The sequence below is a fragment of the Cucurbita pepo genome, chromosome 2, assembly GCF_057944985.1.
Source record: "Cucurbita pepo subsp. pepo isolate OVF chromosome 2, ASM5794498v1, whole genome shotgun sequence".
NCBI classification, from domain to species: domain Eukaryota; kingdom Viridiplantae; phylum Streptophyta; class Magnoliopsida; order Cucurbitales; family Cucurbitaceae; genus Cucurbita; species Cucurbita pepo.
In genome coordinates, this window is record NC_141799.1 from 9,677,689 (window position 1) to 9,748,623 (window position 70,935).

The following is a 70,935-nucleotide window of genomic DNA, read 5'->3' on the forward strand; positions in this document are numbered from 1 at the left end:
GTCGGATCGAGCGCGGGTCACACTCTGGTTCGGGTCGGTCGGCTGTTGCAGAAGGCTATTGGGCCGAGCCGGTTGTTGGGCCTCGATTTACTGGATTGGGCCGCAAACGTTTGGGTTGCAGGCCGGTTCGATTGGACCGTGGGTCTAGTCTCCAGTCGATTCAGCTGAACCGTGGCTCCTGGGCTGGATTGAGGTTTGGGTCGTTGTAGTTGGGCTGGGTTGAAGGCAGAGGCCGAGGGAAAAGAAGTCGGGCTGCTCTATCGGGTTTTGGGTTCGAGGACCCGAATTCGTGGATCTCGTCTTCCTTACCGGACTTCGGTCAATTTTCTGACGCGTTTTATCTCTTCTTCCTGTAGCGTTTCCGTGGTCGATTTCGGTCATCTTTCTTCATTTTCCTCTCTAATAGCCAAAAATAAATAAATAAATAAAAATAATTATAAAGACTAGTTAAAATAATAATAATAAATAAATAAATAAAAACAGCATCTCCCCTTCTCTCTACTAACCTCTCATCCCTTCCCACAATTATCTCTCATCAACCCATCCTGAAAGTAACAGAAAAGAAACAGATCCTATTTTTTAGAAATCACAACCAATTATAGTTAGATCTTCATTTGAATTATTACACTGGTCATGAATCATTTATACGATTGTAAATGAGGTCAGATTAATAATATTAGATTAAATTTTTATCAGTAGCGAAACGAATAGATTAAAGATAGAATTGCCCCGAATGAATAGATTAAATATAGAATGGCAAGAAAAATTGTGAATAGGAAACACTGAGATAAGGAAATAGGAAACACTGATATAATGAAAGATTTGGAAATAGAGATCTACGTAAATTTGGAATACATGAGAACAGAATTAAAAGACAAAGATTTGGAGATAGACTGTAAATTTGGAATACATGAGAACGGTAAATTTGGAATACATGAGAACAGAATAGAAGACAACAGATAAAAAAGAAAGATTAGAGAATTAAAAACCACAAACTAAATCTGGAGGGAAAGGTAAATAGAGAACTAAATACAGAGAATAGTAAAGCTCAGAATAACTTAGTAGATACACTTAGTTGTATCTACTTTTTATACAACAGTAACCATAACCATGAAAAATGAGATTTTTAATAAAAATATAATTATAGATATATAACATTTCAAGACTTCTAACAATGAACCAATGTAAAGAAAGATTAGAGAATTAAAAACCACAAACTAAATCTGGAGGGAAAGGTAAATAGAGAGCTAAATACAGAGAATAGTAAAGCTCAGAATAACTTAGTAGATACACTTAGTTGTATCTACTTCTTATACAACAGTAACCATAACCATGAAAAATGAGATTTTTAATAAAAATATAATTATAGATATATAACATTTCAAGACTTCTAACAATGAACCAATGTAAATTAGAGAAATAATATTGTAGAATTCAAACCCGAAACTAATGTCATGGGCTCATATAGGTTGATCCGGATTTCAAATGATGGAATCGAACTTTCATTAAAGATATATTTGTGACAACGACTTAAGCTAGCCAGGTGAGTGACCTTACTATCGGCATGGTTATATTTGATGTTGACCCGTGCCCTGTGGTTCTGCACGTGTCATATATATTGATTTGTGTGTCTGTGGATCGATATGCTTCCTATATGTTATGTTATGTTATTATATGTGGTTTGTATGATAATAATTATGGTACGATGTGCTCAAGGATATGTTTGAGATAGAATACGAGGATGATGCACAAAATGAAATGTAACGATAGGAGTAAGGTACGTTCATGAAATGTTAAGGTTAGGTTATATACCGGAGTGCTACGGATAGGAGATATCGATGAAAGAATACGGTTAGGTTATGGGTAGAAAGGGATAGGTTTGTGATAGATTGATAGAACGATAGCGTTAGGATACGTTCTTGTGACGATATGACTAGGGTATGTTACGTAATGATATGTCTGTGATAGGTATAAAACGTTAAGGCTATGGTAAGTTAGAAAACGATATGGCTATGAAGTGTTTACGTTATGACTTGTTTATGATATGATACATTGTATGCTAGATTATTGTGCCTAAATACGTAATTATGTGAACATGAATGTATGATATGTATTCTTTTAGTCTGATGTGATGTGTAATGCATGTAACGATATGTTGTTCTTGAATGATTATGGCATGTTTGTATGGAATATGTGATTGTGAACAACATGATTTGTATGACATGAAACATGGTAAACTGTCTCGAATCATAACCCCAATAGAAATGTGTATGAAATGTGAACTGAAAATGAGAATGACATGAAACATGGAACGTGACAGGGGGTTATGGTCATTAAAGATAAATGTAGTAATAAGGGAACCTCATGCATTGTGTGTGTTCATGCATCTGGGGGAAACCCTCATCCCATCACGAGGGTACGGACATGTACAACCAATGGCAGGACAACGATCGTTATGCATTGCATAGCGCTGCCGTGACGGTTCCAGAGTATGCCCACCGGATAAGGACAGTGGCCCAGCGGTGTGCAAACTAGCTGGTGAGCCCATACTCGCACGTATGGGCTGTGTGTAGAGTATATGGTACACGTCCACGATTACCCGTTAGGACAGCACCGTAGGGAAAACGAAACGAAACGAGACGAAACGAAACGAAAGATAGGTCCCATCATTTCATTGCATGTGATTGTTGCATTTAACCCCAATAGTAGGGTCACTTACTGAGTATTTCTTTAAATACTCAAGCCATGTGCTACTACATTTTTCAGGTTAAGGCAAGGCATTCCTATACGGCTGACGAAGGCATCGCAACTCGAGATCATGGCACATGCATACGATAGTTGTTAAGGATATTTAGTAATAAATTATACTTTCCCGTATATATTATATTTGATATTTTATTATAAGGCAAATATCTAATATTTGCCTTATTACCATAGGTATCTTTCCATTTTTCCATTTATTACTATTTCCATATCCTTGTAATTTGTTTGATTATAAATAAGATAACTTTCACACCGTTTAGGTGAGGTGGATTAATCAAACATTCACATGGTATCAGAGCAATTTTGGTTTAGAAACCCGGATCCTTTCTTTTCAATGGCTTTTGAAATCTTCTACTGTTCTTCTCCACCACCACTGCTGGCTTTGACGCCGCAGGGGCAGTCGTCATGGCTGCCACATGCAGAGCCGATTGATTACTCTTCGGCTCCACCCTTTTGACCTCCAAATCATCCTTCGCCATACTCTGTACATACAACCTCACCTTTTCCAAACATAGTCTCTTTCATTTTCTTCCCAATTTTTCCCTTTATCCTTCATCCTTCATCCTTCACAGAAACCCTAATCTTAGGATCTTCATCAGCATTCCTCTTTGGAAATATACAGAATCTCGATAAGCCTATCGACCTTTTGCAAAGATTTACCTTTGGAATCTAGGCGCCGCACTGGCATCTTCGCCAACCAAGTTGCCGCCGCCCTTCTCGCCAAAATTGGCTCCTTCGCCCCAATGTGGCGACTCTTCCGGCTGCCCTTCTTGCCAAAATTGGCTCTTTCGCCCAATGTGGCGACTCTTCCGGCTTCAACATTGTCTTTGTCCCTTGCTCTAGGTTTCCCCTTCTACTTCTTGGGGTTAGACATATTCTCACCAGAGCCAAGGCAGCATCGCCACTAAGCAGCAATCCCTCTGCAATTTTCGATGGCCAAGAAAGTGTTTCTCTACGCCTCCTCTGAACCAGGTTGTTGACATCTTCACGAAAAGTGTTTCTCAACCTTTTTGAATTTTTCAGATCCAAGCTTCACGTTCGTTCAAATCTGACGCTCAGCTTGCGGTGGGGTGTTAAGGATATTTAGTAATAAATTATACTTTCCCGTATATATTATATTTGATATTTTATTATAAGGCAAATATCTAATATTTGCCTTATTATCATAGGTATCTTTCCATTTATTGTTATTTCCATTATTACTATTTCCATATCCTTGTAATTTGTTTGATTATAAATAAGATAACTTTCACACCATTTAGGTGTGGTGGATTAATCCATTCACAATAGTGGTATTTATTTTCTTAGACTTAGGATAGAATATGATGTTTTAAACTTAAACCCTTATTTATTTTATTTTGGGTCTTTTATTGTGTCGTTTTAAAGATGTTTTCGAAACACGTAAGTCCATGGCTGTGTTTTAAGATAAAGGTTATGTTTTATGAAATTTTAATGAAGTCTTCCGCATTCAATGTTTATGGTACGTATACAGTAGCGACCTTAAATTAAGTAGAAAATTTCGGGTCGTTACATCCTCTCTGTTTGTCGTCCTTCTTTCCTTCCTCGAAGTTTAGTGACCCAAAAGTTTCTAAAACCACAGATCTAAGAACATTTAGGAAGACTCAATTTTCCAACCTCGGTTACCGACGATGACGCTTACGTAAAGGCACAAAACATATCCTAAGTTATTGTGTTTCGTTAGGGATCCTTCTCGTGGTGGTAACTGAGCGTTTGACGTCGGTTTTAGGGTGGTTTGGGGCTCGTAAGAGGAATTGGAAACTCGCCGATGTTATCCGAAATCTCTCTCTCTCTCTCTCTCTTGTATTTTCGTTCTTTTCTCTGTTTGTAGGTATTCTGATCAATTCTGGGAGTCGTGGGCTAAAGGCTGAGCGAGATGTGGCTGTCGTTTTGCGTGGGGTCTGTGAAACTCGGCAGTCGCCGAAAAAATCATGAGTTTTCCGACGACTGAATTTTTTATTTTTTATTTTTCCTAAGTCGTTACATCCGTTATATGTTGTGCAAAGTTGAACTTCAAATAAGAGATGCATTAAATGCAATTTAAGTTGCATTTAATGAATTCAGCTAAATTTATGGATGACTAATAAGCCCCTTTCCTCTTTCCCTATTTAATTATAATTTAAATATTTGTTTGTTATATTTAAGCTAGTTTTTAACATAGGAGTTACCAACCTAGGTTACCATATGTGTCACCTAGGTTAAGGTTGTAAAGATCATATAAAACTTTTTTTTTTTTATTTGTTTTGAGACATCATATTTTGGAATTAAAAAGAATAAAATTTATATATATATATATTTTTTTTTGGCTTTATTGAGAGTTAAGAATTTGTTTACCAATTCTTATGTTTAAAACTTGCATGTTAGAGTCATTAGAGTGGTATTAATCGATTCGAATCACGAGTGGTATTTCAAAGCTCACACCGTTACAATTGAAATATAACCAACCTTTGAATAAACAACATGAATTCTAAATCTCGCTCGAAATATGGCCATACATAAAAGCTCGCTCGAAATCAAGAGTAGAATCACCCATTGCGGATTTAAATATAAGTAATTTAAAAAATGCATTTCAGTTTTTAGATTTATATATATATATATATATATATATTTCTTTATATGTAGTAGCCTTTAAATCATTTTAAATTTCTTTTTCTAACTAATATATTTTAGTTAATAATTTAAATATATGTTTCCGCGATATAATTCGTAAACGATCAATAATTATTCTCAACGGTCGTCTTTTCAAATATTCAAAATGCAAAACCACAGAAACCAAAATTTCAAAGGATATAACATCCGATCATCCCATCTCTTTCCTATCTCTCCCACAGGGCGCACACAAAATCTGAAACCATTTCCTCTCCTTCTCTCTCAAGAAACAAAATCGAAGAATCCCAGCTGGTTCTTCTTCAAAAATGGCGTACAGGGAAGAGGAAAAAATCCCAGTCTTTACCGTCCTCAAGAACGGCGCGATTCTCAAGAACCTCTTCCTAGTCAACAATGTTACAGATCGAGAGAACGAGGAGACAATAGTTCTCGGACGACACCCAGATTGCAACATAATGCTTACTCATCCAAGCATTAGTAGATTCCATCTTCAAATCCATTTGAATCCCTCTTCGCACAAGGTTTTTGTTGTGGATTTATCATCAGGTAATTCTAAATTAATAATGCGCTTTTACGTTTCTTGCTCATTTCATCGATTCTTGGGCTCTAATGGATTGTGGGTCTTGTTTAGTCCACGGAACGTGGGTTTCAGGGAAGAGGATTGAAGCAGGGGCTAGAGTGGAGATGAGAGAAGGGGATACTCTCAGTGTTGGTGGCTCCAGCAGAGTTTATAAGCTTCATTGGGTTCCTTTGAGAGATGCTTATGATTTTGAATGTCCTAAAGAAAAGAAGGAAGAGGAACTTGCAATTATAGAAGAGAAGGCCGTGGAGGATTGCGAGGTAATGTCTGCCTGTAAGGTGTTTGTGAAAATGTTTCTGGGTACTTCGAACATTTAATAGGTAACTGAGGTCTAAGATTATGCAATAAATCCATAAATTTCATTTTCGCATTCCTTATGTGCCTGTCATAACATTTTTTAGCGAGACACAAAATTGAAAATTTATGAAATTATTAGGAAAAGTTCATATAAATACATCAAACTTGAAAGTCATTTAACTTTTTTTTTTTTACTTACAAAGACATGGTTTGATATTTCATAGAAGAATGGAGTTAGTTTGTTTAAATTTGAAGTGTGTTCTCTTGTTCTTATTAAATGGATTGTTCTGCAGAAGGAGATCTCATTATCAGATGAAAATAAAGAAACTGTGGAGGATTCAGTTTCTGATTCTATTGGGCCTTTATATTCTGATGAGAATTGGAACATGGAGTTGATAAAGGAAGTCAGTGTAGCACCTCTAGCTGGAGAAGTTGAAGGCATGGTTGTGTCTTCTGTCAATGAATGTGGAAAGGAGGAAACTAGTTTGTTAAGCATACCTTTTGGAAATGAATTGAAAAGCTTGGAAATGAGCCTTCAATCCCCTTGTCTGCCTCTTTCAGCTGATAATCTGTCTTTTAATGTTGAAAACATTATCATGTCTTCAATCTTTGATAGTGAAACCGAGAGTTCCTCTTGTAATATGTTTGAGTGGGAGGAAATTAAATCAAACATTTTGCCTGTGGTTGATGTTATTACCACTTCAGAGAATGGATATCAACAATTAGACAATGAAAAGGAGAGCCTGCAACCCCCTTCCATGTCTCCTTGCAAAGGGAATTTTTCTGATATTGAAGACACTGACATGATTGCATTTGCTGGTGGCAAATACGAGAGCTCATCTAGAAATGAGTTTGAACAGATAGAAATTAGTAATGTAGCTGTGGTTGATGATGAGAAGCCTCAACCATTCGACATTGAAAGTCGACAAGTTCTTGCAGAGAGGAATTCGTCCTCGAACGTCGGATATGGTGTAGAAATCCAATATCTACCACCAGATCAAGAAGTAAAATCAGAAACTGCCACAGAAAAGAATGAGTTCATGGAGGAACATGAGCTGCATCCTCTAGAAGACAATCACTCTTCAATTAGCACAGAAAAATGCCTTCAGGAAGTGGAAATGCTAAGCAAAAGCCAAGCCGAAATTGGGGAAGATTATGCAGATGAAAGAAATGAAGAGTTATATAAGGTAACAGAGTGTCTTCTGTATTGCCAAGCACAATATAAGAATGACAGCTCTATGAAGACCACTTCTGAGGTAACACCAAACTTGCCAACGAATCAGAATGTTGAACGTTGTGTTGAAGAGAAATATAACGCAAGACTAGAAACATTTGAACCGAGCAAAAGTGTAGCAGAGAAAGATTATGAACATAAGGAACTCTCAGAGCCCAGTTTTGTACCTTCTGCAACAGACTGCTCGAAGATTGCAGTAAAGAATGAAATCCGGACACTACATGAAAATGTAGATGCAGCTTCGCCCACAAGATCAGAGAACGTATCAGCCATGGGAGGAAGCATTTGGTTAAGAAGAGGTAAACCAACTGGTTTTCCTCGAGTTGAAATAGGTGTGAGTCGAGAAAATCGAGCAGGGACTTCATTAATGGATGAAATGAGTTCTGAGATAACAGGAGATGAAACAGTGACAAATACCCTTCTCTCCGATTTGGGTGGGGAGGAGGAAGAAGAAATGTTTACTCCAGACAAGGAGAATTTCACACCAAACACACTTTTGAAGAAATCATTGAACAAGAAGGCTACCATAGAAAGCAGTGGGGATTCCTTCAGGTCATCCAAGTCCCAAACATCAATTTTCAAGTCTAGACATAATGTGAAACAAGAAGAAGAGCTAAGTGAAGAATCAGACAAAGAGAACCAAACTCCCAGAGCTCTCCAAGAACAAAAACTGGCAAAACAAATCTCTAAGAATAGGAAGTTTGGAAAGGAAAAGTTATTGATAAAGAGAGGAGGAATGGAACGGGCGCCGTTCCAATCATTGCAGTCGAATTTGGCCGAAAAGAAGAGACCGGAGGCTACTTCTGCCAGAAAGAGTAATATAGCTGTGTCGACAGGGGCCATGAAGGTCAGTTTATCAAATATTTCTCACATGTTTGTAAATGATTCTATAAAAGAACATAAGCTTAATAAGTGTTTCTTTGCAGAAAAAACTCACAGTAGAAGGAAAGAAGCGTTGGACTATGGTTGTGGACATCAATTCTCTTCTGAACAAGGAATCAATGAAGTCACTACAGCGTTTACAAGGTCTCCAAGGGACACATTTGATCGTTCCGCGAATTGGTAACGAGTTCGACAAGTTTACACTTTTTCTGTGTGATCAAAGCTTTGTAATGTTCTCATGATTAATATAATCAATTCCTATTGGAATCAGTCATAAGGGAGCTGGATTGCTTGAGACGACACGGTCGCCTCTTCCGGAGAACAACAGAGGCAGCTTCAGTTCTTGAATGGATTGAAGATTGTATGGTGAAAACAAGATGGTGGATTGATGTTGAGAGTTGGGAAGAAGGCAGGCCTGCTGCAACACCTCCGGCTACTCCTCAAGCTCCATACACCGAGGAGAGCAGTGAGAGTTTGCTGTGGAGGACATCAAGCAAAATCCAGTCCATTGCTGCACAGCGAAGTTTGATGGAAGCTCTTTCACCAACTCCAGAAGATCATATCCTTGACTGTGCTCTTCACGCTAGGAGGAGGGCAGTGAATCATGGACAACTTGTTGTGTTAAGCGATGATGTGACCCTGAAAATAAAAGCCATGGCTGAGGTACTCTACTATCACTATACCAGGGTTAGAAATTGATATCTCCCACATTGGTTGGGGAGGAGAACGAAACATCTTTTATAAGGGTGTAGAAACCTTTCCTAGTAGACGCGTTTTAAAGCCTTGAGGGGAAGCCCGAAAGGGAAAGCCCAAAGAGGACAATATTTGCTAGTGGTGGTTGGGTTGTTACACATAGCTACAAGCATATTGAATTTTGTTGTTTTGTAGGGACTAATTTGTGAAACGGCCAAAGAATTCAGGGAGAGTTTAGTGAATCCATTTTCAGAGAGGTTCTTGTGGGCTGATAGCTCTCCAAGGGGACTTACTTGGTCTTGCCCTGATGATGTTGTCTTGAGGGAACGGTACGATCGATGCTCGTCGAGGTCGTCGAAAGGGTCCGAGGGAGCCAAGGGCCTGAAGCTCATTTTGCTTCACAACTCCCATTATGGAGTGTCCATATAAGAGATTTCTGTTATCATCTCTTGTAACAACAGACTCTATTTTGCACACTCTTGGAAACTGCTGGTTTTTTAGTAAATTTTGCAATGAATATGGAATTATATACAGTTTAGGAACATACTAAATTCTAAGGAGGGAAAGATATTTTACTTTTAAACTTTTAAAAGTACGACTTGAGGCTTCCATTTTTTGACCGTTGGTGCTTGTTTTTAAAACAGTTATTCTTGTTTATGTCTAAATCACTTGAAGTTCTAGTTTGGAAGTTCATTCTATTGGAACAGTTATCCCACGTTGATTGTCTCCTCGGAATGCGATCAACATCGACTCCTTAAGGGCTCCTACTTATGACACAAGGGAATGAACTCTTTATCGATATAGCAAAAACATTTGGAAACTGTTTTGATTTTATTAAGAATTAAAAGAAAACAATAAATATGAGGACAAACGTTCTAACCTTTGTAGAAATGGTAGCTTGCAACCCTCCTTAAATTATTTCAACAACGTAGAAGTTCTTCCACATTCCACAAATTTTTTCTTATTATGACTCGAACACTAGATTAAGGCTCGTGGGAACCTCTCTTAAAAGAAAATCTTGAAGGATAGGAGTAGGAGAGAATTCTCCCCCGAGAAAATGTAAGAGATCCATATGACATTTTGGTTCAACCTAAAGGTACTATTTACCGTTACTCTTACAGAATTTTTGTCCAATAATATATTTAAATAAATATTAAGATATAATATCTTATTATATTTAAATATTATAATATATCCAAATATATATTTAACTAATTTCTATTCAAATTTCAAATATATATTTTTTATTTAATGTATCTAAAATATCTAATTTCTTAGTGTTGCTACAGATAAGCTACAGATAAGCTCAAATAATACAATTTTCATTTATTAAATATAGGTCACTCTACTAAATGTAGAGATGCACTTTTATGCCTTGAATGACAAATTTATGTCGATTGCTATAATCATTACAAACAACTCAATTCTTCATGAGTTGTTTGTAATTACGTCTAAATCAAAAATTCGTTTTATCTCTGTAATTACATCTTTCACCCGAAGTACATTGATTCTCTAATGAACAATTTGTTTATGATTCAATCATAAACAAGTCCCTCTCAAGCTAGGGAGGGTGATGCTCCATTGTTCTAAGTCCCAAAATCAGCATTGAAGAGAAAAATTCATCTACTTTCCTTATATTGAAAGAAGTGAATTTCATCTCATGATATTATGTTTCCTGCTTCATATTTGATCAAGTCCCCAATATTGTAAACCTATTGAATCAGCTACAAGAGTCATTCTCACTCATACAAATCAAAGGACAAGTACTCACAGGCAGAAGTTCATAACTCACTCAGGATTAAGATCGAGTCTCTACAAATCATCATGTGAAATATTAATCTTCTCAATTAATGGAATATAAAGAGAGATTAAATATTTCTTGGTCAAGTTTATACAAACTCATTGTATAGAATACCTCCACTCACATGTCTCTACATGAATTATTTGTATTAAATGATTTGTAACAATTATTATAGTATAGTGGTAAGTATTTTTGTGGTGTCGGTGACGCATCATTCAAATTTCTGCCCTATCAACTTTCGATGGTAGGATAGTGGCCTACTATGGTAGTGATGGGTGATGGAGAATTAGGGCTCAATTCTGAAGAAAGAGCCCGAGAAACGGCTACCACATCTAAGGAAGATAGTAGGCGCGCAAATTACCCGATCTTGACACAAGGAGGGAGTACAATCTAAATCTCTTAACGATGATCAATTGGAGGGTAAGTCTGGTGCCAGCAGCCGTGGTACCTAGTTGATCTTGCGAGTAGTCATATGCTTGTCTAAAAAATTAAGTTATGCATGTGTAAGTATGAACGAGTGAATGACTCATTAAATTAGTTATAGTTTGTTTGATGGTATTTGCTACTCGGATAATTGTAAAGCTAGTACGGTGATACAAGTTATGGGTGACCCAAATTTGATCCTCGATATTATAGTTAGTTGATATGGAATATTTGTTATATTTATCCTATGATTGGAAGGTAGTTAGTTGAGCTTAGTTTTGGTATTAGCAAGCCAGGTGATTCAGGTTCAATCCCCGATTTCTTTTTAGAAAATATTTTTTATATTTATTCTTCCATTTTTATCGGCCCACCAGATATAAGGTTGGTGGAGAATAGCTAAGTTAGCCAAAATGAACATGTTATTTAATCCCGACAATTGGTTTGTATATTTGGCGAGCATAAATTAAAGTTGTTGTAGTATAGCGGTTGGTATTCTTATTTGTTATGCTGGTGACTGGATTTGATTCTCGACAACGACGTAGTTTTTGTTAAATTTTGAAAATAGCTAATTGACTTGAAGATTTTTGGATTTTTTATTGTCACACGGTTGATTTGGGTTTCACCTCATCATCGGACATAATTGCTGCTGAGACCAAAAATCTCAAACCCAACACGAACGATGAGCGAGGCATGCAAATGAATAACCAAGCTATCATTTTTTATAATAGAGCAATAAGTCCAATTTAGGATATTATGATATGATACAATTTAGGATATGATACGTGCATGACATGATATGGTAGGTTGAAGGATATATTATTTGCATGATATGTAAATATTATGTTATAAAATGATATGATACGAAGAAAAATTGAAGGGATTGTCTTACCTAACTTAATTACTCTGAAAAATGTCGGGACCTCATGCATTATTGTATGTCACATTCATCGAGAGATTTTTTTTCTTATGATGAGTACGGACAGGTACATTATGAAAAGAAAAATAATCGTCATGTTTAACATGATGTTACGATGGTCACTACTCCTATCGGATGTCCGGCAATAGTACCAAAGAATGCTAGTCCGACCAAAAAATAAGTATGAAAGTTCTTGTGGGTCATCCTACGAAGAAAATATTAGTTTTTTTTTTAAAAAAAAAATTAATTTTTGAATTATGGGAGGTTGAAAATAATGCAAGACACAAGAATTAAAGCAAAATAATTCATTTAGGGGCTGAGGAAGCTACAGGAAGTACAGCATGTTGCAATTTTACAGAAAACCAAAGGGGCTAAGGAAATATTATTCATTCAAGGTTATTACAGCTTGATTCTGCGCCAGATTTTTGGTTGTAATTGCTAGATGTCGGGATAAGGAACGAAAACGCATTCTCTGCGTTCTCGAATGGTGGTCGAGGAAACTCGTGATAGCCACCAAAATTACACGGATCGAAGTTCAATGGCGAGAAATATGTAAGAGGATCATCAACACCACCTTTTGCATCTGCTGCTGCTATGGTTTCAACTGAACTTCCTCCCGAAGCAATCGACCCGAAACTGAAATTTATACTCCCGAGCTTATTCGCTGTTTCGTAGCGTTCTCCTCGATCACAGGACATGGCTGTTCCCTTCGATTCTTCGAGAGGAATTGCAGGAGTGTGGCCTTGGAAGAGAGCAATGTGTCCAAACAGCTTGTCTTTCCTAGAGAAAGTAGTCCCACAAGAACAAAGCCACTTATCTTTCCCACAGTGCTTTTCGTGTGTTTTGAGATCAGCAATTACTGAGAACTTCTTGGAGTTGCATTTGCTGCAAGTGAAGCTTTTGTCACAGTGAGTTCTCTTGTAATGGTTTTTAACACACACAATAGTTTTTAGAGGCTGAAACTTCTTATGATCCTTGTTCCGTTTGCACCCCGTGAAGGGGCACGAGTACCTCTTAATCAGCATCGTCTCATAACTCGCTTCTTTGTTCGGCTTTGCAAGAGCAGCAGCGGTTTTGTATTCGTCACCGTGACCCCTCATATGCATTCGTAAATTTGCATCCCTCTTGAACCCTTTTCCACATATTGCACAGAAGTGAGTGTGAGGTGCTAGGATCTCTTCTTTTTCTAGTTGCAATATTTCATATGAACCTGGGGGGAGGTTCTCGCTTTCATCTGCGTCTTCTTCATCCTTCGATTCGTGTTCTTCAATCCGTTCCTTCCCATACTTGCTACTCTCGTCTACTTGGGTTGGAACCTCGGGAAGTTTAGTTCCATCACCATGTTGCGACTGAACAACGCCATTCTTCGTCCCAGATTCAGATGCAAAAAGAACCCTGTCGAGCGGCGCCTCTAGCTGCCCGACCAGAGGAACAGCTGCAGAAAAGTTATGCTTTACAGAAGGAAGCAGACTACCTGCTGTTGAGATTAACTGAACAATAATTGAAGTTAGATCAGCAGTTATCAGCTGTTGTTGCTGAACTACGAGTTCATCTGGCCTCCCCAACACTTGGCTCCTCCGCCCAATGATCAAATGCACAAGTTCCTGAAGCTGATGAACCTTCTGCTCTAGAAAAGACAGATTACTTAGCATCGCTCTTGGATCCCAATCTTGAACCTTACTGCCTAGAATTGCTGCATTCATCTGATCACCATCTTTATTCAGGATTCCAATTTGTTGATTCGAGTTACACGTTAAGGACGCCTTCGATTCGGTCTGTTCTTCAAATTCTTGAAAAGGCTGGTCCATAGCATAGTCCAAAATGGAAGTATCTACCCATTTCTGTTCAGGTTGCTGGGCATCAATATTAGGAAACGATGAAGATTTTGTCCAAACTTCAGAACTACACAAACTATCTTCAGGATCCATCTTCAAAGATTCAGTACTGTTTGACTTGGATCTACAACGAGTTTCAAACAAATTCTCCAACTCAGTTGAAAGAAGGCCGAAGCAATCAGTTTCAACAACTTATTTTGAGCACAGAAGAGTTCAAGTTCATAATTGAGAAAGAAAGTCAACTGGCTCGAAAAGAGGAAAATACACACAAAATATGAATCTCATAGTCAAATCCCTAAATTGAGCCCCAATCCACTTCATTCCATTGATTAATCCCTTCAAACATTCAACATATACTCCACTTTCGAATCTAAATCAACAATACAAATCATACTTTCCAGATTAATGTTGACGAAAAACAAACAAACAAACAAACAAACAAACAATCAGACACTTGCAAACTTCTTGTCTCTCTTTCAATCATCCCCAAACATCATCATAAACTCCAAATTAATTCCATCTCAATCAACCAACACATAGAACGAAATCACCGATAAACAGAATTCAAACGAAATCAAGAGAATCCAATCCAAACAAGCGCGATTGCTAAAATCCAGAAGAACGCATGGGAAGATTTACCGATTTACCGATTCGCGATTGTTTGTCAGACCCTTCAGAAGTTGAATCAATCTGCTCCAAAAACAAAAACAAAAACAGAGAGAGAGAGAGAGAGAGAGAGAGAGAGAGAGAGAGAGAGGAAGCGAAAGTGAAGTGGGTTATAATTAAAGAGGAGGAAGAGCAGCCTGTGATGACTTTCTGGGGTCTGGGCTTCCAAAATGGAATGCTGAGATGGGGTTGGGGGATCGGTCAACCCCAGGAATCAGGGCCGTGGAGTGGAGGATTGAAGAACGAGAACCGTGGATTGGTGGGGTTTTGAGTGGATTTGGAAGCAGGGGATTAGAGGAAGAGGGAAGAAGACGAGAAGGGAGGGAAATGGGACCCATCCAAGTTGAATGATTCCTCTCCATTGGAGTGAAGAATGGAGAGTGTGTTGAAATTGGAAGCTAAAAAGGAAGGGAAATGGGTTGGGAATCACGACCCGGGAAGGTTCAGACTGAGTGGAAGCTCTCTCAACAATCGAGTCAAATGCATAATATTTAAGGTTCAGACTGAGTGGAAGCTCTCTCAACAATCGAGTCAAATGCATAATATTTCTCTACACATAGTTTACTCATGCGCACATGAACTCACTAGGAAGGCTTGGTAGTGTTCCCCTAAGCTTGACCATTGTGGTATATGCATATGTGAAAATCAACAGAAAAAAATAATGAAAATGATATCATGGTATACGCGTTTATATACAACATGTTAGAGATGATCCATGATCATAGAAATAGATGCATGAAGTCCCACGTTAAAATCATGACTTGAATTCTTTACTAGATATGGATACATATTGGTTCATCATGTTGTCACACAAGACGGACACATGGTCATATCGGCATAGCAATCATATCATAATAGTTTGTTTAGATATCATAACGTAAATAAAAATGTATGAATAGGGTCACGGGATGCAACTTAACCTGTAGGAGTTCCAATAATAATTTATTGCTCATATGCTTATCCTAACATATTGTTCTTAGGTTAGAAATAAGTTTTAGGTTTGACACTTGGGCCGTGATTAAAAAGGCAAAGACCAAAAGTAAATTAAAGAAAAAGTAAAATAAAATAAAGGGTAGAAATAAGGTAAATTTAAATAATTAGGAGGGTTCAAATTTATTACAAAAGAGAAAATGGGATTGAAATAAAATTATAAAATGAAATACAAAAGACTCAATAGACAAAGAATTGACGCTTTGGAATGATCCCCTTTGTGATCGTGTATCTCTCGAACGCCCCCAACTCGACTAGCAGCTTGCAAACACCTGAAAAAGAAGGAAAATGGATGGGTACAAAAAAGAAGTCTTTGACTCATTTCTACACTCAATAGAAGTACTCACCCTAAGTCATCTACTTATGTAGTCCTAGTGATAAGGATCACGATGTTTCAAATGTTTCAACTCTATCTATTACACGATTCAAGGTCAAGAAGATTCAACAAGCATTCATTTTTTATCTATTAGATAGGCTCGGTTCAATCATTATTGCATGTGTTATAAGCTAATTCGATTGAGGAATGACCATTTGGATCTTCAGAAGTGAATATAGTTGAGTTACTATGAATTACATTTGATTGATAATTGGTTAAAAAACTTTATTTATTATTTTAATTTTATAATTTCATGCCGTGTGCAGAAACGGTGGGAAATTACTTATGAAAGTGACTTTTATTTATTTATTTTTTTTTTCAATTAGATTTAGAGGGGAGAATAAATCATAGCCACTAAGTCATAAGTATCATTTCTAAGTTTCATTCTATTCTTGTGATACATTCTATCTTAGTTATAAGTGTTGACCAAGTTAGATTGTAGAGTAACTCAATTTAGAACAAGTTAACAATTTTTGCTAGTAAATCTTTGATTGTAAAAAGTAATACATCGTATAACTAGTGAACTACATCATTTAAATACTTAACTCAACCTTAATTTCAACTTTCTCACTTCCTTCCGGACTTTTCTTTCACTAACTACATAAATATTTAATCAATTTCTTACTGTTGGTGTTAATATAACACATGCGGAAGCAATTTGGATCTTAAGCACTTTTAGAACATCAATTATTATAAATAACTAGCATGTACATAAGTATTAAAATTTAATGAGTTTAAATACTAACCTTTTATAGTTCAAACTCCTTTTGCCTCACAAACTGGTTTCGAACCACCACTAGTGTCTTCTCCACTATCCTCCGGCCTTAGAACGGGATTGTGGAATCCGGTGAGTGACTAAACTTGGGAGGAATTTTGTATATGTGAAAGAGAGTGTTTGTGAGAGGTTTTTCTCAAGGTTTTTCATCAAGACGAAAGAATCCCTTCCAAGTATCATGATCACTCTATTTAAAGAGTCAAGTTTGCATGTTCATACAAACTTGAGATCACCAAATTTTGACACTTAAAATTCCACTCAAATGTTTGGGATTATGTGGCAAGCATGCATGTTTGAGTTAACAAAATTTTGACACTCAAAATTCCACTCAAACTTGTGGGGTTTATTTGGCAAACATTGTTTGGTTAAACCAAATTTTGACACCTCAAAATTCCACTAACATGGATTTTTCCATTAGATGAAAGTCAACATTTTGACTTTCTTCATTTTAATTCAAACAATTAATTTGAATAATGAATTTCAAATTAAAGTAACATTAAATGATTAATTAAACTATTTAATTAATATTTAATATTAATTCAAATGCCAATCCCAATCAATTCCGACACATAATTGATTAAGATATTTAAATCTTATTTAAATATCTCAAATTCTCTCTTTTCGTTTAATTCGTAAATAAAACAAAATTGCGGTTAAATATATCGTATATATGTAACGCATATTCCCTAATTTGAATTCGAACACTTCGAACTCACTCGTCACACTGTTCTATGGTTTAGTCCGATATGAGCTAGCAGAGGGACCTAATGGACCTATAGATCATGGGCTCCAACGATCCAAGATTAACCGATTAAACTCATTAACTTGGTTAACCAACATTCGTTAACTACTAGAACACTCCACTATAGGCTAGTAGTTGCACTCCCCTCACTATAGATATATTTCTGTCCATCTGATATAACCATGATTAGTAAGTCGATCCTTCACAGATTGTTCGTAACTAGAGCTGGGTCAATTTACCGTTTTACCCCTGAAGTTACTTCTTGTTCCTTATGTCTCACTGATCCTCTAATGAACAATTGGTTTGTGGTCCAACCAGTAAACCGAATCCCTCTCAGGCCAATGAGAGGGTGGGGCCCCTTGTTCAAGACCTGGAGTCAGTGCTTAAGGGAACTACCTTTCTTCTATCCCTAAAAGTGGGTAGGAGTGAATTTCGTCTTGCACCCCACGTTCCCAGCCATTCACCTAGTCTTACCCCTGAAATGGGAGGCCTGTTGAGTCGGCGAAGTAGAGCCACTCTCACCCATGCAAATCTAAGGATGATTCCGAATAAACAGGAGTTCATGGTTAGCTCAGGATTAAAACCGAGTTACCTAGGTTATCAAATGAAAAGAAAATCAGTCTCAACAGTAAACGACTTTATAAAGTGAGAGTGGTTTTCTTCATAGTCCGATCTTATGTAATACTCATTGCATAGGACGCCCCCACTCACATGTCTCCACATGCACAATTTAGTGATCACATTGTTTATATCATATACAAAAGTGGGCCGCATCCATAGTGTCCCCAGAATAAGGTACTCAGCCTTATCCTTATACTATAGATCATTTTGACTATATACTTGAACTTGATCCACTCTTATGTCTTTACATATAGTTCAAGTAATCATACTATAGCCAGAGTGTTCTTAGTTTATTGGATTTAGATTAATGATCGTAAAGTTCACTTTATTCAATAACAATTTTTACTGAATAAACATCAATAATAACTTTATTGAAAATAGAATATATATTTGTTTACAAACTATAAGTTTTAGGACATTAAAACCCAACACTTACATTTCATCTCAAAAAAAAAAAAAAAAAAAAAAAAAAAAAAAAAAAAATCTACAAATAAAAGAATATCTATTCAAATAACCATCATACATGACTTCCTGTCAAATCATCAAGGTCAGCCAACCGATATGTTCCCAACAAGCATTAGTAACACATAACACATCACAAAAAACTTCATTTTTGTATTTTCCCAACGTAAAAAATATTAAAGCTAAAGAAACTACTTTATTGTTCCACTATCATCGAGTCATTGAAACACCTAAGGTTTTAGATGATGTTGAGTTAGAATTTGCAACCTTTTGATCAACATGGTACTTGCTACAATGGTGCAACTTCCACTATTATCAATGATAAGACTACAACGAGTCCCCTACTGAGTATTTTTCGGGTAAAGGTAAGGCGTCCATGTACGGATGACGGTGGCATCGCAAGTAGAGACCATGACACGTGCATAGGGTAATATATGTTTAAATTTCTAGTCATAGGTTAGAATAAGTTGTCTTGCATTTCACGTTACTTTTAATTTATTTCCATTTATTTTGTATTTGTTTTCCAATTTTTTTTTTAGTATCCATGACATTGTTTTAAAGTTGAAGATGTTTTAAATTTATTCGAAATTTATGCTATTTATGATGTGGTTTTAAAGAGTTATTTTGCATATGAGCTCATTAGTAAAAGTTAGTAATCACTATTAGAAATTTAGGTTAGTTGCTCTCTCATATATCTCTTCTCCACTTTATTTCAATAAAATATTTATTTATTTTGCAATGAAAAAATTTATAAATAATTGCTGAAAAAATATTTATTAAAAATTTACTTAACAGTTTTAACTTAAAACTATATTTATTTTTTATATTTTGAAATTTAAAAAATAGTGAAACTCTTCCAATAATTTAGTAGACAAATTATAAATTTAGCCCATATTTTTAAACTATTAATTCAATGATGTTATTTTTTTTTTCGATTTATTTATTTATTGATTTTGTAGGGTTGAGGTTAAAAATTTTGCGGATAAGGAATATTTACCCTAGTCAACACTACTTAAATTTATAATACTATAATTCTAAAATACTATAATTCTAATTATTATTTTTAGATGGTTGTTAACAATAGTTACTAAGAGTGGAATTATTATATAATATAAAATTAAAAATGAAAATAAAAATGAAAATTTATTTCATCATTCCTGTAGTGAATTTATTTTGGTTTCTTAATTAAGGCTTTCTTTTTTCCTAGATGATTTTTGTTGGATTAATATAAGAATATTATTCTAAAATAAATAAAACAATATTATTTGATTTTTTTTCTTTTAAAAGTATTTATATTAACATCAAAAGAAAATATATATATATATATATATATATATAATTCTAAAATAAATAAAACAATATTATATATATTATTCTAAAATAAATAATATAATATTATATATATTATATTGTTTACAAAATAGAGAGTATTGTTGTTATTAGATTTTTTAAAATATTTGAATTACAAGTTTTTCTTTTACCAACATGTAACCAATATTTAATATAATAAAACAAATCTAACCAATTCTTTTTAACATGTTCAAATAGCTCATCTATTTTTCACAAATCAATTAATTTTTTTAATAAAATATAATAGAATATGATTTAATTTAGTTAACCATAAAACCAAATAATTTATTAATAATCTTCAAACTAAATTAAATTAAGTAGAAAATATAATAAAAAAATAAAAGTATATATTGACCGACAGATATTTAAAGGAAAGGTTTATATATTTAACGATATAAATTCAACATTTTTAAAACAATAAAAAAAAAAACATTTTAATTAAAAAAAACATTTTAAAATGGAGTAATTTAACTTATTATTTATCTAAAATAAATTTTAGAGTTTACTTTCTAGAAAAAAAAATATTTATATAATTTAACTTAGTATTTTTTTTCAAATAAATTTTAGAATTTAAGTCCTACTCTTCAAAAAGGTATATAATGTATGGTAAAAACATCCGTTAATATATATATATATATATATAAATATATACAAAAAGAGAGGAAAACTATCTATATACAATATATATATACATACATGCTTCTATTTAATTTGTATTTATAACTCAGTTATGAAAGGGTATTTTTTTGTTTTAGAAGTATGTTTAAACTTCTTAAAATAATAAACCGTTTTTAAATAATTATTTATAAATTTAAAATAATACTAATTTTCAATAATTATTTATAATTTATCCTATAAAAGAAATAAATATTTTATTAGCCTACAATGAAGTAAAAAAAGATGAGACAGAAGAGTAGTAAACAAGTCTATATTTATTATTTTTTCTAAAATAACTGGTTTACTTTCTCTTCTATTCTACCCACTTAGGTGTTATTTCTATTACAGTACTATTTTCTTTAGCAGTATCTACTCAAACCAAAAAAATCTATATTTTTATCTACTAAATTTTCCGTTCTTATTATGACTAGGGTATAAACTTTAAATTTGTGAAATTGTGAAAGTTAACCAGCAACTTTCGAAGCTAAGGTGTTATTCGGGATGTTCTTATTATGCCTAGGGTACAAACTTTAAGTTTGTGAAAATTGTAACCAACAACTTTCGAATCTAAGATGTTATTCGGAATGTTCTAACCAACTTTAAATTTGTGAAATTGTGAAAGTTAACCAGCAACTTTCGAAGCTAAGGTGTTATTCGGGATGTTCTTATTATGCCTAGGGTACAAACTTTAAGTTTGTGAAAATTGTAATCAACAACTTTCGAATCTAAGGTGTTATTCGGAATGTTCTAACCAACAACTTTCAAACCTAAAGTGTTACTCGAGATTGGTTATATTAAAGAGGAATATTTACGCGGACCAAAACAATTTAGGATGTTCTACTATATTTATGGACATTTTTTTTTATGTTGGGTAATTTAAGGAGCTATGTTTTTATCATTCTTATTAATATATAGAATTATGTTTGGGTATATTTGTGTAAAGAATGTTTTCAATTGAAGCATCCTTGTGCTCCTTGTATAAGTAAGAAAGCACCCATTAACGTAATACAAAAGTAATTATTGGTTATTCTTATCAAAGTTATCATTCATTTTGACTTTCAATGATCGGTAACATAATCCTTCTATCAAATGTTTACGTTTTTTTTTTTTTTTTTGTAATAGACAATGTTTTGATTTTTTTTTTTTTTTTTTTTTTTTTTTTCATAACCTTTGTCTTTCCAATTCTCTTCAGTTAATTAGAATCCAATATTTTTACCTATGTCCTCTTTTCCAAATCTAACCAGGGTAATACATTTTTTACCACATTTAAATAACATGAAAACGTTAGTTAAGAGTAAAGAACACAGGTGTTTAGCCATCCTTGATTGCAATTTTTTTATTAAAAAATGTTAGTAATTAAAATTTTTAATCTGCGTACGTAGTACTTACATTTTCTAACACCGGCTATGGCATGGTGGAAAGTATTGAATCAGGGCATCACTATCGTGTTGAAGCATTGAATTGAGGTCTTTCTTGTAAATTCAAAATTTAAGAAATGGAGACAAAAACTATCTACATACATTATGATATATATATATATGTATATATATATATATATATATATATATATATATATATATATATATATATATATATACCTTTATACATTAGATGGTAGGTATATAATTTTAAATATTCCATTAGAGGCGGTAATTATTTTTATATATTAAAAATGGAAACATATCATGACTCTAAACTTCTGCTACCTAAAGTTACTAACGTCGTCCTAATGTATACTTTTATGTGGAATTTAACTCTTAAAAGTCATCCTAACTTACACTCTTACGTGGAATTTAACTCTTAAAACATCATTATTAAAATTATAATGTGAACAATAGCATAACATCATCTTGAAAACACTGCTTTTCCCCATAACTATGTTATTCTTCTCATTATACCTCGTGAAAATTTTAAATTTGTGAAAGCTAACCAGCAACGTGTCATGTTATCTTGTATTTCATCACTTTTGATGTCGAACAATTGGAACAAAGTTTCCAACAACTTTCGAAGTTAAGATGTTACTCGGAATTGGTTATATTAAAGAAGTATATTTATACATAACAAAAGCTTTTTGTTGAGCATGTTGCAACATCTTTTTTAGTACATATTATATTATGCATTTTTTTTTTCTCTTTAATGTTTGCGTAATTTCATATGGAATTATATTTATGATTATTATTAATATATGGAACTATGTTTGGGCTTTCATGTTTGCATAAATAATGTTATAGGATCCTTGTACGATGTTATCATCCTTGTACAAGTAAGAATATAGAAATAAAGACAAACACAACATTTAAAAAAAAAAAGAAATCAAATTAGAAGAGTATGTCGTTCAAATTTTTACAAAGGAGAAGATGAGATTGAGATAAAATTATAACATAAAATACAAAAGATTAAAAATACAAAGAAGGATTGACGCTTTGGAATTGTAACGACCCTAAATTTCCACATACTCAGAGTCGCTACTAACGTCTTATGCTCATGTATAATGCGGAAATATAACTCTTACATGAACATAATTGATAACGTAAATAAAAAAAAAAACGTTTAAAACAACTTTTTCTCTGGAAAACACAGTCATGGTCTTACGTGTTTAGATATGAAATACTGAAATTTAGAGAAAACAAAAACAAATACAAAATGATTTAAAACAATGAAATGCAAAACAACATATTCTAACTTAAACTAGAAATTTAAATATGAATCTACCCTATGCACGTGCCACAGTCTCTGCTCGCGATGCCGCTGTCCTCCGTACAAGTGCGCCTTGCCTTTACCTGAAAAATAATGTGGCACACGGCCTGAGTATTTCAAAGAATACTCAGTAAGTGGCCCCACTATAGGGGTCATGCAAATGCAAACACATGCAATCATGATTTAGGGACCTATCTCTAATCATCTTAGAGGTGGCCTCCAGTCTCGGACAAATTGGATGTGTAGTACTTCCCTACACACGACTCACACGTGCGAGTGTGAATCCCCAGGGCACTCGCACACCCCCTCGACCCTCTGGTCAAACTAATCTGTAGCGACGTCCAGAGGTCAGCGGAACCCCATAGTGTCATGCGTCTCATGAACACCCTCATCTGTGTGCGTTCGCACCTGTGCGCATTCGCGCTCATCATACGGTGCGCGTCCGCACTCATCATCTCTAGGGGAAGTAGCCCTATGCTTATGAACATACAATATGCATGAGGTCCCTCTAAATCCATCATAACGTCTCTTCTGACACAACCCTCTAGTCTCATCTCTTTGTTACTCTAGGTAACACATACTCGTGGATATTTATATTAATATCATTTTCACGCTCTTAGGGTTGTGTCCTATGTCGATCTAACGACATGATGTAATATGACACTCATCATCATATAGCATGCTCAATATGGAAAACATCATCATATTAAGGTAAACGTCACGCAATTATTATACTCATCATATTGCCACAAAGTGCATCAAACATATCAAGTACGACATTCATCAAAATATATATATACTGAGCACATCATCAAGTATCGTAACTCACACATCATCATAACTCATATACCGAATCGTACGACATAGTTCATACATCATCGTAACTCATACAATTTTTAGCCTATCCTATGGTAAGACCACTTAGCTGGTTGGCCTTAGCCGAAGTATTCTCTAATTTAATTAACGTAAGCTTCCGTTCCTCGAGAGCTGCTCCACAGGTTGCTAGAGTTCGCTTCATATCCCACCGTTCGTCACCTTTTGTTAGTATTTCACATTTTAATTAATAATCCAACTAACAATGTGAAATACGGCTCTAAAACGGTCTCAGTAAAAATCGAATTCCAAGTTTTCATTGTTTCTAAATTTTCTAAAACTCAAATTGAAAATATGTCAATATTATTTCATGCTGCTTTGAATCATTCAATCCAACTATAGTTTGTTATAATATTATATTCTGTGGATGCAAACAATAATAGTTTTTCACATCTTTCATTTACAATCCATTCTAATTTTCCTTCATAAAACTGACTATGCATCAATGAATTATGATTTTCTTCTCTTTCCAAAAAATGATGGTCCATGCAATTGACAAAACAATTTTTCAATCAATTTTGATTTTGGTTAAGATATCCAAAAATCTAAATAATTGAAAAAATAGATCTAAAATAACTTTTTTATCTCGTACAAAAATAAAAGAAGAGGAGATCTAACTTACCCACACATGCAATAATGATTGAACCGAGCCTATCCAATAGATGAAAAAGGAATACTTGTTGAATCTTCTTGGCCTTGGATCGTATAGTAGATTCAGTTGGAACATTTGGAACATCGTGATCCTTATCACTACGACTACATAAGTAGATGGCTTAGGTTGAGTACTTAGTGTAGAAATGAGTCAAGACTTCTTTTTTGTACCCATCCATTTTCCTTCTTTTTCGGGTGTTTGCAAGCTGCTAGTCGAGTTGGGGGCGTTCCAGAGCTACGCGATCACAAAGGGGGTCATTCCTGTAACCACCCCAAAAAATAAAAAGAAAAAAAAAAAAAAAAAAAAAAAAAAAAAAAAAAAGTAAAAAGTAAATTATCAACCCTCTCTCCACCTTCCCCAAATATCTCCCCAACACCTCCAACTGCAAAATGATCTGCAAAACAAAGAAACAGAAACAAAAAATGGCAGATTTTGGGAAGGAAAAAAATCCGGAGAAAGAAACAAAAGAAAGATTGCAAATTTTGGAAGAGAAAAATTGGAAATGACTTCACTCCAAGGAGATTTGATAGGAAGGGAAAGAGAGAAAATTTATGGGTAAGTTAGATCTCCTTCTTTTATTTTTGCAAAAGATAGAAAAGTGAAATGGCTTCACTCCAGGCAGATTTGGTAAGATTGCATCTTAGCCAATTAAGTCTTCGTGCCTTAATTTAGAATAAGATTTCAAATTTTGGTGAAAAAAAAAATTTGAATCCTTACTTTTTTTTTTTTTTTTTTCTCAATTTCCTCTCTTGCTTCCCTTCTTCTTTTCATTTTTTTTTTCCTCTTTTGATTTTTTTCTAATTTTTCATTTTTTTTAATTCTTTTTCCTCAAATTCTTTCCTCTTTTATCAACGGTAAATGATCTCGCAAATACATTTGCATAACAGAAAGTAGTGGATTTTCTACCATCGTAAAAGAATATCTGTTCAAATAACTATTGTACATGACTTTTCTATCAAATTATCAAAGTCAGCCAAACGATATATTCCCAACAAACATTAGTAACACATAACACATGACAAAGATTCATCTTTGTATTTTCCCAACGTAAAAAATATTAAAGCTTGAGAAATTACCTTCATTGTTCCACTATCATCGAGCCATTGAAACACCTAAGGTTGATGATGTTGAGTTAGAATTTGCAACCTTTTGATCAACATGGTACATGCTATATTGGTGCAACTTCCATCGTCAATGACAAGACTACAAGGAGTCCCCTACTGAGTATTTTTCGGGTAAAGGTAAGGCACCCATGTACGAATCACAGTGGCATCGCAAGTAGAGACCACGACACGTGCATATGATAATACATATTTAAATTTCTAGTCATAAGTTAGGATAAGTTGTCTTGCATTTTACGTTACTTTTAATTTATTTTGTATTTGTTTTTCAATTTTTTCGAGTATTATGTGTTAGAACACGTAAGACTATGACATTGTTTTAAAGTTAAGATGTTTTAAATTTGTTCGAAATTTATGCTATTTATGATATCGTTTTAAAGAATATATTCTGCATATGAGCTAATTAGTAGAAATTAGTAACAACTCCCTATTTATTATTTTTGGTATCTATATATATATATATATATATATATATATATATATATATGTATTTTTTCAATAAAATATTTATTTATTTTGCAATAAATAATTTCTGAAAGATATTTTTTTAAAAATTTACCTAACATTTTTAACATTTAAAACTATATTTATTTTTTAGTTTTTGAAATTTAAAAAATAGTGAAACTTTTAAAAATTTTAAAATATTTTTTTAAACCAATTATAAATTTAGTCCATATTTTATTTAATTATTAAAAAAAAATTGAACTATTAATTCATATTAGATAGATAATTTTTTTTTTTCTATTTTATTTATTTATTTATTGTAGAGGGTTGAGGTTGAAAATTTTGTGACATAATACTGTAATCCTAATTATTTTTTTTAAATTTTGTTACTTTTAGATGGTTGTTAATAGTAGTTAAATTATTCTATAATATAAAATTAAAAATGAGGATGAAATTAGAGAATTTATTTTTACAAAAAGAGAATTAAAACATTTTTTCTATGGATGATTTTTGTGGGGTTAATATAAGAATATTATTCTAAAATAAATAAAACAATATTATTTGAATTTTTTCTGGTAAGAGTAAGAAAATATAATAAAAGAAATAAAAATATATTTAAACAAAAGATTTATATATTTAAACAGTATAAATTCAATTTTTTTTTACAATAATAAAAAAAATATTTTAAAATTAAATTAAATTAAAGAAAAATTAACATAGAAAATATAATAAAAGAAAATTGAAAATAAATTAACATAGAAAATATAATTAAAAAAAATAAAAGTATATTTAAAGAAAAGATTTATATTTAAAAGGTATAAATTCAATTTTTTAGAAAATATAATAAAAGAAATAAAAGTATATTTAAAAGAAAGATTTATATATTTAAAGGGTATAAATTCAATTTTATAGAAAATATAATAAAAGAAATAAAAGTTTATTTAAAGAAAAGATTTATATATTTAAACTGTATAAATTCAATTTTTTCTTAAAACAATAAAAAAAACATTTTAATTAAAAAAAATATTTTAAAACTAAATTAAATTAAAGGTAAATTAACATAGAAAATATAATAAAAGAAATAAAGGTATATTTTAGGAAAAGATTTATATATTTAAACGATATAACTTCAAATTTTTCTTAAAATAATAAAAAAATATTTTAATTTAAATTTTTTTTTAAAATTGAGTTATTATTTATCTAAAATAAATTTTAGAGTTTATTCTTAAAAATTGAAAAAAAAATATTTATAATAATTTAACTTATTAATTTTTTCAAATAAATTTTAGTAGTGCTGTTGTGCCATTTAAAAAAATTACCTAATGATCTATTTAAAATCAGTAAAAAAAAATTATCTATATACCATATATATATATATATATAAATATATACATGTTATATATAAATAAATAATGTAATAAAATTTAATTGGTATTTCTAACTCATTTATGAAAATAATAAATAATGTTATAGAATTTAATTGGTATTTCTAACTCATTTATGGGCTTTTTTATTTTGTTTTAGAGGTATGTTTAAACTCTTTAAAATATATCAATTGTTTTTAAATAATTATTTATAAATTTAAAATACATAAAAAATAAACACTAATTTTTCAATAATTATTTATAAATTTATCTTATAAAATAATAAATATTTTATTATCATAAAATGTAAAAAAAAAAAAAACACATATAACAAACAGTTTAACTCTATATTTATTATTTTTTTCTCCCGTAAATGTTAGGGTTTACTTCCTCTTCTATCCTACCCACCTTCTCAACATCTATATTATTTATCAGTACTATTTCTAACCAAAACTTACTAGAAGAAATACAACATTAGTCATATTTTTACCTACTAAGCTTTCGGTTTCTTATTATGCTAGTGTACAAAGTTTCTGAAAATTGTGAAAGTTAACCAGCAACTTTTGAACCTAACGTATTACTCGAGATTGGTTATATTAAAGAGGAATATTTATGCGAACCAAAACACTTAGAAGCATGTTGCTGCATCTTTTTAGTACCTATTATATTTGTGGACACTTATTTTTTCTTTTTAATGTTTGCGTAATTTCATATGGAGTTATGTGTATGATTCTTATTAACATATGGAATTATGTTTGTGTAAAGAAGGTTTTTATTCGGAGGATCAAGTAAAAACACGTAGGTATATCAATACGCGTAACAATGCACTCCAATACACATCAACGTAATACAAGAGTAATTGTTGATTATTCTTACCAAAGTTATCATTTATTTTGACCTTCAATGATCGGATAAAATAATCTTTCCATTAAATATTCCAGATCTTCTCTTATATAGAGAATGTTTTGACTTATTTTTGCATAACCTTTTGTCTTCCCAACCTTCTCCTCGTTAGTTTTTTTAGAATTCAATACTTTTACTCATGGTCCTCTTTCCAAATTCAACTAGCACTGTTGAACACTGTATTATTGACATCTTAAGACTAAAATACATTTTCATTACACGACACAATTGTTTAGCAATCATTGATGTCAATTTTTTTTTTTTTATAAAAAAATATTAGTAATTTAAATTTTTCATGAGTAAGTAATGCCTATATTTTCAAAACTTACTAATTTTGGTGCAGCTCTTATAACAACGACCTATGGGATAGTGTAAAGTATTGAATGCAGGACATCACTATCGTGTCGAACCATTAAATTAACGTCTTTCATTTTAAAGGGATTAATCTTCATTTTGGACATGACCTATGATTATAAATTAAATTTTATTTTACAAAATTCAAAATTTAAGAAATCGGGACAAAAACTATCTACATGTACGTAGGTACATATATGTATGTAAATACATTAGTATATATATATATATATTATACATTATACATTATACATGTAGATATTGGATTGGAGACTGTAATTATTTTTTTATATTATAAATTGAAACACATCATATAATAACTCTAAATTTCTACTACCTAAAGTCGTTACTGTCATCCTAACGTATACTCTTAAGCAGAAGTTATCACTCATTTTTACTTCAATGATTGGGTAAGATAATCTTTCTATTAAATGTTTCAGATCTTCTCTTATATAGACATATACTCTTAAGCAGAAGTTATCACTCATTTTGACCTTCAATGATCGGGTAAGATAATCTTTCTATTAAATGTTTCAGATATTCTCATAGACAATGTTTTGACTTATTTTTGCATAACGTTTTTTGGACATGACCTACGATTATAAATTAAATTTTATTTTACAAAATTCAAAATTTAAGAAATCGAGACAAAAACTATCTACATGTACGTAGGTACATATATGTATGTAAATACATTAGTATATATATATATATATATATATATATATATTATACATTATACATTATACATGTATTGGATTGGAGACTGTAATTATTTTTTTATATTATAAATTGAAACACATCATATAATAACTCTAAATTCCTACTACCTAAAGTCGTTACTGTCATCCTAACGTATACTCTTAAGCAGAAGTTATCACTCATTTTGACCTTCAATGATTGGGTAAGATAATCTTTCTATTAAATGTTTCAGATCTTCTCTTATATAGACATCCTAACGTATACTCTTAAGCAGAAGTTATCACTCATTTTGACCTTCAATGATCGGGTAAGATAATCTTTCTATTAAATGTTTCAGATCACTCATTTTGACCTTCAATGATCGGGTAAGATAATCTTTCTATTAAATGTTTCAGATCTTCCCTTATATAGACAATGTTTTGACTTATTTTTGCATAACCTTTGTATACTCTTAAGCATAAGTTATCATTCATTTTGACCTTCAATGATCGGGTAAGATAATCTTTCTATTAAATGTTTCAGATCTTCTCTTATATAGACAATGTTTTGACTTATTTTTGCATCACTTTTGTCTTCTCAACCTTCTCTTCATTGAATTGACTGTTGAACACTGCAACATTTTAGGACTGAAATACGTTTTCCACCCATTTAAATAATGTTAGTTAAAATTACAAAACACAGTTGTTTACTTATTGGCAATTTTTTTTTTTTTATAAAAAAATATTAGTAATTTAAATTTTTCATGGGCAAGTAATGCCTACATTTTCAAAACTTACTAACTTTGGTACCTAACTTTGGTACCGCTCTTATAACATTGACCTTATGGGATAGTGTAAAGTATTGAATACAGGACATCACTATGGTGTCGAAGCATTAAATTAACGTCTTTCATTTTAGAGGGATTAATCTTCATTTTGTACCTCACCTACGATAATAAATTAAATGTTATTTTACAAAATTCAAAATTTAAGAAATCGAGACAAAAACTATCTACATGTAAGTAGGTACATATATGTATGTAAATACATATAGTATATATATATATTATACATTATACATTATACGTGTAGATATTGGATTGGAGACTAATTATTTTTTTATATTATAAATTGAAACACATCATATAATAACTCTAAATTTCTACTACCTAAAGTCGCTACTGTCATCCTAACTTATACTCTTAAGCAGAAGTTAGCACTCATTTTGACCTTCAATGATCGGGTAAGATAATCTTTCTATTAAATGTTTAAGATCTTCTCTTATATAGACATCCTAACGTATACTCTTAAGCAGAAGTTATCACTCATTTTGACTTTCAATGATCGGGTAAGATAATCTTTCTATTAAATGTTTCAGATCTTCTCTTGTATAGACAATGTTTTGACTTATTTTTGCATAACTTTTGTCTTTTCAACCTTCTCTTCATTAGTGAGTTAGAATCCAATATTTTTACTCATGGTCCACCTCTCCAAATCCAACTATCAAACGCAATACTCCTGTTGCGTAAGGTTTTTACCTCTCTAGCTAAGATTCTTACTGGTTTTTCCTCGTAGCTCAGATTTTCATTGAGTTGGAGTGGTTCGTAGTCTATTACGTGGACAGGATCCGTAATGTACTTCCTCAGCATCGACACATGAAATACATCATGTACTCCTGAGAGGGCTGGAGGTAAGGCTAACTTATACGCTACCGGACCAACTCGCTCTAGGATCTCGAATGGTCCAATGAATTTAGGACTTAACTTGCCCTTATGTCCGAATCTTAACACACCTTTCATAGGTGCCACCTTGAGGAATACTGGGTCCCCCACCTCAAACTCCAGGCTTTTACGCCTTACATCGGCGTAGCTTTTCTGTCTACTTTGAGCGGTACGCATCCTCGCTCGAATTTTCTGGACAGCCTCATTGGTGAGTCGAACCAACTCGGGTCCTACTAATTCTTTCTCTCCTACCTCGTCCCAACACAGTGGGGACCTACACCGTTTCCCGTACAGGGCCTCAAACGGTGCCATTCCAATAGTTGCTTGGAAACTGTTGTTATACGAGAATTCCATTAGGTGTAGTTTGGAATCCCAACTTTCCTTAAAATCTAGTACGCAAGCGCGTAGCATGTCCTCTAGAATTTGGTTTAAACGCTCCGTTTGTCCATCTGTTTGGGGGTGAAAAGCGGTACTAAAGTCGAGGCGGGTACCCAGTGCTTTTTGAAGTCCGCGCCAAAACGCTGACGTAAAGCGTGGATCCCGATCCGACACTATAGACACTGGAACTCCATGTAGTCTTACTATTTCTTTCACGTACAGTTGTGCCCAATTGTCAACTGTATATGTAACCTTCCCAGGTAGAAAGTGTGCCGACTTGGTCAACCTATCGACAACTACCCAGATCACTGTATAGCCCTTGGGCGTTTTGGGTAAACCTACTATGAAGTCCATCGCTATGTTTTCCCACTTCCACTCCGGTATGCTTAGGGGCTGCAACAACCCCGCCGTCTTTTGTCTTGGAGCTTTCACTTGTTGACAAACTAAGCACTTGCTCACAAACCCGGCAACATCCCTCTTCATACTCTTCCACCAAAAGTGTTGTTTTAAATCTTGGTACATCTTAGTACCTCCTGGATGCATCGCAAATGGTGAGTTGTGAGCTTCCATCAGTATTTCCTTCCTTAAATCTTCTATTGCTGGAACACATAAGCGTCCCTGATACAATAGTCCTTCATCTGATGACTTCGAGAATCCATCTACTGGACTTTCGTCTAGCTGTCCTAGGACTTTCTGTAGGTTAGGATCCTCTCGTTGGGAGGCAATAATTCTCTGCCTAAGCGTAGGTTGTACCGTGAGTCGGGCCAGCTGTGCTATGACTCCCTCGGTCGCTACAGCTATGTTGGCTCGCTCGAACTCTCTTTGTACCCTTACTTCCCTCGTAATGAGGGCCGACGAGTGGACCGTCTTCCTACTCAAGGCATCTGCAACTACATTTGCTTTCCCAGGGTGGTACTGGATATCTACGTCATAATCCTTCACCAATTCTAACCACCTTCTCTGCCTCATGTTTAACTCTTTCTGGGTGAAGAAGTATTTCAAACTTTTGTGGTCGGTAAAAATTTGGGTTTTCTCGCCATACAGGTAATGTCGCCAGATTTTCAGCGCGAACACTACAGCGGCCAACTCTAGGTCATGGGTAGGGTAGTTCTTTTCATATTCTTTAAGTTGACGAGATGCGTATGCGACAACCTTGCCGTGTTGCATTAACACACATCCCAGTTCTTTCATGGAGGCATCACTATAGATCACATATCCTTCTGAGCTCTCGGGTACTATGAGTACCGGGGCGGTTACCAATCTCTCTTTTAGGTTCTGGAAGCTTGCCTCACAAGCATCATCCCATCTAAATGGCACCCCTTTTTTTGTTAACTTTGTTAAAGGCGAGGATATTTTAGCGAAGTCCTGCACGAACCTTCGATAATATCCTGCCAATCCTAGGAAACTCCTTACTTTCGTTACCGTAGTTGGGCGTTCCCACTTTGTGATCGCTTCGACCTTGGTGGGATCTACAGATATTCCATCCTTTGACACCACGTGTCCTAGGAAGGAGACTTGTCGTAACCAAAATTCGCATTTGGAGAACTTGGCGTACAACTTGTGCTCTCTTAGGGTGGTTAGGACTTTTCGGAGGTGTTCCTCATGCTCTAGGTCAGTTCTCGAGTATATGAGGATGTCGTCAATGAACACAATCACAAACATGTCTAGGCATTCTTTGAATACCCGGTTCATTAACTCCATAAATACAGCTGGGGCATTGGTGAGGCCAAATGACATCACTACAAACTCGTAGTGACCGTACCTTGTCCTAAACGCTGTTTTTGGTACGTCTTTTTCATTAATCCTAATTTGGTGGTAACCGGACCGAAGATCTATCTTAGAGAATACTGTTGCTTCTCTGAGTTGATCAAACAAGTCTTCTATTCTAGGCAGAGGATATTTGTTTTTTATGGTTCTCTTGTTTAGCTCTCTGTAATCGATGCACAGACGCATCGATCCATCTTTCTTCTTAACAAACAACACTGGCGCACCCCAGGGGGACACGCTAGGTCGAATGAATCCTTTATCTAGTAAGTCTTGCAGTTGCGCCTTGAGTTCCTTCAACTCTGCTGGCGCCATGCGATAAGGTGCTTTGGAAATAGGCCCAGTTCTCGGCTCGAGTTCGATGACGAAGTCGACCGCTCGGGAAGGGGGTATACCAGGTAAGTCATCCGGAAATACATCTGGGAACTCGTTTACTATTGGCACGTTTACTAGGGTCTCTTCCTTTCCTCTCACGTCTACAGCACATGCTAATATAGCCCATCCACCTTGTTGGACTAACCTCTTTGCTTTCATCATCGAGACTACCTTAGGGGTAATCTCGGTATTTGTGCCTTTAAATTTAAAGGTAGGTCCTGTCGGTGGTGAAAATTTTACTTCCTTTTTGCGACAGTCTATACTAGCTCGATTTTCAGCTAACCAATCCATGCCTAGTATGACGTCGAAATCTGTCATGTTTACCACTATCAGGTCAACGCTTAAAGTTTGGTTCCCTATGATTACTTGGCCATCCTTTACTCTATCCCTAGATACTAAGTCTACCCCCGCAGGGGTGCTTACAGACATTTCATGCAATAAGGGTTCTAATTCGAACCCTGCTTGTACAACAAAAGGCATGGAAATAAAGGAATGCGTGGAACCAGAATCAAATAAGGTAAAAGCGAAATGACCTAAAATGGATAGTGTACCTGTCACCACGGCATCGGACCTCCCAGTGTCCTTGCTGGTTGACGCGTATGCCCTAGCTTGAGCTCGCGGTGGTGCTGGTTGATCCGTTCGCTCTACTACTCTGGGTGGGTTTGCTTGTGCTGCAGCATTTCCGGCCGTGCAGTTCACGGCGATGTGCCCCTCTTGACCACATCTATAACACGCTCGGCTGCCAGCCAGGCACCTCCCACCGTGTAGTCTTCCACAGATAGTGCACCCTTCCTCTCTCCTCCCTCTGGCCCCATCTTGATTCCTGGGATTCCTATCAGTATGTCGGGGAGGGCGTCGCTCATCCCATCTAGGAGAGGGTCTGTTATTGGAACGGTGCCTACGTGCTAGTGGTGGACGGTCAGAGCCTCCTGATTCATGAGGACGCTTCTGCCCAATTATAACTGGCTCTTCACGTCGTTTCTCATCCTTTGGTTTCTCTAAAGCCTTGGCAGTTCTCAAGGCTTCCTCATAGGTCTTTGGGTTGAACGCCTCCAACATGCGGCGGATTCTTGGTTCCAAACCCAATATAAATTTCTCTGTCATCTTTTCCTCAGTGTCCACCATGGACGGTGCAAACCTCTTGAGTTTATTAAACTCTCGGTTGTACTTCTCTACTGTGAGTCCTCCCTGTACCAGGTGGGCGAACTCCTGCTGCCTTTTAAGTCGCTCTGACTTAGGATAATATTCTTTAAGGAAGACCTCCTTAAATCGTTCCCAGTTCATTGGTCCCCCTTCTGGGTTAAGGAGGGTTTTGTTATCTCTCCACCATATCTCTGCGTCCTTTTGTAGGACGAAGGTTGCACAGGCGACCTTTTGGTTCTCTGGGCACTCCATAGTCTCAAAGGTGGTTTCCACCGCTGCAATCCACATTTGGGCTTCTATGGGGTCTACTAGGGAACCAGTGAATGGTCGAGGGTCGTATCTCTTGAAATCCCTTATCCAGTTTGAACATCTAACAGGTTGTGGAGGGTTTACTGGGGTATTGGCCTGAGCAGTGGCCTGTGCCTGTGCCTGTGCCTGTGCCTGTGCCTGTGCCTGTGCCTGTACCTGTGCCTGTACTTGTGCCAGTGCCAACGCTTGTGCCTGGGCCTGTGCTTGGGCTTGTTCCTAGGCCTGTTGTAGACTGGCTTGCTGATTGGTTACCAAGGTTTGAATTAGGGCTTGGATGGAGTCACACATTAACCTAGTATTAGCATCTACTCCACCCACTGGGGGTGCAGCTTCAGGTGCGACTTGGAGTGGTAGGGTAGGCTGGGGTGGAGGTTCTACTTGTGGTGGAGGCTGTACTGGTGGTGGAGGCTCAGCTTGTAGTGGAGCTAGAGGAGGTAGCTCAACTGGAGGTAAGATTGGGGGCGGCGTAACTGTTACCGGCCCAGTCTCTGATCTTTCTTGAGGTGGGCCCTCTACCGCCACACCTCGTCCTACTTCTCTACGACGGGGTCGCCCCTTTCCTCGTCTTCCTCTTCCTCTTCCTCTTCCTCTTCCTCGTGCTCCGGGCATGGTTCTATAAACCAATATAAGGTTGCTTAAGTCTAAGGCCTTAATACTATGCATATATATATATATATATATATATCAATACGCACACTATACAATACATCGTAATGCCAAAGAAGTAAACATTCATCATGCTATTAACAAAATTACTCAGCATGCAACACATGACGTCATACTCTTAAATAAATACGTGAATATCACAACCATTTCAGTAATGTCAACATAAAAAAAATGCATGCGAGTTTTAAAACATTTCTCTTTTCTTATCTTATGCAAGGCGTACCTGATGGTGACGGGGCGTCGACGTTGGGACCGTGGAGCGTGCCAAGCCTACATCGTAGGCTAGTCTACAGAATCTAAAACCTAGAGCTCTGATACCAACTGTAACGACCCTAAATTTCTACATATCTAGAGTCGCCACTAACGTCTCATGCTCATCCCTAATGCAGAATAAAAATCTAAGCATGCTCATCTTTATTAGCGGAAAAATTTAAAAACTTCAGAATACATTAAAACATTGGAAAACACTGCCGGACTTACGTGTTTCAAATATCGTGCTGGAGTTCAAAAAGATAAAATAAAACGATTACAAATTAATTAATATAAATGAATGAAATGCAAACGCCCTATCCTAACCAAGACTAGGAACAAAATATGCAACTATCCTATGCACGCGCCACAGTCTCTGATCACGATGCCATCGTCAACCGTACATGGGAGCCTTGCCTTTACCTGAAAAACAATATGGCACACGGCCTGAGTATTTCGAAGAAATACTCAGTAAGTGGCCCCACTATAGGGGCCATGCTAATGCAAACACATGCAATCATGAATAGGGACCTGTCTCTAATCATCTTAGGGGTGGCCTCCAGTCTCGGACAAATTGGATGTGTAGTACTTCCCTACACACGACTCACACGTGCGAGTGTGAGTCCCCAGGGCGCTCGCACACCCCCTGGACCCTCTGGTCAAGCTAATCTGTAGCGACGTCCGGAGGTCAGCGGAACCCCATAGTGTCATGCGCCTCATGAACACCCTCATCTGTGTGCTTTCGCACCTGTGCGCATTCGCGCTCATCATAAGGTGCGCGTCCGCACTCATCATCTCTAGGGGAAGTAGCCCTATGCTTATGAACATACAAAATGCATGAGGTCCCTCTAAATCCATCGTAATGTCTCTTCTGACACAACCCTCTAGTCTCATCTCTTTGTTACCCTAGGTAACGCATATCGTGGATATTTATATTAATATCATTTTTCATGCTCTTAGGGTTGTGTCCTACGTCGATCTAACGACATGATGCAATATGGCACTCATCATCATCTAGCATGCTCAATATGGAAAACATCATCATATTAAGGTAAAAATCATGCAATCATCATGCTCATCATAATGCCACAACGTGCGTCAAACATATTAAGCGTCACTCAACAAAATATGTATAAACTGGCACATATCATCAAGCATCATACAATCTATTTAGCCTATCCTATAGTAAGGCCACTTACTTGGTTGGCCTCGGCCGAAGTACTCCCTAAATAGCTAAACGTAAGCTCCCGTTCCGTGAGAGCTGCTTCCTACTTCGCTGGGTTTGTTTCCTATCACGCCGTTCACCACTTTCCGTTAGTATTTCACAATTAATTTACCTATAATTTAATAAATGTGAAATACGGCTCTAAAACGGCCTCGGATACCTTAATCGGGGTCGAAAACAGATCCGGGAGGGTCGAAACAGTGGAAACCGGGCTGAAAACAGGTGAGCCGAACCGAACAGCCGCTGGAGCCGCCGGAGCGTCACCGGAGGGAGCCCGAGCCATTTGCGCCGAGCCGAGCCGAGGACTGCCGCGCCGCTGTGTGACACGTGGCAGCAGCAGAGAAAGCCACGTCGGGCGGTAGTGTCGGGTTGAAGCGCGGGTCGGAGTCCGGTTCGGGTCGTGGTTCGGGTCGCGGGCTGTGGAAGGCTACTGGGCCAAGGCTAAACGTTGGGCCTCGGCTTACTGGGCTGGGCCGCAAGTGTTTGGTTTGCAGGCCGGCTCAATTGGACCGTGGGTCTAGTCTGGGTTGGTTCAACTGAACCGTAGCTTCTGGGCCGGTTTGAGGTTTGGGCCGCTGTAGTTGGGCTGGGCCGAAGGCAGAGGCCAAGGGAGGAACGGGCTGGCTCTCCCGAGTTCTGGGTTCGGGTTGACCCGGATCCGTGGATCTCGTCTTCCTTACCCGACTTTGGCCGATTTTCCGGCGAGCTTTCTCTCTCCTTCCCGCGGCGTTTCCGTTGCCGATTTCGGTCCTCTTCCTTCCCTTTTCCTCTTTGTTCGTCGTTCTTCTTTCCTTTTTGGGAGTTTTGCGGCCTAAAAGCTCCGAAAAGCCATAGATCTAAGAATCGATTAAGAAACCTAACTTTCCGACCTCGGTTACCGACGACGACGCTTACGAAATAACACAAAACGCACCCTCAGTTAATGTGCTTTCGTTAGGGATCTCTCTTACGGTAGTAACAGGTCGTTTGGTGTCGGTTTAAGAGTGGTTTGAGGGCTCGTCGGAGAAACTGGACACTCGCCGACGTTTGTCCGAACTCTCTCTCTCTCGAAATTTTCTCTCTTTTCTCCCTTTGCAGGCGTTCTGAAGATGCTGGGATGAGGGTGGGCGTGCTGTGGCCGTTGTTTTGCGTGGGTTCCGCGAAACTCGGCGGTCGCCGGAAAACTCGCGGGTTTTCCGGCGACTGAGTTTTTTTTTTTTTTTTTTTTTTTTTCATTTATTTATTTATTTTATATATATATATATATTTTCTTTCTTTCCTGGGTCGTTACAGTAAAGAATGTTATCATCCTTGTACAAGTAAGAACATGTATGTATATCAATACGTATAACAATGCGCCTCGGCTTAAAGCTTTTTCAGCACATATCAATGTAATACAAAAGTAATGGTTGGTTATTCTTATAAAGGTTATCACTCATTTTGACCTTTAATGATCGGGTAAGATAATCTTTTAGGCAAATGCTTCATACCTTCGCTTGTATAGACAATATTTTGACTAATTTTTGCTTGTATAGACAATGTTTTGACTGATTTTTGTATAACCTTTATCTTTACCATGTTCTTCCAATTTTTTAAAATCCAAATACAACCAGGAACACTGTAAGATTTAACAGGTCATTGGCATCTTTACTTTACCATGGTAATACATTTTCTATAACATTTAAATAACATACCATGTTAGTTAAGGTTACCTAACAAAATTGAATAAATTATTTTAACAATCATTGATTGTAATTTTTTTTTTTTTGATAAAAAATATATTCTTAATTTAAAATTTTCATCCGGGTACATGATACTTATATTTTTAAAACTTACGAATTCTGTTGTAGGTCTTATAACACCTACCGTGGGATGGTGTCAAAGTATTGAATCGAGTACATTATCGTGTGTCGAAGCACTGAATTAAGATCCTCAATTAATTTTTATTTTGGGTACGACCTACCGTCATAAATTAAATGTCATTTTACAAAATAAAATAAAAAAATTAATTTTTATTTTGGGTACGACCTACCGTCATAAATTAAATGTCATTTTACAAAATAAAATAAAAAATATAATAAATAAAAAAACACACACAAACTACAATATTTGATAGTAAAACGGGAGAATCTTTGGCCCTTTATCAACTTGAAACTTAACCAAATCAACTCATTATAGAGGGTGAAACAAATCTTGATTTTGATTTCTTAAATTTTATGTTATATAACAATTCAACGTGTCTGCCTTTACCCAACAACCCCTAAAAAAGAAATAGTTGGGATTATAATATTATTGGATTACAGCTTTAGCCTTGTCCTATTTCTACGCTCCACAGAAACATTTGTCTTTTGATAACTACTTGTGTAGTTCCTAGTCCCTTTTCACGACTGGTTTACAGAATTAGTAGCGTCGTTCTTGATCCGTATTTTACTCAATTGATACACTAATCGTTAACCCATTTACGGAATTACAGCCTCTGCCCTTGTCCTATTGCTACACTCAATAGGTGCACTCACCTTAGGCCATCTACTTGTATAGTCCCCATTCTCCTTCAAGACTAGTTTATGGGATCGAGGTAAACCTCAATTCATTTCTACACTCAAGAGAAGTACTTGTTTAAAGCTAACTGCCCATGTAGTCCCAAGTCTATAATATTGATTATGGCACTAACAACCCTTAGGGGACAAAATAAATTTTTAACTTTTTTTTCCAATACTCTATTTTCTTTTATATTTTATATTTGTGGGGTAGTTTTCTCTTTTACAAGTAAAAATTTGACCTCTAAATTTCTCAATAAAATTTTATGAATTTAAACTTAAAAGAAAATTGAAAATTTAATTCTCGGGGAATCGAGTGTTATAAATTCTCCTCTCCTTTAAAACTGTCATTCACGAAAATTGCTTATTCCCAAATCTCAATGTAGGACATCTTTATGTCCATTTTTCTTTTTTGAGTTGCTACATCGTCACAACGAAGCTTACACTAAGGGTATATGACACCCAATGCCTTTCATGGATCTATTGAAAAAGCAAGGTAACACTTACAACTTATAGGACTTACGGCATAAATTTGGTTTAGTGCTTTCACAACACCATTTAGGGTCTTCCTTTGGTGATCCTTGTAATTTACCTCCATGTTGATATATGATGGTATGTTGTCAAAGACGAAAATGATGTCCGTATCAAGATTGTTCTAAGAACTTTTGGTTCGCCGGATCCTTAAACTCTATAGGACATTGATTTGGTTGAAAGACATCACATAAATTTCTTAATATCTATGATGATTCTTGAAAGCAATCGGTGTGGCTTTCTCTCTAATCATGAAACTTGAACTAACCAAGACCCTTATGATCTTTAGTGTCTTTCCAGAGATACTTGGGTTCTCATCGTAGTGTGATAGACTATCACACTACGATCACATTAGTATCGTAGTGTGATACACTATCACATTACTCACATTAGTACGGTTATTCATCTGAGTAATGCATTGGCGCTATTTGAGAGTAGATAATCATTCCATAAACATTTGAATCAATTTATTTGTAATTCAGTAATAAAAATAGTTTGATGGTATAAGAAAATAATACCTCATCCATAATTTCCATGTTTTTTTGGAAAAAATGAAGAAGAAAAAAAAAAAAAAAAAAAGTCTTGGTTTGCAGGTAAGGTGGTTGAGACCTCCGCCCAATTTCGATGAGTTCAAGAATTCAAGCTTCCTTCATACAAACTCACTCTCAACTGTTACCACTCTCCATTTTCCATTTCTCTCTCTCTCTAGATTCCATTCGCTTCAATGGCTCATCTTCTCCGCACCTCCTTCCTCGCCGGCTCCTCCCCATCTCTCCGCCGGAGGCCTTTTCTCCAGCTTCCATTCCACCCCAGGCGGCGGTCTCTCCAGCCCCAGGCCACGATCCGCGAGATCTTCATGCCTGCTCTCAGCTCCACCATGACCGAGGGCAAGATTGTGTCCTGGATCAAGACTGAGGGCGACAAGCTCGCCAAGGGCGAGAGCGTCGTCGTCGTTGAGTCCGATAAGGCCGACATGGACGTCGAGACCTTCTATGATGGCTATCTCGCTGCTATTATGGTCGATGAAGGAGGCGTTGCGCCTGTTGGATCTGCAATAGCGTTTTTGGCTGAGACTGAGGATGAGATTTCTGAGGCTAAGTCTAGAGCTGCCAATGTTTCATCTGGTTCTTCGCCTTCCGCACCTCCGCCGGAGAAGATTCCTGAGAATGTAGGTGCTGCGGCGGCTAAGCCAGCTTCGGTGGTAGTGGCTTCCACTCACCCTGCATCTGAAGGAGGGAAGAGAATTGTGGCGTCCTCGTATGCGAAGAAGCTGGCTAAGGAGTTGAATGTGGAGTTGGTGGCAGTGCTGGGGTCTGGGCCATCGGGGAGAATTGTGGCCAAGGATGTTGAAGCTGCGGCTTCTACAGCTGTTTTGAAATCTGATGCTGCTAGGTCAGTTTCAGCTCCAGGAAGCAGTGTGCAGCCGCCGCCATCCCTGGAGTTGGGAACCACTGTACCGTTTTCCACAATGCAAGGGGCAGTGAGTAGGAACATGGTTGAGAGTCTTGCAGTTCCCACATTCAGAGTGGGGTATACCATTACGACAGATGCGCTTGATGCTCTTTACAAAAAGGTAAAGTAATTGATTGGGAGACCATCATCGTGTTTATTAATACTATGAATCTGCCTTTCAGATAAATTTTGGACATGTTATTAGTTAGAATTATTTCCTAGTTCGAAATTGATACAACTCTCTTTAGAAAAGGGTTGAATTTGAATTTTGCTTTTGCCCTGCTAAGAATTGGTGGTGATTTATGGTTCTTAGATTAAATCCAAGGGCGTGACTATGACAGCGTTACTTGCAAAGGCTACAGCACTAGCACTGGCTAAACATCCTATAGTAAATTCTAGTTGTAGGGATGGTAAGAGCTTTACTTATAATAGCAGCATCAATATTGCAGTTGCCGTGGCCATTGATGGTGGCTTGATCACACCAGTGCTTCAAGATGCAGATAAGGTTATCTTAGTCTCCTTAAGTTTTTCTGTTGCCTTTCAAATGATATGTTAATTATTTCATCTTGGATTGTTTATATTTGATTTGTGCTTTAGGTGGACATTTATTCTTTGTCTAGAAAGTGGAAAGAGTTGGTTGACAAGGCCAGAGCGAAGCAACTGCAACCTCAGGAATACAACACTGGTACTATTTGATTAGTTCATTTATGAAACTTGATTCAATATGGAGTAATTGTTACTTCACCTGCATTCATCTCTATGGCGAAGTTATTTTATTTTATTAATTCTTGTGAGAAGGAATTCTGATTTAATACGTAAAATTTGGTTTAGTAAGTGTAGTTTTCGTGGTTCAGAGTACCATTCTTCACAGTAGCTTGGTTACAATTCCACTTTTACCATTATTTGTTGCATTTTCAAGTTCATCAGAGATGTATATGCACTTTCAGTCTCCTCTTATTTCTCCCCTCTTCCTTGCACAGGTACCTTCACTCTTTCTAATCTTGGAATGTTCGGTGTGGATCGTTTTGATGCAATTCTGCCACCAGGAACTGTTAGTTTTGTTACTCTTCTACTTTTCTCTCCCCATTTTGTTTCACCAGGGTACCTCTCTGGCATGTACCCTTCTCTCGGCCTAGTTATTAATATTAGGAACCTCATTTATATAGGGAGCAATCATGGCAGTCGGAGCATCTATCCCCACGGTTGTAGGTACTAAGGATGGTCGGATTGGCAAGAAAAACCAAATGCAGGTAACAATCTCAGATTATTCTTGGTGTATATTTTTCAGAGTAGGCCTATGAATCCTTATCTTTTGGATCTCGAAAATTTGTAGGTAAATGTAACAGCAGATCATCGTGTAATCTACGGTTCGGACCTTGCTACTTTCTTGCAAACCTTGGCAAAAATCATTGAGGAACCTAAAGGTCTAACACTATAGTTTTACTTGCATCTTAAACACCCCCCTTTCTTTATTCTCTTTAGTTTTTTTCTTATGAATTGATGTATCTTTCACACGAATTTGAGTTAGATGTAATCTCCCGGAAAGTGGTAGAAAGTAAGAAATTATTTTCCGAGTGTGTTGCCCATGTTTTGTGAAGAATAGAAGCAAAATTTTGAAGGATGAACAATTGCTTATGTTTTTTCTTTTTGCTTTCTTCTTGAAAATGAAGTTGTACTGATAGCTTTAAATCCACATGGAATTCATAAACTTATTTAACAAAGTCTTTCTTTTGGCATTTCGAACAATTTTGATAGACAAAATTGTAGATTTGTTCCATCACCTACAAGGCTACATTTATTTAATATGTTTGCTCGAGTTTTTGTATCATTTGATGAACAGGTAGCAAGCTTGCATGAGTTTCTTGCTGCGCCAAAGCTCATTCTCAATGTGCATAGTGAAAGGATTTTGTTGTATTATCCAACCCATTATACTAAGGTCAGTGTAGGACTTGTTCTCTTTATTTTCAACTCTACATGTCATATTTTGAAGTTCATTTTCTCATTCACCCAAGTAGCCACTGAATACTCTACTTCTAATGAAAATATCAACCCTAATCTTCTTGTTTTCCTTTGATCTTTAGCCTTCAAACACTTATATATACATACATATACATTCTTATTGATAGATAAATATACAACATGAAGACTTATCATATTTCTATTCTATTGCTTTATATTTTGCATAAAGTAGACACTCAAAAGGTAACCCACACTAGATAACTAGAGGTAAGATTATCACAGCCGTTTTCCAGTCCTCCATAGTATGCAGAAGCAGTCTATTTTATCTTGCATTAAGGAGCATTCTCAGGACAGTCTTCATTTTTGGCCTTGATTCGGGTGAAGGCGACACACATGAAATAGCTACTTCAAGGACTGCACCCATCTGGCTTCGAACGTAGGGTGATGTTTTGCTGATACTGTTGTCCAGAATTTGCAGCTCCCATTTCTGATTCTGCTTAGAGTGGTAACCTAACACAGTCTTCACCAACTCGGCTCCCTCACTAATTGCTGTCTTTCCCGTTAGTAATTCGAGTAAAATCACTCCAAAACTGTAGACGTTGCCAGCCGGTGATACCCTCATTGTGTAAGCATACTCTGCAATCACACCAAAAACAAATAAGAACAAAAATAGTAGTCACAATGGATATGATAGACCTGCCAAGTCAAGTTTTGATTTTTGAATATAAAGCAACAGTTCATTTACCTGGAGGAATGTAGCCAACAGAACCAGGAACCATTGAAAGGCTTCCGGTGCTCTTTGAGGGATCAATCACCTTGCAAAGTTCGATGTCACCTATTTGAGGCTCCTTGAGGGACTTGAGAAAAATGTTTTTACTTGATAAATCAAGGAGAAGAACAGGACCAGAAGCACATCCGTGCAGAAATGTGAGACCCTGAGCTGCTCCTATAGCTATGCTGTATCGACTTGACCAATCAAGGACGTTTCCCAAGCTACCATGTAGATTATCAAAAAGGGTGCCTTTGGGAGCATATTCGAAGAATAGGTAAGTACTCTCAGTGGTCAAAACGTAAGCTAGAGGAGTCATGATATTTGAATTGTTAAGTCTCCCAAGGACCTCCATTTCCTTCCCAAACTTATCCCGACTTCCCGGCTGAACTATTTTGTCATTCCATTTGAGCTTCTTGACATAATAGCTTGATCCACGAGGCATGACAACTTTGTAGTACGTACAAAGCCGAGTTTTCATGTCAATGTTAGAAGGGTCAGACACTGCCTCCATGGCTTCAGAAAAGTCGATATTTGAGCGGTGGATGACATTGAGAGACAATAGTTTCCCCTGAATAACCATTGCAGTAGGAGGAACTTCCCCTTCAGAATCATGGACATTTCCCTTATAATAACGTTTTGTCATGACGAAAATAAAAATTACGAATGCGGCAGAAATAAACAAAGCTACAATCACAACGCCAATTGCCGCAATGATCGGTTTTCTCTTCTTTCGAAGAGGAGGAGAAGTATCAATTGACGTAGTATAAGGGATGAGATTTGGATTTCCTTTCGTGTCGAGCAAAACCCAAGTCCTAAACGGAGGAATAACGCCAGAGAGCTGATTGTTAGTAAGGCTCAGTTCTGTCAATGATACCAATTGAACCAAATACGCAGGAATCTCACCAGAAAACTGGTTGTTTGAGAGGTCCAACACTTCCAAGCTAGTAAGTCCAACAAAAGACTTCGGAATCAGCCCTTCAAAACGATTGCTGCTTAGATTCAAAGCAATCTGCAACTTCTCTGGCATTTTTGGAATTGGATTCGTTAATTGATTTCCACCCAGTTGGAGTTCCATCAATGAACTCATCTCACGAATCGTATCAGGTATGGCACCAACGAAATAGTTACCCTGTAAATTCAAGTTAACAAGCCTGTTTAAGACCGATATAGAATGTGGTATCGAACCATTGAGAGAGTTCCAACCAAGATTTAGAATCATCAGTTCTCTTAGTTGCATAATCTCTAATGGAAGTTCTCCAGACAGGTTATTGGATTCAAGTCTCAAGGCTTGAAGACCTTGAAGATTCCCCAACTGTGATGGTAACCTTCCCTCCAGATTATTCTGAGCCAAATTCAACAGCAACAGAATCTTGCAAGCGCCTAACTCGTTAGGTATCACACCGGTCAGCTTATTATTGTCCAATTCTAAGTACATCAATTTCTGAAGTTTTCCAAATGTTGCAGGGATTGTCCCATTCAACATATTGCTTCCCAGTCTCAACCTAACCAAGATAGAACTGGAAGATACATCTCCAGGAATAGGCCCTTCTAATTCATTATGAGACAAATCCACAGTTTCTAGTTGTGGTTTGGATAAGAGCCCTACTGGAATGGAACCACTGATATTATTGTAACTAAGATCTAAATTCTTGACATAATTTGTTATCCCAATAGGAAGATTACCAATAAATCTATTTTCGTGAGCTGCTAATCTCACAAGAGAGCTGATTCTTGACACACTTTCTGGAATTTCTCCACTTAACTTATTTGCAGATAGAATAAGAAACTCCAACTTGGAGAGATTCCCAATTAGCAGAGGAAGAGACCCAGAAAGATAATTTGAACTCATATCAATAAATGTCAAGTTCATATATCTAACAATATCTTCTGAGATTGTCCCTCGAAATTGATTCTTAGAAAGCTGGAGCTGTTCTAAGGCCCTGTCCCTTCCAATTTTAGTAGGAAGAGGGCCACTGAAACTATTGGAACTAAGATTCAAAGATTTAAGGCTAACCAGTTCATCCAACTGCAAATCAATGTTTCCATTCATGCAATTGAAAGACAAATCCAATATCTCCAACCTCTTAAACCCAACAAAAGAAGGCAAAGGACCAACTAACCTGTTGTTGCTGAAATTCAGCAATCTCAACCCAGAAATCGCTCCACAAAGTTCGATAAATTTCTCCGGAATATGATTCAAGCTGTTGTGTGAGACATCGAGTGCCTGTAGAGTATCAATCTGGCAAATAACAGGCAAAACGTCGTCGGAAGAAAGAGAAGATCCAGAGAGAGTAATGTTAGTAACAGAGGAGTTATCAAAATTGCATCCAACCCCCTTCCACGAACATGGATTAGGGTTCTTGTCGACATCCCAAGAACCGAGAAGCTTAGAGAGATCAAGCAAGGTAGCACGTTGAGTTGCAGGGAGCTCAGATTTCAGAAAGGGGAAACAAGAGATGAAGAACAAAGAGAAGAGGGGATACAAAGCTGGGGATAAACGCAGCATTTGTAGCGGTGATCGGGGAAATTGATTGTCGCAAAATGGTTAGTGATGGAATTGGATTGAGAGGGAAATGAAGAAGGGGATGAAGATGGAGTTTAAGTTAAGGGGGGAAGAAAATGGTGTGAAGTGAAGAAAAGAGTGATGGATTGAAAGGGAAGACGAAGACGAAGACGACGACCTGGATGAACATGGTTGAGGATTTTTGAGCGCCACAGAGTCCACAGTGGTTTGGAATTCCAAGTCTCCGCTTCAACGTTTGAATTTGTGGGGTTTTGGCATTCAAACCCGCGTGGAAATTCAACCCATCTTTGCTCCAAATGTCACGAAATACTTTTATGTAGTAGTGGAACATCTTTTCAAACTTTGTCGCCATGGCCAAGGCTTGCGCACGTTTTGGTTTATTTTCATAAAAGGGTAAAATTGGTAGTTATTTATTTATTTATTTATTTATTGATCTCCCTTTCATTTTAGGATTCTAAATGTTATGATTTGTGTATTACCCAATAGAACAAAAGAAATAATAATAAAAAAGAACTATTTGACAAATATCTTCGGTCGCCGATTCAAGTGGCTCGCGATTGACATCATTGATAATGAGGTTTTTTTTTTTTTTTTTTTTTTTTTCTTCTAATCAACTAAAGTACAAAGTCTAATCAAACCTAGGATGTAATTGATTCATTTCGTTATCGTTTCCATCGTGTGCAACCATTGGCGATTCGTAGTTAATCTTGTGTCTTACTGATGTTCTAAATTTTCGATGTGTTGTTCACTGATTTTGGTTAGCCCTTCCTCTTTTCTTCAATTCGGATTATTTTCTTGCTAATTACCAATAGATTAGGTGCAGTTAATGATTATCATTGTTGAATTCATGCATGTTGCTAATGCTGAGAAATTGTACGTTCATCGTTGACAAGGAAAATAGAAGATGCATAAGGAATGTGAGGAATGACCAATTTGGTCGGAGATAAGTGACTAAATTAGTTTAGTTTTTCTTTGTATTTTGAGTTGATTTTGACCATATTCACTTAAGAGTTACAGTGGAGTATTTAAGACTAATGAGATGACTAAAACATGACTTATTAAAGAAATTGTGTGTATGAAATGTAATTGAAAGCACGTGGATTATCCAAATATGATTTAATGAAGAATGTCACGTGAGAACTATAATTAAAAACGTGATGAATTATATGTTAGAGCAATTCACTGTATTCTGTACATGATTTGTTGAAGGTTGAAGACGTTGATGTGGTCGGTTCAGTTGAGACTGTGGCAAGATACGTCTAAAACTTACCTCCCACCACCTCGTACGTTTCTTTTCTCTCATCGATTTCTTCTACAAATTTGCAGAGGACGTTGCAAGAAAGAGGTATGGCTGGTTTCATGGTCTCTCATATACTTTAGATGAAGATATTGGCGGGACAACATCTCTTGGAAACCAACTTCCTTGTCGAAGCTTACCCAATTCTTCTTCCTATTGGTTAACGCACTTCTTAAGCTTATAGAAACAACCTTTAATGGGTATAGTATTTTAGACCTGTTTATCTCTCGACTCTTTTCATAAGAAAAAAAAAATTATCTTATCATCACGAAGTTAAAGGAATAAGATTTAAGCAACGACATGGAGCTTAGGGATTGAATTTTGAATTTCTTCTAATGGTTCAAAAACTTGCTCATAAATGACTTCTTCAATTACTCTATATTTGGAGCTCCTTAAGCTTCGTTTGCTCCTTAAACTCCTAAGAATCTAATGAAAGGGGTCTTGTTGGATGAATTCATGCCACAAACCTCTAATTGAATTCTTTTTCTTCTAATTGAATTCTTTTTCTTCCCCGAATGTGGCATTTAAGAACTTGAATCGGGCAAAACTGTTTCAGCCATTTTAGTCCTCAAGTTCTAAAGGAAACTTGTGAGTAATCTTTGAACTATGGTTGACATACCATAGAATCATACCCAAAGAATAACTTAAAGGGTCTATAGTATATGAATAAGGTTGAGTGTCTTATTGTGGTAATATTATTGATACGACCCACTTTATAATTGTTATAAATGATTCGATCCAAATCATTTATGTGGAGATACGTAAGTGGAGATATATCCTATACAATAAGTTTGTGTAAGACTGGACCACGAAATATTTAATCTCTTTTTATTTAGAAAATTAATATTTCATAAGATATTATATGTGACTCGATCTTAATCTTGAGTGAATTATGAACTCGTACCTGTAAAGGGTGCTAGTGACTTTTGCAACCAATTCAATATGCCTACCATTTCAGGTACTTCACCAAATAAGAAGGTGGGAACATAATTTCACGAGATGGAATTCACTCCTTCTCATATAGGGTAAGTAGACAACCCTTAAGTGCCGATTTTGAGACTTAAACAATTGGGTATCACCCTCTTATATGCCCAAGAAGGACTTGGTTTATGATTAGATCATAAACAAATTGTTCGTCACAAAACCATGGGTACTTAAGGTGAAAAATGTAATTACAGAGGTAAACATGATCTTTTATCCTAATTGTAATTATGAAAACTCGTGATGGATCGACTTGCTTATAACGATTATAACAATGGACACAACTTATCATACAATGCATAAAAATGCGACTCTAAGTTTATAATAACCTATAGTTAATGAATGGAAATTGATTAATTAATTAATTTTGTATTATTAGATCTTATAATCTTTAGGTTAATAACTTTCTCCATATTTTTCCTAGTAAGTTTGCTTAACTTTTTTATTTTGTTTAATTTTAAATAAAGTAAAAGCCGATTCCAACGCTTCTGCTATGCGAATGAAGCGTTCATTCCCAACATAGGTTATCTACTTAAGTTTAGAGATACGATGATGTATAAGTTGCCTTAGTAGTGATCATAGATATTCTTTTATGATATATCATACTTCCTAGAAGATGATGTTCAAACACCGGAAACACAAGGCATGGTGGTAGAACATTGAGGTCGTGATGCTCCATCCTCACAACATTGAGACTGAAACCTAGTATAGGCTAATTTCAAATTAGGATGTATTTCTGATCTAATCGACCATCATATTTACTCTAGAGGCCTTATAGTCCTTTATGAAGATAACAATAGAAACTTCGATTGGCTCGATCATTCATGAAGCTTAATCCACCAACTTTTGATGGAGGGAAGGTGGATCCTGTCGTAGTTGAATCACGATTGGAGGCTATAGAGACAACCTACTAGTGTATCAAGTTTCCTTAAATGAATAAAGTTCATAGCACTTCCATGTTGCTAAGTGAGGTGCATTTCTAGTGGAAGACGGCCTCCCAAACAAGGACCACGAGCAAAGAAACCATCACTTAGTCTCAATTCAGAGAGGCATTTTTTGAAAAGTATTATCCAATTGTAACCATGTACCAGAACCATGCAACCTTTCTAAGTCTCAAATAAAGAGATAAATTAGTGGAGGAGTACGACATAGAGTTCAACAAATTATTCAAGTTTGTGTCTTAGTGGACACGGAGAAGAAGAGGATTGTTCGCCTTATCATGGGTCTCCACGAAGAGGTCCAAGGATTTAGTGGCTCACGTATTTAGTGATTATGCATATGCCCTCAGAGTCGCTACCCTGCTAGATGTCACAATCGCACTTTTGATGGCAGCGGACTTGTGATTGTGCGACACTCACTTTCCAACGACAAGTGAGCTAAGCCAATTTGTTCTTGCGTCGCCTATGTTAGGTTTTATGTCCTAAAACTCATAGTTTGTAAACAAAGATATATTCTATTTTCAATAAAGTTATTATTGATGTTTATTCAGTAAAAATTGTTATTGAATAAAGTGAACTTTACGATCATTAATCTAAATCCAATAAACTAATAACACTCTGGCTATAGTATGATTACTTGAACTATATGTAGAGACATAAGAGTGGATCAAGTTCAAGTATATAGTCAAAATGATCTATAGTATAAGGATAAGGCTGAGTACCTTATTCTGGGGACACTATGGATGCAGCCCACTTTTGTATATGATATAAACAATGTGATCACTAAATTGTGCATGTGGAGACATGTGAGTGGGGGCGTCCTATGCAATGAGTATTACATAAGATCGGACCATGAAGAAAACCACTCTCACTTTATAAAGTCGTTTACTGTTGAGACTGATTTTCTTTTCATTCGATAATCTAGGTAACTCGGTTTTAATCCTGAGCTAACCATGAACTCCTGTTTATTCGAAATTATCCTTAGATTTGCATGGGTGAGAGTGGCTCTAGTTCGCCGACTCAACAGGCCTCCCATTTCAGGGGTAAGACTGGGTGAATGGCTGGGGACGTGGGGTGCAAGACGGAATTCACTCCTACCCACTTTTAGGGATAGAAGAAAGGTAAAGCACTGACTCCAGGTCTTGAACAAGGGGCCCCACCCTCTCATTGGCCTGGGAGGGATTCGGTTTACTGGTTGGACCACAAACCAATTGTTCATTAGAGGATCAGTGAGAGATAAGAAACAAGAAGTAACTTCAGGGGTAAAACGGTAAATTGACCCAGCTCTAGTTACGAACAACCTGTGAAGGATCGACTTACTAATCATGGTTATATCAGATGGACAGAAATATATCTATAGTGAGGGGAGTGCAACTACTAGGCTATAGTGGAGTGTCCTAGTAGTTAACGAATGTTGGTTAACCAGGTTAATGAGTTTAATCGGTTAATCTTGGATCGTTGGAGCCCATGATCTATAGGTCCATTAGGTCCCTCTGCTAGCTCATATCGGACTAAACAAAAGAACAGTGTGACGAGTGAGTTCGAAGTGTTCGAATTCAAATTAGGGAATATGCGTTACATATATACGATATATTTAACCGCAATTTTGTTTTATTTACGAATTAAACGAAAAGAGAGAATCTGAGATATTTAAATAAGATTTAAATATCTTAATCAATTATGTGTCGGAATTGATTGGGATTGACATTTGAATTAATATTAAATATTAATTAAATAGTTTAATTAATCATTTAATGTACTTTAATTTGAAATTCATTATTCAAATTAATTGTTGAATTAAAATGAAGAAAGTCAAAATGTTGACTTTCATCTAATGGAAAAATCCATGTTAGTGGAATTTTGAGGTGTCAAAATTTGGTTTAACCAAGCTTGCATGTTTGCCAAATAAACCCCACAAGTTTGAGTGGAATTTTGAGTGTCAAAATTTGGTTAACTCAAACATGCATGCTTGCCACATAATCCCAAACATTTGAGTGGAATTTTAAGTGTCAAAATTTGGTGATCTCAAATTTGCATGAACATGCAAACATGACTCTTTAAATAGAGTGATCATGGTACATGGAAGGTCTTCTTCTTCTTGGTGGAAAATCTTGAGAAAAACCTCTCACAAACACTCTCTTCACATATACAAAATCCCTCCCAAGTTTAGTCACTCACCAGATTCCACAATCCCGTTCTAAGGCCAGATGATAGTGGAGAAGACACTAGTGGTGGTTCGAAACCGGTTCGTGAGGAAAAAGAAGTTTGAACTACAAATGGTTAGTATCTAAACTAATTAAGTTTTAATACTTATGAACATGCTAGTTATTTACTATCATTGATGTTCTAAAAGTGCCTAAGATCCAAATTGCTTCCGCATGTGTTATATTAACAACAACAGCCTACGGCCAAGCGACGTATGCTCGAGCCTCTGGCTTCGATTTTAGAAAATGAGGGCAGAGAGAGATTTTCGAAAGAGAGATTTTTGAAAGAGACGTTATATAAGTAAGCAAGAGAGAAATAACAATAGCTCACAGTATATAATTTTGGGTAGGGAGAAGTTGACAACTAGTTGTATCCCCCTATAGTACATTTTGGCAGGCCTAGACATGATATTTCTGAAATGTCATACTTCCTATAAATACAAAAGTAAAACACTGGAATATGAAAAGACAAAAAGGGTTTGGCTTGTCATGGGCATGCGACCATGGGCAACATGCCTTGGACGAGCATGACCGTGACATCCTCCCCCACCTAATTGGTTGACGTTCCTGTAAACCAACTACTTTCAAATCTGGCGATGTGGGTGGCGGCGGAGTCCAGATCTTCGGTGCGTTCCCAGCTGGTTTCCTCCATACGGAGATTCTTCCATTTGACAAGAAATTCACGAATTGTCCGTACGAGTCTTCCTATCTTTCTAACCCTGTTGGCTAGGATCTCCTCTATTTCTTTAGTGTCTCTTTATTTCAGATCGATGCTCGGTCTTGTAATTATATTTTGCTGGTCGTCGTCTGGGTCAAGGTGATAGGGCTTCAAGTTGCTCACATGAATTACTAGGTGGATATTCATCCATCTGGGTAGCGCAACTCTGTAAGAGGCAGCCCCGATCTTTTTAAGGACTTCAACCGGGCCTTCATATTTTCGAACTAGTCTCTGGTTCTTTCGGCTGCGTAATCTGATCTGTTCTAGTCTCAACTTGATGAGGACTTGATCTCCTGCTCGGAATTGGAGGGGGTGACGTTTCTTGTCCGCCCACTTCTTCATATGCTTGAAAGCTTTCTCTAAATATGCTCGGGCTATATCTGTTGTCTGCTTCCATTCTCTTGTGAAGTTTTGAGCTTGAGGGTTTTTTTCTACACAAGGATGATCAATAATATGGGGCAAGGCCTGTTGTCGTCCACTTACAATTTCGAAGGGACTCTTTCTCATAGACGAGCTCGTTTGACAATTGAAACAGAATTGGGTGACATCTACCAGTTGTATCCAGTTCTTCTGGCGAGCGTCGACAAAGTGACGTAAGTATTCTTCGAGCAAGCAGTTGAACCATTCCGTCTGTCCATCGGTTTGAGGATGATAGCTCGAGGAGATGTTTAAAGTCGTTCCCAAGAAGGCGAATAATTCAGTCCAGAATGTGCCAATGAATCTACCATCCCTATCACTGATGATGCTCGATGGAATGCCCCATAACTTTACAATGTGTTTGAAAAATAGTTGGGCTGTTAGTTCAGCCGAGCATAATTTGGGAGTGGGGACGAACATTGCATATTTCAAGAACCGATCTACGATAACCAAGATGGCGTCATACTCCCCAAATTTTGGGAGGTGTGTTATGAAGTCTAGAGACACACTTTTCCAAGGCCTTGTTGGCACAGGTAAAGGTTCCAAGAGTCCCGAGACTTTGGCTTTCTCGACTTTGTCCGGTTGGCAGATGAGGCACATCTTGGTGTACTACATGATGTCGTCCCGCATATTTGGCCAGAAGTACCCCTTTTTTATTAGGGCATATGTTCTTTGTCACCCAGGGTGTCCGACTCATAAAGTATCGTGACATTCCTGAATGAGCTTCTTTCTCAGTTCTCCCGTTCTTGGGACGTATAATTTGTTTTCTTTAGTCATTAGAAGGTCTCCCTCGACCCAAAACTGTCGTGTCTTCCCAGCTTTAGCTAGTTCGACGACGGCTTTGGCCGATGGGTCTTTATGTAAATGTTCTTTGATGATGTCGCGCATCGATCCATCGATCTTACTTGAGTGAATGTGGGCTAACATGCACAGGGCTGCATGTTCGCCCTTCCGACTCAGCGCGTCGGCTGCTTGATTACTCTTTTCTGCCTTGTGTTCAAATTTGAAATCGAATTCTTCAGCCAACGACTGGAAGCCCCACCAGTCTTGTTTTGCCGTCAATTTTGGTTGATCGAAGAAGTGACAAATGGCACTGTTATCCGTCTTCACTACGAACTATGATTCCAAGAGATACTGTCTCCAGTCTCGTAGGCAATAGACCACAACCAGCATTTCTTTTTCGGAGATAGTGTATCTCCTTTCAGCATTGTTGAGTTTTCGACTTTCATAAGCGATGGGGTGACCTTCTTGAATAAGGACACCACATAGGACAAAGTCGGAAGCATCTGTCTCTATTTCAAATGGCTTTGTAACATCTACTAACCCGAGAACAGGACCCCTCGTCATGGTTGCCTTCAAATCTTCAAAGGCCATTTGACATTTATTTGACCACGACAAAGGGTGGTCTTTCTTCAGGAGCTCTGTTAATGGGGCGGCTCGTCGTGAAAACCCTTCGACGAACCGCCTATAGTAGTTTGCCAATCCTAGGAAGGATCGCACATTGGATACAGAAGTAGGGATTTTCCACTCTTGGATAGCTTTTATCTTATCGCTATCCATACCGATCTGTCCACAACTAATGACATGTCCAAGGAAGTTGATACATGTTTGTGCAAAGGCACATTTTTCTTTCTTGACGTACAACTGATTCTGCCGCAGCTTGTCAAACACTAGCTTCAGGCACACCTCATGTTCTTCTAGGGTTGTGCTGTATACAACTATGTTGTCGAGGTATACTACGACGAACTGATCCAAGTATTCGTGGAAAACATGGTTCATTAACATGCAAAACGTAGCTGGGGCATTTGTCAAGCCAAAGTGCATTGCCAGGAACTCAAAGGCCCCATATCTTGTCACACACGTCGTCTTGGGCTCGTCCCCTTCGGCGATACGTACCTGATCGTAAGTCCAACTTCGTGAAGTATTTGGCCCCGTGAAATTGGTCAAACGAGTCGGATATTATCGGCAGTGGGTATTTGTTGCGTACTGTCACCTTGTTTAAGACTCTATAATCTATGCACAGACGCAACGTCCCAACCTTCTTTTTCTAAAATAGTATGGGGGCTCCGTAAGGCACCTTTGCCGCATGAATTCTGCCGTCAACAACTCATCTAGTTGTTTTCTCAATTCGGCTAGCTCAGGGGGAGCCATCCAGTATGCGTTCTTCGCTTGGGGTTTAACACTGGGGATGAGTTCAATTTCGTGATCAATGCCTTAACGGGGTGGTAATGTTTGTGGTAAGCTCTATGGCATTATGTCAGCATAATTGTCTAGTACCTCCTTGATTTCGCTTGGAATAGTTTCCTCAGTGGTCACTTCTTCCATCAGTGGTATAGCCATAAATGTAGGTTCCTCTCGTGTGAGTCCTCTTTTCAATTGTATGGCCGAGATCATTCTAAGATTATCTGGTTGCTTGATGCTTGCAGGTATTACTGTGGGGTTGCATTTGGTGATCACCAAGCATTTCGCCAGTGGCATTGGGATAACTTTGTGTTCTAGGAGGAAGTCCATCCTAAGTACCACGTCGAAGTCGTCCATGCGAACCACGACAAGGTCCAACTCTCCTGTCCAAGCCCCTAATTTGAAGGGGACTCTTTTGGAAACTCCCACCAATAGGCAAGGCCTCGGAGTTGACAACTTCCATTTTTCCGGGGTCCTTTTCTATGGTGAGTCCCAATCTTCGTGCTTCTTGATCGGCGATGAAGTTGTGGGTCGCTCCTAAGTCTATCAAGGTGCTCTTGCTTGGTTGAGAGTTTATTGTCGCATCTATGAACATGAGCCCTTTCTCTATTATCTCCTTTGGGTCGACCTTCCGTTGGAGGGTTGACAAGAATTTGAGCGCGCCCATTCGAGGGTTGTCTTGATCTTCCTTCTTGTCTGGCATAGTCTCGACTCCTGTGTCGTTGCTCTCTTAAATGGACACTTGGAATGCACTGAGAGAGGCCCGATGAGGACAGTAGGACAGTCTGTAGGGGCCTTTACACAACAGGCATTGTAAAGGTGTCGTCGGGTGGTTCTTTTGAGGGTAAGCTCCTCGAGATGTCCCCGCTTGGTTGTTATGAGGAGGTCTATCTATCCACCCGCTTGGTCTATCGTTACTTCCGTTTGGCCTATTGGGGCTTCCATTTCGATGACCTAGCGATTTATATGTTTTGCCCCCAGTGTTTGGTGCCTGTGTTAGTCTTCTTTGGTAACCCGCTTCGTTCCCAAAGTCTAGGAGTCTCTCGGCGCTGGCAATTGCAGAAGCTAAGTCTTGGGCTGCTCGTAGGAGCAACTCTTTCTTCGAGCGAGGTTACTCGAAACATCAGTTCTGCGGTTAGCAACCCATCCAGGCGATTGCCCATTGCGTCGATTTCTACGACTTTTCCATTCAATTCTATCACCCGTGCTTCCAGGAAGCGGATGGTGTCAGGGACTTCTTTGAGGGACAGCATTTCCTCCTCTATTAAAGTAAGCCCGGTCGGCTTGTGATTTGGGTGTCGATTTTGTCGTCGACATGTTTTCGGTCTTTGCTATGTCACGGAGCTAACAAAGCTCTGATACCACTTGTCACAATTGCACTTTTGATGGCAGCGGACTTGCAATTGTGCGGCACTCACTTTCCAACGACAAGTGAGCTAAGCCAATTTGTTCTTGATCGCCTACGGCCAAGCGATGTATGCTCGAGCCTCTGGCCTCGGTTTTAAGAGAAGGTTTTAGAAAACGAGGGTAGAGAGAGATATTCGAAAGAGAGATTTTTGAAAGAGACGTTATATAAGCAAGCAAGAGAGAAATAACAACGGCTCACAGTATATAACCTTGGGTAGGGAGAAGTTGACAACTAGTCGTATCCCCCTATAGTACATTCTGAGGCATTTCATGTCTGGCAAGCCTAGACATGATATTTTTTAAATGTCATACTTCTTAGAAATACAAAAGTAAAATACTGGAATATGAAAAGACATAAAAAGTTTAGCTTGTCATGGGCATGCGGGCATGGGCAACACACCTTGGACGAGCATGATCGTGACACTAGACATGCACACCTAGATGGGTAAGAAGGCAGACCATGCTCATTAATGACACGAACTCCTCTAAGTTGTACTAAAAGCTGGAGAAAAGACCAGATAATAACACCCGACATAGAAGAAGGATAAATTTAGTGATTATGCCTATGCCCTCAGAGTAGCTACCACTAGACATGCATACCTAGATGGGTAAGAAGGTAGACCATGCTCATTAATGACGCGAACTCCTCTCTGTTGCACTAAAGGTTGGAGAAATGACCATATAATAACACCCGACATAGAAGAAGGATAAGCCTCTATGCCAAAATGTCATTAGAGGCATGAAGGAGAGTACTAGTACCTATTTTAACCGTGGCAAGATGACCACAAGTATGCTAACGGCACATATTGAAAGAACAAGGATAATAGACATGCAGATAAACCAAACCTAAAACCAAAACTAGCGACGTAGAGGGCCGACGATCCCGAGACAATACTCATATGTAATTTACCCATCCTTGCTACCTACCTTATGTACAATTTGACTCTATCTCTACGCATTCTTTCATTTCCAAAGAATTTATTAAGCAAGCTCATCTAGAGTTAGAGCCACTAGAGAAGTCTCCACTTACAGTATCTACGCGTGCTGGTATCGAGATATTAGTATATACAAAGTTAAAGCTATCAAGGTGATGACATTAGAACGAAGATGGGAGGTGACATTGGCCAGGGTAAACATGAAAAACTTTGACATCATCCTTAGAATGGACTTGCTAGCAACAAACTATGCTTATATCGATTGTTGTGCTCGATAAGTGACATTTAAACCCCATCAAGGAAAAACATTTGTATGGACGACAATTAATGAAGAAGGGTAAACCATTTGTATGGACGACAATGCGTGAAAAGAGTTTCACCGACAATGCGCCAGTACTCATAGTATCGAATAACTCAAGCAAATTTGAGGTTTACAATGATGTCTCGAGAAAAGGTCTAGGATGCGTGCTAATGCAAAATCGTAAAGTAATAATAGCTTATGCCTCCTGACAACTCAAGAAGTAAAAGTGTTACTACCCATATTTTGGAGTTAGTAGTGGTATTATTTGCACTCAAAATATAAAAAAAAAACTAGGAGAGGATACAAGTATAAACTAACTACAAAAGCATTAAGTATCTATTTATGCAAAAGGAACTTAACATAAGGCAACAAGGTGATCGAAATTGAAGATGGATTACGACAAAGAAATCTTTTACCACCCAGAAAAACTAACATGTTAGCCGACACATTAAATAGGAAGACAACTCACTCAGTTGCATTGATTACGAGACAAAAGAAGCTATAAGAGGATATGCAGAAAGTTGAATAAAATTCATTGTCAAGACGTCTGACGTGACTAACTTAGTATTAGTCTAATCCACCTTAGTTGGTAGGATGCAAAGGTGTTCTATAAATGAGAGACTATGGGCAATTGTTTGGGACAAGAAATTGGGCTTGGAGAGTCCCTCCATCGTGAGCATCAAGCTCTTAGTTTTTGGGTTTTCCATTATTAAATTTCTTTCGAGTCATAGAATACCTAACCTGTTTCTATACCCTCTAAATGAGACTACCTATAACTTTTACGAAGAAATCAAGATTTGAGAGTTGCTTAGAACTCATTTCCCCAATCATTAGATTCGTGACAAAAAATAAATGGAATTTGTCATGGAGTTGAAGCCTAAAGAGGACAGAATCGAGGGGTAGGAGAAGGAAAAAAACAAGTTTAAGGTTGATCAAGGAACTCAAGACTTTGACCGCAAGATTTGAAGCATCCATGCAAATTCGTCCCTCGGGAATCTAATTCGAGAAACAATTAGATTGAGGGAAAGGAGAGGAAGAGATTTGATGAAAAGGTCGAGAGCTAAAAAAGTTGGAAGTAACAAGATTTACAGCAAGATCCATGGGTTTGCACAGGCAAGAAAGCTGATTTTCAAAGTTATTCTAATGACGTTTATCTAGGCCATGATCCAAGATAGAGCACGGGGTTGGTCTCTTATTCCTTGCATTTCCCTCTACAACTTTATAAAAGATATTAAGGGCTAAAGCTCAACGTATGGAGCTTTGGAAGACGGTTTTCGAAGGAAGATGATAACGTGGCAAGTCGTCACCCCTAAATTCGTTGAGTTAAACCCCAATCAAACTAGCTCTCATCTCTTTTTTGTTCCATAAAATAAACTCCATTAGAATCCTACACAAGAAAATTAAGAACAATTCAAATAATCAAGGCACAAAAATCGTAATGTTACAATAGGGCTATGAATTTTGGTGTATTCCAACAACATAGAAGTTATTCCACAAGATCTTTTTGGGTATGACTCGAACACAAGATTTAGGCTTGTGAGAGAGTCTGGATTGGAGAAAGAATAGTTTGGAATTATATACCGAAGAAAGTGTTGGATCATTTTGGCTCAACCCAATGATTCTATTTACGAGAACTTCCGTAGAATTTGGTGGTATCAAATACAATAAATATATTTTTTTCTCTTTAATATTTAATATATAATTAAATTAGATTCCCCCAATTAAATAATTTTTTTTCTATTTATATTTAATATATTAAATAAAAAATTGAACCCTTCAAATTAAATATATTTTTCTCTATTTATATTTAATATATCTAATATATTAAATATTAGTTTAAATCCTTCCAATTAAATATAATTTCTCCTATATATTTAATATATCTAATATATTAAATATTAATTTGAATATTTCAAATTTATTTTCAACTAGATTGAACTTTTTAGTATTAGTATGAGCTTACAAGAGGTCGACTCTAGATTATAAGCTCCAATGATACAAACTTAATTAATTAAACTATTTAATTAATCAATTTTCATTTATTGATCATCTATTATATACTTAAAATTGCACTCTTATGCACGGTAGAACAAGTTGTGTCCATTGATATCAACATTACAAATAAGTCTATCATTCACGAGTTGTTTGTAATTACATCTTGGTTAAAAATCCATTTTACTCCTGTAATTATTTCACTCTAAGTACCACTTATTCTCTAATAAATAATTTGTTTATGATACAATCATAAACTAAGTCCCTCTCGAAATAATGAGAAGGTAGGGCCCATTGTTCAAGTCTCGAAATCAGCACTTAAGGGAACTACATAGGGGAATGAGTGAATTCTATCTTGTAAAATTATGTTCTCAGCTCCCTATTGAGTCAAGTCTAAAAAATGATATATATATTATAGTGACTCGATTACAAAAGTCATTCTCACCCATGCAAATCAAAGGATAAGCCTTCACAGGCAAGAGTTCATAACTCACTCAGGATTAAGATCGAGTCACATATGATCATTATGTGGAATATTAATCTTCCCAATTAATAGGTTTATAAAGAGAGGTTAAATATTTTGTGGTCTAGTATTATACAAACTCATTGTATAGGATACTCCTACTCACATGTCTCCACATGAACGATTTGGATTAAATCATTTGTAATAATGACAAAGTGGGTCGTATCAATAGTATTACGAAGATAAGACACCTATCTTTATCCATATACTATAAACCCGTTAGGTTATTATTTGAACATGATCACGTATGTGAACACATATTGTTCAAGATTACAATAATAACCTTCTATTTTTCTTACAATGAATAATATTAAATTGTAAATAAAATGATCAAAATTATTATTGAAAACTAAATAATTAATTACTAGACTTTAGGGCATAAATCTAACATTTTAAGATTGCTAAGTACAACTCTAAACCATGTCTTAAATGACCTTTGACTTCCCACCACGTGGTGCATATGGTTTCATATTTTCCTCATCTACGTGAGATGTCATGTGCCATGTTTTTTTTAGAATGATGTCATGTTTTATGTTTCATGTTTTTCCTCCCCTAGATAGAATGTCCCGCCCAGATGCTCACCCATGTTTTTGCAAGTTATCCTTCCCTACGTTATTGTAGGCTCTTTTTCCCTATGTTTTAGGATGTTTTGGGCATGTTTCTTACCGAATAACACATTTCACGTTCATGGTATTCACAAAAGATGTGACCTTCTAAGTTTTTCACGGAGAGCAATCTTGGAACATGTTAGAGATAGCTACCGAGTTGACTAAGAACCATGCAAGATCAATGCCCTAAGACTAATATCCTTATGTCAAGAAACCATGTTAAGTCCCTCGTTAGAACAAGAGAGTATTGAACGGGAGAGGGAGCCATAGAGTGGCACTCAAATCCCCCTGATATTTTTGTATAATGTAAATATTTATGTATATTTTGTGCACGTTTTTCTCTTTTCATTTTTCGAAGTTTTCTTGTTTTAAAAGAAAAAAATTTTCTTTGTATTTTCATAACTCTTTTGCGTCAATCCACGTTGCAATATTTGCTTCAAGCAACTCAAAAATTGAGTTGTGACAATACCTCCATTCAAATGTCTTTACAATCGAATCAGTAGTGTTACAAGGACAAGACACTCAAGTTTACCCGTAAACTCTAGATCATTTAAGTTACACACTGTTTAGGCAAAGCAAGCTACAACGCCATAGAAGAGATTTGTCACTTAGAAGACTTGTGATGCCAGAAATGGGTGAACCACCTCCTTCATGCAAAGTGGGACCAGTAGTAGTAGAAGTTTGGGTCCAGTAGTAGAAGTTAGACCCAAACTTCCTAGAGCCCAAAGTCAAATCTGTGGATACCTATTAGGTTAAAGGATGCGATGAGAGTTTAGAAGTAGATTGCTTTTTAGAGGGACATGAATTAGACTTTTCAAACTTGGATTATAATCCATGGAATATTAAATTTTAACCCGATGGTGATTTTGAGACCGTTCACATCGCATTAGCCAAAAGGTATCTATTAGATAAGCACAACTCTCTACAATGGTATGATATTGTCCACTTTGAGCATAAACTCTCATGGCTTTGCTTTGGACTCCCCCAAAACGCCTCATATCAATGAAGATAGTATTTTTTGATTATAAACCCATAATAATTCTCTAAATTAGCCGATGTGGGACTGATTATGGGTTTATAATCAAATAATACTATCTCCATTGGTACGAGGCGTTTTGGGGAAGTCCAAAGCAAAGTCATGAGAACTTATGCTCAAAGTGGACAATATCATACCATTGTGGAGATGTATCCACCCAATAAATTATGTATAAATAAAGTGTAGTTGAATTTTTGTAAAATCTAAAACTCGTATGGGTTACTAACCTGAAAATATGATTACAAATTCAACCCAATTCTATCCTATTTTTAAAATTATTATGAAAATGAAGAATATTTAACTTATGTAACAAATGTTAATGGTGAGTTAGTGGCGTGTGAATGTTTGATATTTGATTGTATGAGATTTTAGTTATTAATATAATATGTATAGTTGATAAATAGAATTTTTAAATAATTGGAAAAAAAAAAAAACCAACTCAACCAATCCAAAATTTTTGAGTTGTTCGTTCTTGGTTCTAGAGGTTCAAACAAAAAATATCATTAATGTCATATAAAGTGATGAACACTATAATAAATATTTAAAAAAAAAAAAAAAAAAAAAAAAAAAGTTAAATGGAAAATGAAAAAAAGAAATAACAATATAAACAAGAAAGAAAGAGAAATTATAGCACTTTGTTGAAGCAGTTGAACTGCAAATTCCACATACAAATCACCACCACCACCACCACCAAATCCTAATTCCCAAATCCCAAATCCCAAATCCCAAATCCCAAATATTCTCTCCAATTTCCAATTTCTTTTCCCTAATTTCTCATTTTTTCATTTCAATCCAAATCCATGGCGGTTGAAGATGACTTCAGTTTCCCCACCGTCTTCGACTCCTTCACCCGCTGCAGCATCGATTCCCCGCCGCTCTGGCGCGCCTCTCCCGCCGCATCTCCCATTTCCGATTCCAACTTCAGAGACACCACCGCCCACACTGACAGGACCGATCGCTTCGCCGCCGTCACATTTACGTCCTCCTTGCACAGGAGGAGGAGACTCGGGAGCGACGAGGAGACGGAGGCCGCGGCGGCGGAGAAGATGGATGTGCTCTGGGAGAATCTCAACGAGGACTTATCGAGGAATCGAAGATCGAGGTTGATGAAATCGGCGGAGATTGAATCGGTTGAGATACCGGAATTGGATCCGTCGGAAAAGTCGAGGAGCACGGCGACGAGGAGGAAGAAGACGACGACGGGGATTGTTAAGGTTTTGAAGAAGCTTTTCTTGTTGCAGAACACTTCCCGCCGGAATCTGGAAACTCGATCAGCCTGAAAAACGCGTCGGATTTTTATTTTTCTCAAAATGTATAAATCAATAAGAATTCACAAATTAATACATTATTTATTTTATCTTTCTTTCTTTTTCCACCGTTCAAAATATTTCAAAAATTTTAACCCAATTTTTCTTGTTCTTCATTCATTGTAAAAAGGGTAAATGTGGACTTCTGGTATCTACCTGTTTGAATTTGGGGGTGGTTTTGGAATTTATGTTTTTAGCTACAATATTCCATGATAGTTACAAATATAGCTTAATTTTAAGTTCACTTCAATATAAAACTCACCCAACTTTCAAATCTTATATATTTCAAAATCAATAAATCATATCATCTATCAACCGAGTTTTATTGAATCGTGGGTGTGCTTAGACCATCTTGGTTTAGCTTGGTATCAGTTGAGCTTTTAGTAGCCCGAACTTTTTTATTCGGGTCCAATCTAAACTTTTTTTATTGAATTGAGGTTTCAACTTAAAAAAATAAAAATAAAAAATTAAGATTTAACCGAGTATAATTTTTTTTTTTTTACTCCAACCTATCAAGCCTATTAGATTTATGTTTTGGATTTACTATCTATAAAATTAAAAGTTTGGTGTACACACCAAACTTTTAATTTTGGAATGACTCATCAAGTCTACTAAGTTAACTTTTTTTGGCTTGCCAATCCATTTCTGATGGGACGTAACCAAATTTTGTACTTTTTGTATTTTAGAAAATTCATCCCAAAAAACGTTTCGAATTTATGGGTCACTTAGATTAGCTATCTTTCACGCTCATCATCGGCAGAGCTTTAACAAGTTTGCTTAGTCATGCTTGTTTAAGACCCATCATAACTCATACCTCGTGTCCAACTAAACCTTTTTCAGATTAAAGATTTAATTAATTATCAAGACAATAAAGCAATTAAAAATGTAAGAATGGACCACATCCTTGGTATCGACTAAACCCTGCTAAAAAAAAATTTCAACTAAACTTTTTGAGCATGTTTAGGTTAAGCATGACATAGTTGTGTGTTAAGAGTGCGTTAGTAGTCTCTTATGTGTCATGAGGTTAAGTAAGAATATGACATCGTACAGCTATAATGTATTGTATGACAAGTATTGATATGAAATCAACCCAAGGGAAAGCTCTCTTGATATGAAATTAACCCAAGGGAAAGCTTTGATACCAAATGATATCGAATCACTATGAGGAGAATAGGATTCGAATTACCTGGTTGATCGAATATTTCAAGGCAAGAACACTTATTTGAAATTTGAATCACTCCACAAACAATATCGATCATGTCTAACTCGAATGATTCTTGTTGATCAAATATCTCAATGTAAGAACACTTGTTTGAGATTCATGTCGAGCTTAAATGATTCTACATGCAACCTAAACTACTAAGTAGAATTGCAAATAAACTTAACCATTGTGCTTTCAGTTTATTTTACAAAGACAACAAACATGGCATTAAATAGCCTCAAAATGAAACTCTGAACATTTCACGAGCTGTCTAAGAGTTGTAACTTTCCTCAGAACATTTAAGCCCGGCGTGATAATCAAGGATATAAAGTATGTATGTTAGGTTAGGTAAAGAAGTATAAGTATGTAAAATTAGGTTATATGTTAGGAAAGGATATGCAAACCTGTAAACACGATGTGTGCGTTTGAGCATGAACGTTTCTTATATAAATTGAAACCATTTACAGAGTATTTATATAACCTTTTTGGCTCAAATTTAATTGGAGTCTGCACACAAGAAAAAATAATAAAATATTTTTAAAATGTCAAATTACCAAATTACCCTTGAACTTTGAGATAATTACGAATACGTTCTAGAGGAGACACCTTATCATATCCAAGGGTCATAATTCAAGGTTGGTTGCTTGTTGATCGGACAAGATATTGCCAACGAGAAATCCAGAAAACTCAATCTCTAAATCACGACGATTCTAGAGATTTCAATGTCGGTAAGCTTCCTCTATAAAGTCTAAAGTTGGGACATTCATATGGAACAAGAATCGAGTTAAGTTGAGCTTTCAATCATGAGTTATAGTTTTTTTGGTTTTCTACTCTTGAATTTAATTGTCTACCATTTCCCTTCAAACTTGTTCCTACTACTTCTAAACAAGATCACCTTCGGCGCCTAAAACCCATTCCCCAAATCCCGTACGCCATTAAAGAAGTATTTCCATAAAAGACCACGAAGAAAATTAGTCCCAAGAACGTGCCCAATCGAAGAAAATCAGTTTCAAGTATAATTTGGGAGTAAGTATCAAATTCCTATCTATGATCCAGATCTATTTTTCTTAAAATTGAGAATTCCTTTAGCTTCAGAGGATTGAATTGAGTAGCTTTGATGAAGAAATTGAGAGCTAACACGCTCTAGAACAAGCTGCCTAAGAAAAGGAACTTCTGCATTTTCGGGTGAGTTGCAAACCGAGAAAAAATCCTCAAAATTAAGGCCACACCTAAAGGCATTCCTCCAAAACATTTCCTTTAGCTGGAGGGAAGAAGAATGAGGAAGAAGTTCCATGAAGAATTTGAGTCCTCAAAACCTCTAGAAATAGTTGTCGAATAAGATTTGTATGGGTGGAGAGCTCTGACGAGGAAAACAATTTTCGACGAACTTTGGAGGAGAATTATTTAGGCTACAATCCACGAGAAAGTATGAAATGAATCCCTAGCTCTTCCTTGTAACACCACCTTTAAGTTTCATGAAGAAATCAAGAGGATAAATGTAGTAAACCGAGCTGGAGAGGCAAAGTTTCAAGCGGCAACGACCACGGTCGTGCACGTCTTCTTCCTTCCAGAGAGAAGGAAGAAGACAACAACAAGGTTGATTCAATTGTACCGGCTATGTCAACCCAAACTTCAACCGATTAGGTTTCCACACCCTTATAAGGAATCTTTCGTTCCCCTCTCCAACCGATGTGGGATCCAACAATCCACCTCCCTTGGGGGCCCAACATCCCGGCAGGCACACCACCCAATGTCTCGTTTTGATACCATTTGTAACAGCTCAAGTCCACAACTAGTAGATATTGTCCTCTACGCACTTCTCAAATTGAGCATGTGCATTCTTCTAAGCCGAGAGGAATGTGTGAGGTTAAGCTACTTGTGAACTTCACTTCATGGACCCGTGAAGGCTAGTTGTTCGAGCTTCGCTCATGGACCTAAAGCTAATAGGCAACTTCGAATCCGAACCCGTAGCCCAGATGGTGGTATAGTTTCCAAACCTAATGCCTGGTATGCAGTCTAGTTCTTCTTTTAACAATTTTCTGCAATACTTCCCTTTTTCGAACCACTTATGGACACTTCCTAATCACTTTCTAACGACGTTTCAGTGGCAGAACCGTAAAGGTAATCTAGTCGTTACAGATAAGAAACAAACCGACGAAGAAACAAACTCACGAACCTATAAAGTTCCAAATTATTTCAACCCAACCCAACCCAACCCGTTCGACGCAGAATCGAGTACAAAACAAGCAAGGCACAATTCAGCAGCAGCTACCAAATTAGTTAAGAAAATAACTGTAAAAGCTATGATAGCAATGAGAAAATAGTATTTGATATCCAACTAACTCAAAATCCAAAAGGAAGGCTGTCTGGTCTGTCCAAAAACAAAACGGCTATTTGCATTTTCTTTTGATCTAAGGAAAAAACAATGAACCTGGAACTGGTGCTTTACCCCATAGCATACTTCTGGGTCCAAGATCGAGCGTTACTTTCATACTTGGCTCGGTCATTCTTGTACATATGAGCTATCTCAGGCACCAATGGATCGTCTGGGTTCGGGTCTGTAAGCAGTGAGCATACAGACAGCAGCACCTACACAATTCATCCCCTAACAAATCATTACACTTCCATGGTATTAGACACAAGATTGGTATTAAACCAAAGATGGCATTACCTTAGAAACCGTAAGAGCAGGGCTCCATTGCTCTTTCAAAATGTCTAGGCAGATACTTCCATTGTTATTGATGTTAGGATGATAAACTTTGGTTTTAAAAGAAACCTGCTCAAACACACAATATAATTCTCATTCCTATTACAATTACAAGGCATTCATTAATGAATACATACCTTCGGTGGTTTAAAGGGATAGTCTGGAGGAAAGTGAATGTTGACTGAAAATACACCTCCAGCATAAGGGCTATCAGCTGGACCCATAATTGTTGCCTGCCAATGAAACATGTCTTGACCAACAGGCCCTGTAAATAATCATCAAGGGCATGCCATTAATCCACAAAGCTGACCCAAACTAAGTACAAGCAGAGGCAGAGATATGATCCATATATGAATTAGCATTACAAATGATTCAATATCGCAACAGTGCACAAATGGGTTTGCATTGAAAATACAGAAAAATGGTCAGAACAAACCAGCACTGCAAGAAACTGGAGGATCCTTTTGGAGGTCTTTCAACTCTTTGGCAATGCGTCTGGAAGCCATGACAGGTTGTAGATCAGGGTCTGCCTTGAATGAAGGAAATAAACGCTCAGTTCCCAATGGGCGATATACCCAATAAGCTACAATTAAAATTAAATTGAAGGGAGCACATAACGAAAACAAAAATTGAGTCTAAGACTCGTACTCGTAAGGAGAAACGCAGAATTTGGAATACTAAACGAAAAGCCCTACATGCGAAATCAAAAAAAAGAAGAGAAACCCATCAAAATTCAACGAAAACCCAGGAACAGAGTGTGGATGAAAACCCTGAAAACCCTTGAGAAACAGAGAGAGAGAGAGAGAGGAAAAAGGGGGGAAATCAAGGGATTTAGGTCACCTTTGGAGGAGAATTGTGAAGAGATTTGAGAAGCGCTTGGAGGGGATGGATCGAAGAGGAGGAAGGTGTTTATATATGAAGTTTGGGAAGTCTGAAATTGTGAAATTGCTTCATGCACACGGCTTCAGCTTCGGAAATTGTTCAAAAAGCTTATTATATTTTCCTGTTTTTTGAAGGGAAAAGGTTTTATTCTTTTTGTTTGCGTGTATTTGAGTGATGATTTGGTTTGTTTTCTCTCTGTTTTGGGCTGGGCTTTTAAAGAGATGAAACTTCTTTCCGATTATTGGATTAGCGTACAAATTAGGCTAATATGTTCTACTTCCAATTTTGTCTTAAAAATATATATATATATATCAAAACTTTTGAAAAATTTAGTAACGGTTTGAAAGGTATCATTAAAAAAATTTGGAGATAATTTTAGAGACGAGTACCGTGATAATTTTTTTTAAAAAAAATTTTATATAAAGATAAGAAGTGTTATGCTATTTTTAAAATTTTATGGATATTTTTTTAACATATTATTAACTGAAGTAGTATTTTTAAAAAAATTTAAAAAGTTGAAGGTAGTAATAAAAAATTTGAAGTTGAAGATTATTTTTGAAATAAAATATTTCTTTAGATTTTTTTTTTTTTTTTTTTTTTGAAAGTTTAGAAATATTTTTATTGATTTAGCCCAAAAAAAGGAAATTATTAACTTTTTTTTTTTCAAGGTTAAAAGTTGGAGGGTTCAAATAAAAACTTATGAATTAGATTGGTTCATAATTTACCTAAAACTTGATTGGGTCCAACTAATCAAATTTATTGTTATTTAAAAAAAAAAAACATTTTTTCTTCTTTTGTCACCTTTTTTGTTTCATATTTGGTAGACATGAGATGTCTCCCATTTGTTTAGTCATGACTTCTTGACTAACTAACAAATTCTCAAATTCTCCAACTCTACAAGCGATGAATGAGCTAGTCATCCTTGTACAACAGTAAGGAAGTTTCTATTTTTGGTTGCAATCTGTGTTGGGATATGGAGTCTAATGCCTATTTACAGTAAAGATCTGGTTGAGATATATTTTGTAGATATTTGGTAAGATCTGAATGTACGACCCTAAATTTTACCTATTTAATCTAAGGTCATTAGTATATTTTAAATTCGGACTCTTATCATAAATGCGACACAAGTTTGCCTTTTATTTCTTCATGAATAACGAATATAAGGGAAAGAAAGAAAAAAGAACAACACTAAAATAAATGTCTTATACTACCCTATGATTTATTATGCGATTACAATTCAACCTATACTAACCTATACTAATGATGCAAACGAGAATTCAACCTAAACTAACCTATACTATGAATGCAAATGAAATTCAACCTATATTAACCTATACTACGAAATGGAAAACAACTATCCTATGCATGTGCCCCGATCCCAGGATGTGTGATGTCGCCGTTGATCTCACATGGGTGTCTTGCCTTTATCTGAAAAATATAGTAGCACGAGGCTTGAGTATTTCTAGAATACTCAGTAAGTGACCCCCTATCGTGGTTATGCAACAATCACATGCAAATGAGATGATGGGACCTATCTTTCAATCTGTCTTCCTACGGTGTTGTCTTAACAGGTAATTTGGACGTGTACCATATACTCTACACATAGCCCATACGTGTGAGTATGTGCTCACCAGTCAGTTCGCACACCGCTGGGCCACTTTCCTTGTCGAGCGAGCATACTCTGAGAGCTCCTTATGCCGAACACCCGTTAGAACTAGTAACCCCGGCAGCGCTATGCAAAACATAACGATCGTTGTCCTACCATTGGATGTACGCGTTCGTACCCTCGTGATGGAATAGGGGTATCCTCCCAATGCATAAGCACACATAATGCATGAGGTCCCCAATATTTCTACTTTTATCATTAATGAATATAACCCCGCTATCATCCTTCATGCTTAACATGTCATTTCTCATTTTTCAGTCTACGTATCATACAT

The 70,935-nt window shown here is 36.5% G+C and overlaps 7 protein-coding genes across 12 annotated transcripts; 3 read left to right on the forward strand and 4 right to left on the reverse strand.

Moving 5' to 3' along the window:
• The first annotated feature begins 5,562 nt into the window (after positions 1–5,562).
• On the forward strand, positions 5,563–9,634 carry LOC111787683 (forkhead-associated (FHA) domain-containing protein). Its single transcript, XM_023667707.2, has 6 exons — positions 5,563–5,934; positions 6,020–6,228; positions 6,559–8,346; positions 8,426–8,561; positions 8,653–9,044; positions 9,270–9,634. The coding sequence occupies exons 1-6, from the start codon at positions 5,697–5,699 to the stop codon at positions 9,501–9,503; spliced, it is 2,997 nt and encodes a 998-aa protein (XP_023523475.2). The 5' UTR covers positions 5,563–5,696; the 3' UTR covers positions 9,504–9,634.
• Positions 9,635–12,504: 2,870 nt separating this feature from the next.
• STOP1 (C2H2 and C2HC zinc fingers superfamily protein) lies at positions 12,505–14,988 on the reverse strand. 2 transcript variants are annotated; one of them, XM_023669517.2, is made up of 2 exons: positions 14,697–14,988; positions 12,505–14,173 (listed from the first exon to the last, which is right to left on the reverse strand). In XM_023669517.2, exon 2 carries the CDS (start codon positions 14,140–14,142, stop codon positions 12,601–12,603), a length of 1,542 nt encoding a protein of 513 aa, XP_023525285.2. In that variant the 5' UTR covers positions 14,143–14,173; positions 14,697–14,988; the 3' UTR covers positions 12,505–12,600. The 2 variants fall into 2 exon arrangements, with proteins under 2 accessions (XP_023525285.2, XP_023525284.2); XM_023669516.2 differs by having other exon boundaries at positions 14,689–14,987.
• Positions 14,656–36,075, reverse strand: LOC147793596 (uncharacterized). The gene is made up of 3 exons (XM_087121366.1): positions 35,719–36,075; positions 33,298–35,628; positions 14,656–14,739 (listed from the first exon to the last, which is right to left on the reverse strand). The coding sequence occupies exons 1-3, from the start codon at positions 36,073–36,075 to the stop codon at positions 14,656–14,658; spliced, it is 2,772 nt and encodes a 923-aa protein (XP_086977492.1).
• Positions 36,076–41,242: 5,167 nt separating this feature from the next.
• On the forward strand, positions 41,243–44,177 carry LOC111788553 (dihydrolipoyllysine-residue acetyltransferase component 5 of pyruvate dehydrogenase complex, chloroplastic). Of its 2 annotated transcripts, XM_023668913.2 has the most exons (7): positions 41,243–42,226; positions 42,419–42,610; positions 42,703–42,790; positions 43,086–43,156; positions 43,272–43,355; positions 43,439–43,529; positions 43,946–44,177. In XM_023668913.2, exons 1-7 carry the CDS (start codon positions 41,378–41,380, stop codon positions 43,960–43,962), a joined length of 1,392 nt encoding a protein of 463 aa, XP_023524681.2. In that variant the 5' UTR covers positions 41,243–41,377; the 3' UTR covers positions 43,963–44,177. The 2 variants fall into 2 exon arrangements, with proteins under 2 accessions (XP_023524681.2, XP_023524682.2); XM_023668914.2 differs by lacking the exon at positions 43,946–44,177 and having other exon boundaries at positions 41,245–42,226; positions 43,439–43,740.
• LOC111788552 (leucine-rich repeat transmembrane protein kinase family protein) lies at positions 44,137–47,776 on the reverse strand. The gene is made up of 2 exons (XM_023668912.2): positions 44,810–47,776; positions 44,137–44,700 (listed from the first exon to the last, which is right to left on the reverse strand). The coding sequence occupies exons 1-2, from the start codon at positions 47,340–47,342 to the stop codon at positions 44,387–44,389; spliced, it is 2,847 nt and encodes a 948-aa protein (XP_023524680.2). The 5' UTR covers positions 47,343–47,776; the 3' UTR covers positions 44,137–44,386.
• Positions 47,777–63,494: 15,718 nt separating this feature from the next.
• On the forward strand, positions 63,495–64,261 carry LOC111785778 (uncharacterized). The gene has a single exon (XM_023666169.2). It carries the CDS (start codon positions 63,699–63,701, stop codon positions 64,176–64,178), a length of 480 nt encoding a protein of 159 aa, XP_023521937.1. The 5' UTR covers positions 63,495–63,698; the 3' UTR covers positions 64,179–64,261.
• A 3,425-nt stretch (positions 64,262–67,686) lies between these two features.
• On the reverse strand, positions 67,687–69,115 carry LOC111785787 (ubiquitin-conjugating enzyme E2 5B). 4 transcript variants are annotated; one of them, XM_087121559.1, is made up of 6 exons: positions 68,954–69,103; positions 68,762–68,804; positions 68,550–68,639; positions 68,251–68,378; positions 68,078–68,182; positions 67,687–67,995 (listed from the first exon to the last, which is right to left on the reverse strand). In XM_087121559.1, exons 3-6 carry the CDS (start codon positions 68,617–68,619, stop codon positions 67,852–67,854), a joined length of 447 nt encoding a protein of 148 aa, XP_086977685.1. In that variant the 5' UTR covers positions 68,620–68,639; positions 68,762–68,804; positions 68,954–69,103; the 3' UTR covers positions 67,687–67,851. The 4 variants fall into 4 exon arrangements, with proteins under 4 accessions (XP_086977685.1, XP_086977686.1, XP_023521944.1 ...); XM_087121560.1 differs by lacking the exon at positions 68,762–68,804 and having other exon boundaries at positions 67,687–68,011; positions 68,954–69,115; XM_023666176.2 differs by lacking the exon at positions 68,762–68,804 and having other exon boundaries at positions 68,954–69,114.
• Between the last annotated feature and the right edge of the window lie 1,820 nt (positions 69,116–70,935).

What these genes read in the sequence shown, in the direction of transcription:
- LOC111788552 (XM_023668912.2), bottom strand. Translation starts at nt 47,342, where the DNA reads ATGCTGCGTTTATCCCCAGCTTTGTATCCCCTCTTCTCTTTGTTCTTC. An exon ending in TGTTGGCTACATTCCTCCAG is followed by an intron (nt 44,701 to 44,809) that starts GTAAATGAACTG and finishes GTGTGATTGCAG; the next exon opens with AGTATGCTTACACAATGAGG.
- LOC111785778 (XM_023666169.2), top strand. Translation starts at nt 63,699, where the DNA reads ATGGCGGTTGAAGATGACTTCAGTTTCCCCACCGTCTTCGACTCCTTC.
- LOC111788553 (XM_023668913.2), top strand. Translation starts at nt 41,378, where the DNA reads ATGGCTCATCTTCTCCGCACCTCCTTCCTCGCCGGCTCCTCCCCATCT. An exon ending in TGCTTCAAGATGCAGATAAG is followed by an intron (nt 42,611 to 42,702) that starts GTTATCTTAGTC and finishes TTTGTGCTTTAG; the next exon opens with GTGGACATTTATTCTTTGTC. An exon ending in ACCTCAGGAATACAACACTG is followed by an intron (nt 42,791 to 43,085) that starts GTACTATTTGAT and finishes TTCCTTGCACAG; the next exon opens with GTACCTTCACTCTTTCTAAT.
- LOC111785787 (XM_023666176.2), bottom strand. Translation starts at nt 68,619, where the DNA reads ATGGCTTCCAGACGCATTGCCAAAGAGTTGAAAGACCTCCAAAAGGAT. An exon ending in TCCAGTTTCTTGCAGTGCTG is followed by an intron (nt 68,379 to 68,549) that starts GTTTGTTCTGAC and finishes GATTATTTACAG; the next exon opens with GGCCTGTTGGTCAAGACATG. An exon ending in ATCCCTTTAAACCACCGAAG is followed by an intron (nt 68,183 to 68,250) that starts GTATGTATTCAT and finishes GTGTTTGAGCAG; the next exon opens with GTTTCTTTTAAAACCAAAGT.
- LOC111787683 (XM_023667707.2), top strand. Translation starts at nt 5,697, where the DNA reads ATGGCGTACAGGGAAGAGGAAAAAATCCCAGTCTTTACCGTCCTCAAG. An exon ending in TGTCGACAGGGGCCATGAAG is followed by an intron (nt 8,347 to 8,425) that starts GTCAGTTTATCA and finishes GTTTCTTTGCAG; the next exon opens with AAAAAACTCACAGTAGAAGG. An exon ending in AAATAAAAGCCATGGCTGAG is followed by an intron (nt 9,045 to 9,269) that starts GTACTCTACTAT and finishes GTTGTTTTGTAG; the next exon opens with GGACTAATTTGTGAAACGGC.
- LOC147793596 (XM_087121366.1), bottom strand. Translation starts at nt 36,075, where the DNA reads ATGCCCGGAGCACGAGGAAGAGGAAGAGGAAGAGGAAGAGGAAGACGA. An exon ending in AAGCCCTAATTCAAACCTTG is followed by an intron (nt 35,629 to 35,718) that starts GTAACCAATCAG and finishes GCACAAGTACAG; the next exon opens with GCACAGGTACAGGCACAGGC. An exon ending in AGTGGGAACGCCCAACTACG is followed by an intron (nt 14,740 to 33,297) that starts GTAACGAAAGTA and finishes TTTTTGGAGCAG; the next exon opens with ATTGATTCAACTTCTGAAGG.
- STOP1 (XM_023669517.2), bottom strand. Translation starts at nt 14,142, where the DNA reads ATGGATCCTGAAGATAGTTTGTGTAGTTCTGAAGTTTGGACAAAATCT.